Below are 72,089 nucleotides of genomic sequence, written 5' to 3' on the forward strand. Positions count from 1 at the left end.
TTGTACTCGTACGATAGAAGATGCAAGATCAGATCACACAACTACGATAAAATTAGTATCGGTCTGGCTTCACAATCCCAATGAAGTCTTTAAGTCGTTAACCTGGTTTTAGAAGAAGAAAACCAAAGGTTAAAGGAGAAACGACTCTAGCACGCAAACTAGTATCACACGTGAAGTGTGGGGATTAGTTTTGCACAATACTAGATGTCTCCTTTATATAGTCTTTCAAATCAGGGTTTCTCCTTGGCCACAAAGAAAACAATATCCACCCTTAGATGAAAACCTGATTTAGATTCAAGATAACATTTCTCAACCGTTAGATCGAAAACTTAGCTTGTTATACACAAATGAAATGCACGCTTCTAGGTTTGTTAACCGTACCCAAACGTGTACATTGTTGGTTCAACAATAGTTAACCAAAAGGTTAGCCATATGAGCATTTCATACCAACCATATTCTTCTTCACCATAACTAGTTCAAATGACTTCAAATGAATTAGTTAGGGATTCGTTCAATTGCAAGGAAATCTTATGTACTACAAAAGACACAATTGAAGCAAAGTTGATTTGATTCACTCGAATCGGTTCATGAAATTTATAGCCACGGTTTGCAAATTTCATTCCTTAGTCTTTATAAGTTTAAGTTCAGAAATCATCTTCAGATATATAACCTTCTTAAGTTCGCACACTAGGTTCGCGGACTTAAGCAACCGGGAAGAGTTTACAAACTCCAGCAGAAAATCTCGGCAAAGACTTTCCGCCGGTTCGCGGACTGATACTCACGCAACAAGTTTGTCAACTCCAGCAGAATTTCTCGGAATGAGAAGTTCGGCAGTTCACAGACTTGGCAACAAGCCATTCTTCCGGTTTCTCTTGATCAACAAAGTTCGCAAACTTTGGTTCAGGGATAGGACTTATGCACATATGTGTTTCCACAACAATACTTATGTCCATCATTGGTTATGTAATCTAAACTCTCATTCCAACCATTGAAACATTCTTAGAGGACGTTATATAGTTGTTACACCATTTCTCGTCAAAGCAATTTTCAAAGTGATTGAAACATATAATGACTTTCGTCACTAGGTAAAGATAAACATGGTCGAAGTGAAACGCTTACCAACACATATTTCGAGATATATATAGGCGAGGTATACTCGGCTCGAAATACCAAATGTGTATAATCTAAGTCTATATATAGCATACGACTTTTTGTCTCAAGAAGTATGAGATAGAGTAGATAGACTTTTGAGTGACAGATAAGTTCAAGTCTTCACATAACTTTTTGTCGAGAAGTTCCACCGGTTCCTAGTTCTTCTTCTTGTATGATGTATCACCATGAAGTCCTTGAGCTCAACTACATTTTCTATCCTAGTCCGAGACTTAGCTATAGTAGACTAGAAATCAAGACTTATAGTTTTGATCACTAACATTGACAAACATGCTTGAGATAGAACGCATGCGAGTTCGACCGAGCAATGCTCTAACAATCTCCCCCTTTGTTAATTTTAGTGACAAAACTATTGATACAAATGGAATACAAAAAAGATAAAGAAACTTTAGTAGCTCCTATTCCACATGTCTAATCTTCAACATTCCTTGAAATCTTCGTCATTTCCAAGTACTCCAATGATCCCAAAGGTTGTAAGTTTAGCATCACCGTTGTTGAAGATCCGTAGCTATAACAATGAGAAAGCATCGGTCTCCATCATTGTTATACAATGTCATAATATTATTACACAGTGTCAAAGTACAATTGTATCACAACTTCAACAATAATACTATGGTGATATGTATCACTCCCCTTATCTCACATGGATACCACTCCCCCTTACACAATGATCCGAAAGCCATATGTATTTGTTGTGTGAACTACATATTAATTCTCCCCCTTTTTGTCAATAAAATTGGCAAAGGTACAAGAACGGGATCATAATGAAATTTCCGTAAGAAACGTTTCATGACTAAAAGAAAAATACATACCATCTAATTTAGATGCAATCATATAGCCGAAGCTAATAGCATTCATCAAGGAGTTTAAAGATAAAAGATAACCCCTCTAATATTCCACAACCGCACTCCCCTCAAGATATTACCATTAAGCACAAGTTCAAAAGAAATCTCCCCCATTTGATGTCATTCCCGAAAGAAAAACAAGAGCGACCTTAATTTCGAAAGTAAAGAAGGATTTTTATTGGACACCAAAAACCATGAGATTGATTTTCTATATCCAAAAACTCAATCAAATTAATCACAAGTAAACCCATGATTAATTTAATCGGAATACGCAATCAAATTAAACACAAAGGGTGATCAAATTAATTGACTATGCTCGACATAAGAGAACTTATGGAGAATACGACTAACATAACCATTAGAAAATGAATAGGATAGTCGTTCATATACTCAACATAAGAGGAATCCTACGGAGTATGAAAATACTCAACTAGATTAATTACAAGAGAACCCATAATTAATCTAATTGGAATACACAACCAAACTAATTACAAAAGTAATCAATTTAATTGGCATTTATTTTGCTCGACATAAAAAAGCTTATGGAGCAATAACTAAATAACCAAACAAGATGATTAATTTAGTTCAAAAATGCTCAACGTGAATTACCTTACGGAACAACCAACAAAGCTAATCAAGAATTAATCAACTTGGTTGTATCGTGCTCAACATAAGACACATTACGGAGCCTCACAGTAATACATAAAAAATGGATCAGGGATGATCAATACTGCGATATACTCAAGGATTCATTCTATCTTCAATCACTATTTGCATAACGATAATAATAGACATAATCCTTGAAAACAAAAGATTTTAACCTATCTTCCATCAAAGAATTGACAATATAGGCTTAACTTTTGTATTTGTCAAAAGTCTATTCATTCTTTTAGCAGTACGTGAATACCGATCACAAACGACTTTAGTTTTGACAGAATATGGGACCTTCAAGTTCACGGACGCAAACATACATATCTCATAACAAATTGCAATATAAAAAATCATAAAGATTAATACTGCAAAAACATCATCCTCCAAATATTTTTAGAATTTAAATACCAATAAACCTAAAAAACAAGAAGATGAAAATAATAGCTATGTGTAGTCACAATCATTTCCATTCAAGCACTAGTTATTCTTCTAACTAAACCAAAAAGAAGACATACTAGGCAACAAAAAAAAAGAAGCAACAAGCTAAAGAAAACAGACTCCAGCGCTAAGCCTGAACATGAATTAAGATCAAAAGGACTGTTCAGGAACCTCACGAGGCATAGTATCTTCAAGCTTGTGATCAACAACTACCATTGCATTATCGGAGAGATGATTCTCTTTGTGAAGATCATTGATTTGATGTTTTATGTGACCAAGGTCAGAGACAACCTTTTCCAACTCAGTTTTCAACTTATCAAGACCTTTTAGAGTATCAACGAGCTGTTTTTTTGCTTCCCCAAAGTATTTAAGAAAGTCATGAACAACTTCAGCAGAAATCATATCATCCTTCTCAGCATCTTCATGAACGTGGGCAAAGAAACACGAAACATTAGGATGATCTTCTTCTACAATTGTTCTCTTCCTCTTAGATTCAACAACAATCTCTTTGTCAAGGAATCCTTTTGCAAAACCACCGTAGCAAGATGAGGAGGAAGACATTCCTGAAAACCCAAAATCCAACCTGGAGTACATGTACATGACTTGTAACCAAGAGGTCGGATATATATTCTTGGGGAAGATATTCTAGGATTTCTTAGGACCGTTGACTCGGGCCAGAACATGTATCCATTCGAGTACAACATTACCCAAAACAAAAAAACCGTAAAAACTTTTGCTACACAAAAAGGGCTCAATAAACTTCATAACTCAAAGAAGCAATTTAGAGCACTATAATAGCTAGAAACAACTTTCGAGAAGGAAAAAAAATTCTGAAGAAAAAATAAGAGACAATATCCAGACAACAAATAATTTTTGACCATAGTAAGTCTGCAAGCAATAGTTTAGATATAAACGATAAGAAGATAACTTAACTTAACAGACACAAAAGTCAAAATTATACCTAATTATTAACACATCTTACTCAAGAGGATTTTTATGAGTAATTCGTTTGAACCTTGTGATTAATTAGCACAAGTATGAGCAACCAGCTCATCAAGATATTTGTGTTTATGATCAAGTCTCTTTGTCATCAAAATACGAGACATAGTTGGAGTTCTTACCAGAAGGATTTTGACATGAGGCGGAAGACATCCTGTTGACAATTTATTTATATCCTTCACTTAACTCTTTTAGATTATCTCTCAACTCATCAATTTTCCTTCTTTCTCTTGGGATTTCATTCACGTTAGGGGTAATGTTGCTTCCAGAGAACATGACACGATCTTCCTTTAGATGATGTTTATTAAGATGTCTGTTCTGCTCTTGAGAATTCGAGGAACTCATTGAACTGACTTTCCTGGTAACATACACAGGGTACGTACAAAAACCAATTGGTTTAGACATACGAATGTCAGTTACACCTTTGAGAATTAAATCCAGGGTGTGTTGAAGTTGAACCAAGGAGTTTTTCTTCAACCTAGAGTTTCCCTTTCGTTTAACAGAACTCTTTGTCTCACAGACAAGACATACTTTCTGATCATCAAAATGATTTGAAAGTACGGTCTTAATATCATCGTTAGAAGATTTCTTTTATTCATTAGATGTGAAACATCCTTGATTGATGGAGACTTTAGGCACATCTGCTTTTACTTTTGAGTACGCAGCACCTTTAATAGTTTCATAGGTACTTGGCATGCCAGATTGCTCTGAACGTCCTTGAATAAAGATCTTACTCAAGCGATGTTCAATTTCCAAGGCATCTCTTTCGAGGCTAGCCTCAATAGTCGTACACGAAGACGGATCTTCAACATTACCTTTGAGTTTGCAATCTCTTATAACGCCAAGTAGAACATTGACATGGTGTTTTAATCGATTAATTCTATCAGCTTGGATTCTAGCAAGATTTATAATCAATTTACTCTATTCAGCTGCATCCTATTCATTAATAGAAAAAGTCTCTTTAGAAGGGTAATCAGAAACATACATGTCAGTGTTAGTCTGTCTCGTCAGAACACAAGGTTCGTCTATATTCTAGATTGAAGAATCTTTCTCTTTAATATAATTAGACGAGATAAAACTTTTATTTCTGGTGACGCGTTTATCAGAGATAATACTCTTGTCCATAGAGTCATATTGCTACAAACACAGACTTGTAAGGTCTTGAACGTGTTTGCCTGCTCTGATACCAATTGAAAAAGCGGGGGTCTAACAACACCACCCAATATTTCGCTTAGAAATCTGTATGGACAAACTCGAATATACTTTTAAGAGAATCAACAAGACTCAATCAATTAAAAGTATATCAACGAGTTTATATCTCTCTTCTTGATTTGATTTACTCAAGCAAGAACTGCGAGTTCTAATCAAATACAAGGAATAACTTGGATGGTACCAAAGACCAATATCCAAGTATCAACCAATATCAATCAACAACTAAAGGTTGGATTTCCAATTGATTGATTCAAATGCACAACTTGTATTATTTCAATTATAAAGATAAACAATATAATGCGGAAAATGAAATAACACAGACACCAGAAATTTTGTTAACGAGGAAACCGCAAATGCAGAAAACCCCGGGACCTAGTCCAGATTGAACACACACTGTATTAAGCCGCTACAGACACTAGCCTACTCCAAGCTAACCTCGGACTGGACTGTAGTTGAACCCCAATCAATCTCCTACTGATCCAAGATACAGTTATGCTCCTATGCCTCTGATCCCAGCAGGATACTGCGCACTTAATTCCCTTAGCTGATCTCACCCACAACTAAGAGTTGCTACGACCCAAAATCGCAGGCTTTGACAATAAACAAATCTTTCTCACACAGACAAGTCTATCAAAGGATCAATCTCTCTCCCACAGATAAACCATAAAGGTTTTGTTCCGTCTTTTGATAATAATCAAGGTGAACATGAACCAATTGATAATCCGGTCTTATATTCCCGAAGAACAGCCTAGATTAATCAATTACCTCACAAACAATGAGACGAAGATGTTTGTGATTACTTTTTATATCTTGACTATTGGAGATATCAATCTCAAGCCAATCAATCTGATTGTAATCGTACTATAGAAGATGCAAGATCAGATCACACAACTACGATAAAAATAGTATCGGTCTGGCATCACAATCCAAAAGAAGTCTTTAAGTCGTTAACCTGGTTTTAGAAGAAGAAAACCAAAGGTTAAAGGAGAATCGACTCTAGTATGCAAACTAGTATCACACGTAAGGTGTGGGGATTAGGTTTGCACAATACTAAATGTCTCCTTTATATAGTCTTTCAAATCAGGGTTTTGCCTAGGTCACAAAGCAAACAATATCCACCGTTAGATGAAAATCTTTCTCTCTGTTCTCTTAAAAAAAAGTTGGGTGTCAAATTTGATTGGAATCTGATGATTACTTTTTTTTTTTCCATTTCGAGCATCCGTTGATAATCTCCGTCGCTGTGAGGAGAAGAAGGAAAGCCAACCGGTCCAACCAACTCGGTTCGGTCCAGCTAACCCGGGTCAGTCCGTTCCGACCCAACCAATCCGGTCCAAGCTCGACCCGGTCCACCCAACCAACCTGGTCCAGGCGAACCGATCCGACCCGGTCCCGTGCCTGGTTTTCTGTTTCTGGGATGGGACGTGCGCGGCTAAATCCGTTCCGGTTCTGTCTATATACAGTGGGAACCAAAGCCCAAAGGTATGTAACTATAACACTAATGTGGGCCTTTACATTGAATACTTGCTAGACTTATTTATTTGTTTTTAGAACATGCCTAGCTTTGTTTATTTTTGTCTTAAGATAAGTACATATCATATAAATAATCAATTTAATTATGATTGTGTATCATTAAGAGTTTTGGCTTCAGTGTTATTTTATTCTCTTGAATATGACATTGACTATAGTTGAATGGTGTTTTTTTTTAATTGATTGTACCAGCTCAATTACAATGTACCCATTTTGTGTTTAGAAGTACTTAAACACCATTATTTATTGAATGATAAAAAAAAATCCCAAAAATTTGAATATTCCGTGGAATGTAATCCACTTGCTCGACTATTAAAGAGTCGGTAGTTTCTAAAGAATTGAAAATAAAATAACATGTATTCCAATTTTTATGGAAGAACTCACGAAAGATGATATGAGTCAGAAAATTTCCATTTCTCTATTTCATCCATGATACTAACGAACCAGTATATGATGAAGTATGACAACAAGAGAACTATCTTTAGTAACATATTCAACCTAAAGTAAGTGGTTGACATGTGTTGTGAGATTCTCTTGGCCTGTTGAGATAAAGAAATTTCTCAAATTAAGCTAAATGTAGCAAAATTGAAAATGGAAAGAACCCCGATGTAACGAGGGTTAGACGCACCAACTCATATAAAGCATGTAAAAAGGGACATGTATCATGAGACAAACATGTACTTTTGTCTTCGGTAGTAATAACACCAATACACAATTATCAACCAAGTATGGGATCAGCTAAAATGTAATTGTAACTCCCATCATAAATAAAAAAGAGTTGGAAATGCACCTAGTCATAGGTATTAGTATATACAATGTAATGTGTATATCATAGTAGCAACCAATTTCCACATCAACTTTAATGGCAACAAGAACTTTGCCGGGCCAATTGACTATATTATTGAGTTGAACTAGATCCAATATCTGCACTTATGGAACGAAAACAAGAGACATAAATTCTCTAAAGAACTTGAGATATATTGGGTGACACGTAATATATATATTCACTCTAAATTACTTGAGTTGATTCCCACTTTTATTACGTAATAAGGCCACACCACTTATTAAAACTCTCAAGACCCAAGTGTCTAACTCATAGTTGTTTTTCTTCCACTAGCTTAAGGAATTTAAACTAGTTGTTGAACCATTTCCTCATAATGTGACTACGAGGATTGGATCATCGAGCGAAGCATTACTTTGAATTTGTTTTCAAGACATAACAAAGACGTCACAAAATCTCTACATATTCCAAGAGATAATCACACCTTGTTAAATTCCACAGAAACCCATGCAAGTGGATATCATGTGGAAACTCTCAATGATGAGAATGTAATTGAATGCATCTTTTATAGTCTCTAATGTATTAGAGAAACTAGTGAGTCAATCTAGTTAAATGTAAATCACTATAGTATTTGGATTATTGAATCCATATTGACTCCGACGATGAAATGTTGGGAATTGGCTCATACAGGCTTTTGGCATAACCATAAAGCCACTTTAGTTGTGACATGATGATCGTTTTGAAAGGACTCATACGAACATCAATTTATTTCAGTGAACAAAAACGGGAGAAAGATTGACAGAATGCGAAATGAAGGCATATCTCTCAATAAGTGTTTTCTAAAATACTAGATGCACCCCTATTGCTATTAAGTAAGAAAGCATATCGCTCATTTCACAAAGTCTTCAGTAAAACAGGATCGAGACCATCCTAAGATGAAAATGGTAAAAAATCCATATTACAAAGAAAACAATGTGAAATTTAGAAAAATATTCATGCAGAATGCGGACCATTAAAGTGACTTATGGCTCTGGTGAATGTTTTGACACTTTGGACTAGTTATAGTTCCCAAGAAATTTTGCGTTTGGAAAACTACTGGCACATATTATACATGTAAGGTTTCACCACCCCTTGTAAATGCTAGCTAGTGTACATCAAAAGGACTTGATGGTAATTACGTATTTAATAGGATCAATGCAGAGCATCCTATACCATATGGTCTGGCAAAGGCAATCATCAAAGGTTACAGATGGTGCCTAAGCCATGGTTATGCGTAAAAACATACCTTTAACTGCTTGTGGAATATGCTATATTACATGCATCTTCACTTATTCATTTTAGACCCACAATTGGTCAACCATTCTTTGTATACCAGTTGGTAACTGGATATAAGCCTGACATTTTTTTTGTTCTTACGCATTTTTGGTTACACTAATATGTGCCCTTATGACTCCACATCGTACTATGATGGTTTATCAAAATGATTAAGTGACTATGTTGGACAAGAATTTCCAATAATTATCCGCATTTTTAAACCTTTTGATAGGCGATCTCTCAACCGTTGATTTGAGGATAGTCACTCTAATGGGATAGTCTTCCCGTTGTTAGAGGGAGACAGGATTTTTTTTTTCCGAGGGTACGACATAGAATATCGTGGTGTGTTCCCAATTTGTCTCATATAGACTCATATACTCCATAAATGAAATTGTGAAGTGAAAAAGGATTATCGATTTTCGGAATGTACACTGATATCGCTAAACTAACGAGATCACGCATACCAACTGCAAACGTGCCTGTAAGGTTAAAAATTCTTAGTAAAGGATATGCACCGTAAAACTAAGGTGTAACAACTATACTTGGTGGAACTGTGGTTGAGGCAATGGCTCCATAAAGGAAGATGGAGAGACCACTAGGTTCGATCAGTGCTCACCTAGAAAGAAAATAGGTGAGTTAGGCACAAACTAATTATATCATCTGAAATCATCTCATAAAATTGTCTCTAAATATGTCCATGAATCAAAAGGGAGGACCCTCCGAGGTTTTAAATGATTCTAGAGAACAATGAAATCCTAACAGATTATGAGAATGCACATGAGTCAATGGAAGGATCATGCGTGCACAGTGATGATATAATCCATAAATAGTTGCTCCAAAAGTAGAGCACAATGAGATCGAACCATGCTTTATTTTGATTAATTTCAAATAAAATGCATATTTGGCATATGCAATCCAGGTAGAACTTAGTTCTTTGATAAATATATGGGTATTTGGTGTGATACTGCTAACTAACCAAGTGTAAAGCCTGTGGGAAGTAGTGAGAAGAATGAGGTCTTAAAGTATAAAGAATAACCTTGTGGTACGAGGTTTCTCACAAGCTCCTTGATTGCATACTCTTTTGAACATTATAATGTTTAGTTAATTAGTTTGCTTGGTAGTTTCAAAAGAACTTGAAACATAGTAAATATGGTTATATCTTTGGAGATTTAGACTCAAAGATATTTGATAAACTGCATGATGGCCTTTTGCTTCCTAAGTCGAATGACTCTAAACCACGGAGTGTGTTTGAAGTTACACTAGAACACTCACTTATTGATTTAAACAATCAGGCGGATGTGGTATAGCCGTCTAAGTGACTATTTGATTGGGAAGGGATAAACAAGTACGGTTTTATGCCATGCGTATTAATTAAGTTCCCAATTCATAACTATAGCCATATATTTCAACGGTATGGACATGATAAGTACTCTCAATGGAATAAGATATCTTACAAGATATTTAAAATCTGAATTTTGAGATGAAAATCCTGGGAAATATCGATCTTATCTATGTTCTGAACCAGAAGACCGAGCTTGTGGTATATTATTCCACCAGTTTGTATATGTCCATTGTCAGGAAATTTAACAAGGACATGCATCCTGCTAGCACTCCCATGATTAGTCGAGTTCCATTGTACATAAATGGCCAATTCGTCTAAAGGAAGATGACGAAGTTGTGTCAGGAGATGAAATTTCCTTATCTAAGTATAATAGACGCATTATTGTACTTAACATAATGTACTCGGCTAAATGTTACATCCTCAGTGAACTTGTTAGCTAGATATAGCTCAGCGCCAACGCAACACCATTGGAATGGTATAGTGAATGTAATCATGTACTTCAAAGTAACCATTGACATAAATTTTTTTCATCCCTTCAAAGACATAAAAAGGAATGCTAACGAAAGTCCAATCCAAAGGTTGTTGATTATGGAAGAACAATAATATCTTCTCCAACGAAAGTAATCAGGGGGAGATATGGTAGACTATTTTCTAAGTCATTACCGATATTTAGTTCGAAAAGTACATGACTAAAGGAACTGTATGGAACAACTCTAAAAGTAATCAGGGGGAGATGCCGACATCAGGGGGAGGATCCAAGGGTATGATGTCGACATATTTTACTTCGATATTGAAGTTGTGTTGTACTCTTTTTCCCTTCGACGGAGAATAGTTTTTCCCAAAGGGTTTTGTTACTCGACAAGGTTTTTAGCAGGGAACACTAAAAACATCAAGTATGTTGAACGTTGAAGACATAAAGATCAGGTTGATATTACTGAAAATATCTGAACCAAAGAAATGAAACGTGATAGTATGTTAAGCAACGTAACTTCCAGAATCAACAACAGGGTCTTATAAACATTCAAGTCACCAAAGTAATGTGTGATAAGCTCCTTTTGATTACATTAAACTAATGAAAATTGTCTGAAATCAGGGGGAGCATCTAATGGTGTGGTGCACTATTTTCCTTCACCGATGTTGTTTTTTCCCACGGGGTTTTGTTACTCGGCACGGTTTTTAATGAGACAAAAACAAACACCTGGAATGTAATGTCCCATCTAAGGATATTGTCTTTCCCATGAGGATTTTCTTCCTTAAGAGTTGTGAAACAACTATTTAACTTCAACGGAGCAAAGTGATCATCTGCAACGGATCACCTTTACTTGCGTCTGTCCCATTGTACTCTTTTCCCTTCGTTAAGATTTTGTCCCACTGGTTTTCCTTGTCAAGGTTTTAATGAGGCAACATATTCGTGTCCAACTAAGTTTTCTTAACATTGTACTCGTTTTCTTTAGTTCAGGTTTTGTCCCTCTGGGTTTTCCTGACGAAGTTTTAACGAGTTAATTAACTTAGATTTGTCGGTCTTTGAAGATCGTATTGCATGAGATGAACTACATGTAAATTACGAGACACCATGTGAAGTACTACATGTGAAGAGTTGTACCAAGGTTTTATCCCACTGGGTTTTTCCTTGTCAAAGTTTTAGTAAGACAATTGATTTCGGCACAAGTCATCAAGGAGAGAACGACATTTGAAGAAGCACTCTGTATGAAGTTTTGTTATTGAACCGCACAAGGGGGAGTGTTACAGGGCCTACGGCCCACATGGATGTGCAGTCCAAAAGGATAGTCTTTTGGTCTTCCCTTTTCATGTATATAAAGTATTTATCCATGTAACTATACTAATTCTAATAAATGGAAAATCCTTCTCTATGTTCTCTTTATCTTTCCATCATCCACTGCAACAATATTAGGTTTTTAAGTTTTTATTTTAGTTAAAGAGTAATCTAAAATTTTTGTATTTGTGTTAGGATATCCCATAACCACTTTCTTGGAAACTAAGAATCCAAATGAAGCCCCTCTATTGGAGTGTGACGCCCCAATAATAGCCTTCATTTTTCTTTGTTAACACTTTTCCTAAAAGTTTAATTGTTTAGGCGGGCAATGGAATCTGCCGCAATGTGTGTTCCAACCTTAGAGAATTAGCAAGAGCTAAGCCCCTCTATTGGAGTGTGACGCCCCAGTAATAGCCTTCATTTCTCTTTGTTAACACTATTCCTAAAAGTTTAATTGTTTAGGCGGGCTATGGAATCTGCCGCCATGTGTGTTCCAACCTTAGAGAATTAGCAAGAGCGTCTGCATCAGAGGAATAGTAACGCTGCTTGGCTACTGTCATTCTTCAACCGTTCAACTGTCATGCTTGGTTGCTGTATTTTAAGTATATGTCCTCCGTCGGATACTTTATCTGGACCAAGATCAATTGGTTTCTAGAATACCATCGAATGCATGCCCATTGACAAAAGATTTGTAGTGTTTGTTTTTAAGTGTAAGGTAGTGTAAAATATGTAAGCAAGAAGTGCCCAGATCCTAAACGTAAGCTGGGCTCTTGAAATTCAACGACTCCAAAATATACTTACCTCTACAAACTTTATGATCTTATAACATATCTTTCCTTGCCAAGACTGCATGGCGTCTAGCTTCCCATCCCGAATCTCTTGTCTCTAGGTTGTTGAAGGCTAAGTACTATCGTTTTTCTCAGTTTTGGGAAGCAACTTCACCCGATAGGGCTTCTTGGAGTTGGCAGAGCATTCTGAAAGGGAAAGAATTAATTAAACAAGGCTTGAAATGGGCGATTGGGACCAGAGATAGGGTGAATGTGTGGAGAGATTCTTGGTGTTTCGAGGTACCTCTTTCTCAAATTCTTGGGGAGGCAACTATTACGAATCTCTGGTTACGTGTCTCTGATCTCATTCATCCTAGGTCCCATGATTGGGATTTAACTCCTATAGCTTTAGTTCTTCCTCCCTCAGTTCAAAATCAAATTTTAGCTATTCCCATCGCAAGGCATTCTCCTCCTTGTGACCAACAGATCAAATTTGAACAAACGTGGTCTTAATGTGCCAACTGTTTGTCCGCTTTGTCATCAGTCTGAGGAAAGTATTTTCCATCTTTTTTTGGCATGTGATTGCGTTCATCCTATTTGGGATGCTATAAGCTTTGCTTATACAGTCCAAGTCCAACGTTCGCAATTATCTCTTGACTGGCTTATGGGAGTATTGCGTTTACAGGCTGTTAAGGATGATGTTCAATGGGATTCCCTTATCCCTTATGTCCTCTGGAACATCTGGTGTGCTAGGAATAAAACTATTTTTTCCGCTAAACCCTTTGACTGGAGAGATGTTCTTGTCTCCTCTTATAATGCTGCGCTGGAGTTTTCTGGTGCAACTGAATCTAAGTCCGGTACCAATAACAGAACACCTCTTTTAGTTTCTTGGCAGCCTCCTAATAGTGACTATGTTAAACTTAATGTAGATGGCGCCAGGAATGATGCTGGTTATGCAGGTATTGGTGGACTTTTACGTGGAGATGATGGTTGTTTCCGTGCTGCTTTTGCGCACTATATTCACAAGAACTCTAATAATGTGGCGGAGTTGTGGGCTATTCGGGACGGAATGCAGTTGGCAGCTAGCATTGGTGTCACTAATCTGATTGTTGAAAGCGACTCCCACTATGCTATTAGCCTTTGTAAACACCAACATAATGCTACTTGGTATTGTACAGGACTGTTGAGAGATATTTTGGACTTGTCTCTTTCTTTTGATCATGTTAGTTTCCAACACCACTATAGGGAGGGGAATTATGCAGCTGATATTTTGTCCAAAAAAAGTTGCTAATGAATGTATATCTTGTGTATGGGTTGATTCTAATGGAAACTGCAAGATGAAACTTAGCTTGTATAAAGACTACTCTCTTTATTGATGTTTAGAAAATCTCTCAAAACTAAACACAAGCTTTAATCTTGCTCATATGGTCAACCACAACTTTGGTGATCATATATATATATATATAGAACTATGAATTCCTTTTCCTAGTCCTATTACCTTATTACATGTCTTTCCTTTTCTTAGAACTATATGACTTCTAATTCCCTTAGAATTACATCAATTTCCTAATCTTGTCCTAACAAGCTTGTTAGTGATTTCTATGTTGAAGTTTAACCAACATTCTCCCCGTTAAGCTTCAACCTTACCCGTGACATATGTTGTACTCCAATCAATTGTCTCATTTTTTCAAACTTGATCCGATCTAATGCCTTTGTCAGTATATCTGCTTTCTGCTCAGTTCCTGGTATGTGTTCAACGTTAATGACCTCCTTCTCGATGCATTCTCGTATGAAATGATACCTTTTGTGAATGTGTTTCGTCTTCCCATGAAACACTGGATTTTTAGTGAATGCAATTGCAGACTTATTATCAATCTTGATGAGAACTTTTTCAGGTTCTCTTCCTTTGATTTCACCCAACAGTTCTTGAAGCCATATTGATTGTTTAGCTGCTTCTGTTGCAGCCATAAACTCAGCTTCACAGGATGAGAGGGCTACAGTGTCTTGCTTCTGTGAACACCATGTAATAGGTGCTTCTCCTATATAAAATATATGAACAGTTGTACTTTTTCCATCATCTTGGTCAATATTATGACTGCTTCACTATACCCAACAATTCCTTTTGATCCTCCTCGACCATACTTCAATCCATAGCTGATTGTTCCTCTTAGATATCTCAATATCTGCTTTATTACATCACCATGAGACTTGCGTGGACTCTATATAACGACTTTCTACTCCCACAGAGAAAGCCAAGTCTGGTCTTGTGTGTAACAAGTATCTAAGGCATCCAACATTTCTTCTATAACTCGTTGGATCAATCTCAGCTTCTTCTTGTGCCTTTGAAACTTTAAGTACAAACTCCATTGGTATCTTAGTTGGATTACAAGTTTCAAGTCCTGCTTCTTTCAGAATTCTCCTTTCATAAGCTTCTTGTTTAATCTGAATCCCATCTACTCCTTGATGGACTTCTATGCCAAGGTAATAAGTGAGTTTTCCGAGGTATGACATCTCAAAATTTGATGACATTTCTCTCTTGAACTCATTGATCACCTTAAGGGAGTTGCCAGTCAAAAATAGATCATCTACATAGACTGCAATCATAAGAAGCGTTCCCTTTTCTTCTCTTCTGTATACTGATGTTTCTTTAGAGCACTTAACAAATGTGATTTCTCTTAAGATTTGATCTAACTTTGTATTCCAGGCTCGAGGAGCTTGTCTTAGACCATATAGAGCTTTTGATAACTTGTAAACCTTATGCTCTTGTCCTTTTACTTCAAAACCTTCTGGTTGTTCAACATACACATCTTCTCGCAATTCACCATGTAAGAATGCTGTCTTAACGTCTAAGTGGTGAAATTCCCATGAGTTTGATGCTGCTTATGCTATTAAGAGACGAATTATCTCTAGTCTAGCAACTGGTGCGAAAACTTCATCAAAGTCTATGCCTGATTCTTAAACGTATCCCTTAGCTACAAGTCTTGCCTTATATTTGTTGACAGTACCATCAACATTTCATTTTATTTTGAAGATCCACTTAAGACCAATCACTTTTACCCCACCTGGCTTATCAACTAGAAACCAAGTATTGATTGAAATAATTTCTTCTCTACATGCTTGTGTCCATTTAGTGGAGACCTTTGCTTCCTGAAAATTCCTTGGTTCATCATTAACAGAAAGTAGCATTATCTCACATTCTTCTGCAGCTTGAAGAACATAATCCTCAAGATACTCTGGCTTTTGTATCTGTCTTGTTTATTTTCGCAGTGGAATGCGTTGAGTTATTTCATCGATCTCTTCTTCTTCTTCTTCTTCTTCGTTATTCTCAGTGGTTTCATTATTCTCTTCTTCTTCTTGATTAACATCATTGTTTCCATTGGTATTGATGATTATGGGTCCTTCTCCTTCATCAATTACTTGACCCCATCTCATGTGAAACATTCCTGGATCCCTACTTGGTCCATCATTAGTTTCTTTCCAGTTCCAGTTTGCTTTTTCATCGAATACCACATCTCGACTCACTATCACTCTTTTCGTTGTTGGATTGAATAATCTGTAGGCTTTGGATCCAGGCTCAATTCCTAGATTCACATGAGTCTGAGATCGATCATCCAGTTTCTTAAGAGTTGCTGGTGGACCCGGGAAAGCGTATAAAATTGAAGCGAAATGAAACGGGCCTACAGTAATACCGCAAGTGCACGGTCGTCAGTTGTAGCTCGTGCAAGTACGGGTCGATCCACAGAGACTGGGGGTGTTTGGAGTTTCTAGCTATTTGGGCTCTAAATTGCTATTGGGCTTCTAATTGTGCTTTGGGCTTAGTGGGTTTTTGTAACAATGAAATGGTTTTGGGCTCAGTGGGTTTGGATTGACTGTGAACTTATGGGCTTTTGGTCTTTTGAATTGCACTGGGCCTTGGGCTAACAGTGACTGTGAATTGGGCTTTAGCTTTTCACCTGGGCTTTGATTAAGTCCACAGTGGGCTTTTGTAATGAATCTGGGCTTCAGCAGTAGCAGAAGCAGTGCACAGCAGCAACAGAAGCAGTGCACAGCAGCAGCAACAGCAACAACAAGTAGTAGCAGCAGCAGTGCAAAGGGCAGGTGCTCAGCAGGGAAAGGGAGAGAAAGCAGCAATGGTGACAGTGCAAGCCAAGTAATAACAAAACAGAGATAGTTGCAAACCAAGGCTACAAGCCAAGGGCAGGAGTGTGGAGATAAGCTGACAATGAAGTAAGAAAAAGGAAAAAAAGCAAAGCCAAGGCAATGGCTTTAGGCATTCATCTAGAGTGGGAAGAGAACCAGCTTGCTCACAGTCACTAGTGAGCACTAGTTTCTCCCCACTGCTCAATCAACTCAATGCTCTAAGGCTCTAACCTAGCATTGACACACAACAGTAAACTAATCCTAACATTTGAGAAGCTAACAGTTGACAAAACAAGAGATTCAAAACAGTGACAAAACAGGAAACAAAACCAAATAAACCAAGGCTGTTAGCCAAGGGCAGGGAGGAGAGGAAGTAACAAAACAGTTAAGTTGCAAGTGACTGTGAAAACAAAATGTGGGTTAAACTAAGGCTTTGAATCCACCCTTGTGTCCTAGACAAACAATGTGATCCTAGGTTGAGTTGAAAATCCTATGCATACATCTAGAATGGGAGGAAAACTAATTTGCTCACTAGTTTGCCCCTAGCATTGACTGTCTTTTGACAGAACAATCAATCACAGGCACTATGAGCATCAATCTCTTCCCATTGCTCAATCAACACACTGCACTAAGGCTCTAACCTAGCATTCCACTATCTAACAGTCCACTAAAGCATCATCTGAGCCTCAGCAGTGAACTCAGAACATGAGAAAACAGATGGAACAACACATGATTAACAGGAACAACACAACATTTAAACTACTAAACAGTGAATGAAAATTGCAAAAGAAGAACCCTAAAAATTAACAGTGAAATCAAATTAAATTAACCCAATTAGGGGGTATCTCGGCTAACCAAGAACAACCTTTAACATCCTACATCACTTCCCTATTTATAGTTTACAACAAAATACAAAAACCCTAATTCGAAACCCTAATTTTTGTGGGGAAAATCAAATTCTCTCACCAATTTCCTGAATTGAGCTCGACCCATGATTTGGGTATGTCCCCTATGCTCTTCTGAAGCTTTTCCTGCCCTCAATTTTGTCTTCTCCTCGCTGTTGGTGAAACCCTAGCTCGAGATTTCTTGTCAAACCCACACCTAGGGTTCAGAGATGTGAATTTGGAAAGAAGTCTAGGCTAGGGAGAGATGGCGTGGTGTTGTCGGGTGGTTGTGGTGGTGGTGTGATTCGATAAGAAGGTGTAGCTGGTGGAGGTGATGGAGTTGCAGAGCTGTGGAGCAGCTCTCTGCAGTTTGGGGAAGATGAGAAGAACTCGATGTTTTTGGGAGAAGGGTGTGTTTGGCGATGGGTATAGGGTGTTCGATACTTGGGTGTTAGGCGGGTTCGGCGAGGTTTGATGATCTGCGACAAGGAGCGATGGATGGGAAGATGGTAGGTGGATCCAACGGCGATACGGAGGTAAGCGTGGAGAGACCGTGGGATGAAGGGATGTAGCAAAACGGACGACCCAAGATGGAGATGGGCGTTGCGATGTAAAGCGGGGGCTTCGGAGTTTGATGTGCGATGATGGAGCGATCGTAGGATGCTGAAATGCTTCGATCTGACGGCTGAAATCCGAGACGGGCTTGGATAGTGGAAATGTGTTTGAGTAAGGGTTTTGGGCCTTGGGTATGCCAAGCCCATATCTTCTTTAAGGACAATTCTTCTTCTTCAAGCCCACTTCTAGCCTTTTGGTCTTGTGCACAACATTCTTCGCGGCTTCCTTGTGTAATTCCTCCCGGCTTTTCACTACTTTTCTGCTCTTTTCCGCTCTGCTATTCATCCAAACTTTATTTATTACCTAAAAATGCAAAATTAAGTAAGAAAAATATTTATTCTTGAAAACAATGAAAATACAGAATATGGGATAAAATGTAGAATTAATCCACAAAAGATGAGTTAAATGCCAAGAAAAATATATAGAAATATGCACTTTTTAGCACTCATCAAATACCCCCAAACCTGAATTTTACTTGTCCTCAAGTAAAACAAAACTAAGGAAATCCTACCTATACCACTGTCGCTGGTCTCTCGAATGCATTTAGCGTATGCACTAAGCCTTTTAAACCACTAAGTGTCCCTAGTGGACGAGTTGAAGTCTCGTGAAGGTTTGCTTAGAACGTACCTACAAAGTTCTAGGTCAAAATATAAGCTCAGATTCCATCAAATGTGACATGTGCAAGTCAGTTAAGCTCACAGCAAAATGGAGATGTCAATCTAGCTATCGAAGGCACAATCCTAGCACTGATAACAAATAAGGACATGTGATAAGAGTGTAAAGTGTATCTACACATGTGTAAAGAAAGATCGGATGTTATGACTACTAATCACCAAGAGATAGTTTCTCAGGCTAAGAACCAAGGTCGAAATCTAGCTAGTTGTCCGGACTTTACGAGAATTGTGAATGAGTAGGAGGTATTTCACAATTACTCGCGTTGTACATCAATGGCATACACCCTCCTTGCTTATTACAATGAAACAACAAAAGACTCTTTACATGACTCTTATTTACATTGACTACTCTCTTTTATTTTTGGAACAAGAGATGATGGAATTGATAAATACTTGATTTTTTTTTGTATTTTTCTGATATTTTTTTTTCTGAATATATACATCGTTTTTTTTTTTTTTTTTTTTGGAAAATGAAACACTTTTGATACACATACAAAAGGAAACAAAAGATTACATGACACTTTGCAAGAGGTAGCCCTTTTTGATGCACCCAGTTAAATTCGATGGTTGTCTTTCTTAATGTAACCTCCACCTTCTATCCAAACCAACCAAAGAACAAGCTAGTCAAGTTTCGTTCAGTATTCTAAAGTGATTGGCAATCGTGACTTCCTATCAAACACCTTGAAGATCGAGGCTATACATGTATTGGTAGATCGTGCGCGTGCAAATTTCTTATCACTATGTGAATTGTGCTAGAATCAGGGTGCCTAAATATCTAGACTAAGACTCCTAATAATTACATATTTGCACAAGAGTCAACATTTCAAGGTAAATGAGCTCCATTTTTTATGTTTTTTTTTTTCAATTTTTAATTTTTTATTTTCATTTTTTTATTTTTTTTATTTTTATTTTTTTTTTTTTCAAAAAGAAGGAGTTCTTGTTTTCAATTATGGCATATTATCAAAGTATCTACTTTTCACCCCTAAACCTAAACTAAACATTGTCCTCAATGTTTCAAAATATGAACAAAATTATAATACAACATATGAAGAGGATCATGTTGAGTAGAGAAAAAGGAAAGAGAATACCCGATTTCGGGGAAAGCAATATTAGAACTCCGTTATTCAAGGCAAGAATCCAACATATGTCAGCCGAGATCATATTGGATTAGCAAAATATATACAAAAGGAACAAAAAGGTTTTTAAGAAATTTTATCTACTGGATTATATACAAAAATTCACCATACACTAACAATCTAAAGAGTTGAGGATCAACCCAAAAGACAAAGTGTAGAGGTTTCAACAGCTTCACACAATAATAATATGGTAGGCATGCAAGTGAAGCTGTGAAACAAAATGAGCTACCCCCAAACCTGGATTTTACAGAAGATATTTTGAAAACAAAATCGCGCAGTTTGCGGGGGTTCATCATGCACAAGGTCTAGCTCGAAATGAACTGTGCTAGGGACGGGCAAACATGCTAATTCCAACTGTGGTTCCTCAAATGTATTATACTTAGAAGCAAAATAGTCCAAGAGGACTTGGGAAGCACACAGTTCCAAACCTAGATTAGGGACTCTCAGAAAAGTCGGTTTGACAATATGGGTACAAACCAAATCTAGGTTGGGTGGAAGGCCATCAGATTGTGACTTATGTAGGACGATAGGCACATCATTATAATCACATCAACATCTCCTAAGTCTTCTACAAGTGTCACAACATGCTTACCATGCTCACACAAATCAGAATCATCAACATCATCAGAAGAATTATTCTCATGCATCGGCAAATCAGTGGAAACATCACAACGTGACCCAGGTAGAGAATCAGACACAACAATTATATTTTCATGCATATTAGTGTCAACAGAAGATTCTATATTACCTAAGTCATCTTCATAGGACAGATGCACATGCTCAAAATCAGTATCAACATCACATGTATATGGAATACTAGAAGAAACATCATTCATGAAGGTCGAGGCAGAGAAGCCTAATGTATTTGAACCCAAAGGTTCCATAACATTTTCAGCATAGACATGTTCTTCTAACATAACATCATCATCATCATCATCATAGTAATATGCATACTTGTCCCTATTAGCAGTTGTGGTGTCATTAGTCAACTCATGTTTCTCTAGATTAGGTTCATATTCAATATCATACACATGAGAAGGACTAGACATGCTATTTCCAAAGTTCAATTCATTACCACCAATATCATGTGACAGTGTATCAGTTTCCCTAATGGACTCCCAGTGACGGGTTTTCTCTGCAATCTCAGCTAAAAATTTCCATGCATCATCCACAGTTTTATCAAGAAATTCACCATTACACATACACTCAACCATGGCTCGAGATTTAAAGTCTAGTCCCTCATAGAGGATAGCGACAAGTCTCCACTTCTCAAATCCATGGTGTGGACATTCGCTCAACAAATCATTAAAACGTTCAAAATAGTCAAAAACAGTTTCCTCATCCAACTGGACAAAACAATTGATATTTTGACGAATAGCGATGGTCCTATGATGTGGAAAAAATCTTTGGAAAAATTGATTAGTGAGTTGTTCCCAAGTGGTGATTGATTGTGGTCTCAAACCGTAAAACCATGTTTTGGCCCTTTCCTTTAGAGAAAATGTAAACAAACGCAATTTCAGAGAGTCTTCGGACATATGATCAGGTTGCATAGTCCGACAAATTTGTTCAAACTCTCTTACATGAGTATAGGGGTTCTCAGAATCGAACCCTCGAAATATAGGAAGTATTTGTATCATGCTTGCATTTATTTTAAAAGGGGTATTGGTTTGAGGTAATACAATACATGATAATGGAATTTTTATTGTGGGATACATGTATTCATGGAGAGCACTAGGTTGGCCCATATTGAAAAGATACAAAGCCCACTATTTGGTTTTAAAGGGTTTGGATTTTTTTTGGGGAAAAATTTGGTTTTGGTGGGATAAAATTTTGGTTTTGAAATGGGAGTAAAATAAAACTTTTGGTTTAAGATGGGATAAAAGAAAAAATTTGGTTGTTAATGTGGGAGAAAAATAAAATTTGGGTTTTTGAATGGGAGAAAAGTTTTGGTTTTTGAAATTAGGAGCAAAATTTTGGTTTTTTTTTTTTTTTTTTTAATTTAAAGAAAATAAAATTTGGTTTTTGAATGGGTTTGGTTTTGTCGGGTTTGAAAAAGAAATTTGGTTTTTAATGGGTTTTAAAAAATTTGGACCTAATGGGAAAAGAAAACACTTTGGTTTATTGGGTTTTGAAAACTTTGGTTTTAGACTTTGAAGACAAAGCCCATTTGGGAGCTTTTGGTTTTGATGGGAGCAAATTTGGTTCTAAAGAGGTAGAAAGTTTAGTTTTTAATTGGGAGCAAAAATTTTGGTTTTAGTGTTGGGAGCAAGCCCACTATTGGTCTTGTGTTTGCTTTGGCTCAGCTGGTTTGAAAACGTTTGGTGAAACTGAGTCCAAAATCTCGGCCTAGAATTTGGGTACTCGGCCCACTAACGAGTTAACCTAGCGTGATCGGTTACAAGCTCAGCTGGGTTTAAAAATCCAGAATACAAAATACAAGTCCAAATTAAACAAACTCACAAAAATTAAATACAAGCCCACAAATTAAACAAACAAGCCCACAAAAATTAATTACAAACCCAACAGAAAATAAAAAGCCCAAAAATTGGCTTTAATATTACACGCCCACAATTAAAAATTGGAAGCCCACAATTCGGGTTCTCTGAATGGGTTTACCTTTTTAAGCACAGCCCAGCTGCTCTGATATTGTTGCAAAAACCCAGTTGGGCTTTGGTTCTTTTCCTTGGTGGCGTCCCAGCAGAGGAAAACAGGTTCAGAACAGCAGGTCCAACAGCAAATGAAGTGAAGCAGATGCAGATGCAAATGCTATGCAGTGAAATGCAAAAATAGCTAATAAAACTACTAGAGAAACAAACCGAGTCCCCGGCAGCGGCGCCAAAAACTTGGTGGACCCGGGAAAGCGTATAAAATTGAAGCGAAATGAAACGGGCCTACAGTAATACCGCAAGTGCACGGTCGTCAGTTGTAGCTCGTGCAAGTACGGGTCGATCCACAGAGACTGGGGGTGTTTGGAGTTTCTAGCTATTTGGGATCTAAATTGCTATTGGGCTTCTAATTGTGCTTTGGGCTTAGTGGGTTTTTGTAACAATGAAATGGTTTTGGGCTCAGTGGGTTTGGATTGACTGTGAACTTATGGGCTTTTGGTCTTTTGAATTGCACTGGGCCTTGAGCTAACAGTGACTGTGAATTGGGATTTAGCTTTTCACCTGGGCTTTGATTAAGTCCACAGTGGGATTTTGTAATGAATCTGGGCTTCAGCAGTAGCAGAAGCAGTGCACAGCAGCAGCAGAAGCAGTGCACAACAGCAGCAACAGCAACAGCAAGTAGTAGCAGCAGCAGTGCAAAGGGCAGGTGCTCAGCAGGGAAAGGGAGAGAAAGCAGCAATGGTGACAGTGCAAGCCAAGTAATAACAAAACAGAGATAGTTGCAAACCAAGGCTACAAGCCAAGGGCAGGAGTGTGGAGATAAGCTGACAATGAAGTAAGAAAAAGGAAAAAAAGCAAAGCCAAGGCAATGGCTTTAGGCATTCATCTAGAGTGGGAAGAGAACCAGCTTGCTCACAGTCACTAGTGAGCACTAGTTTCTCCCCACTGCTCAATCAACTCAATGCTCTAAGGCTCTAACCTAGCATTGACACACAACAGTAAACTAATCCTAACATTTGAGAAGCTAACAGTTGACAAAACAAGAGATTCAAAACAGTGACAAAACAGGAAACAAAACCAAATAAACCAAGGCTGTTAGCCAAGGGCAGGGAGGAGAGGAAGTAACAAAACAGTTAAGTTGCAAGTGACTGTGAAAACAAAATGTGGGTTAAACTAAGGCTTTGAATCCACCCTTGTGTCCTAGCCAAACAATGTGATCCTAGGTTGAGTTGAAAATCCTATGCATACATCTAGAATGGGAGGAAAACTAATTTGCTCACTAGTTTGCCCCTAGCATTGACTGTCTTTTGACAGAACAATCAATCACAGGCACTATGAGCATCAATCTCTTCCCATTGCTCAATCAACACACTGCACTAAGGCTCTAACCTAGCATTCCACTATCTAACAGTCCACTAAAGCATCATCTGAGCCTCAGCAGTGAACTCAGAACATGAGAAAACAGATGGAACAACACATGATTAACAGGAACAGCACAACATTTAAACTACTAAACAGTGAATGAAAATTGCAAAAGAAGAACCCTAAAAATTAACAGTGAAATCAAATTAAATTAACCCAATTAGGGGGTATCTCGGCTAACCAAGAACAACCTTTAACATCCTACATCACTTCCCTATTTATAGTTTACAACAAAATACAAAAACCCTAATTCGAAACCCTAATTTTTTTGGGGAAAATCAAATTCTCTCACCAATTTCCTGAATTGAGCTCGACCCATGCTTTGGGTATGTCCCCTCTGCTCTTCTGAAGCTTTTCCTGCCCTCAATTTTGTCTTCTCCTCGCTGTTGGTGAAACCCTAGCTCGAGATTTCTTGTCAAACCCACACCTAGGGTTCAGAGATGTGAATTTGGAAAGAAGTCTAGGCTAGGGAGAGATGTCGTGGTGTTGTCGGGTGGTTGTGGTGGTGGTGTGGTTCGAGAAGAAGGTGTAGCTGGTGGAGGTGATGGAGTTGCAGAGCTGTGGAGCAGCTCTCTGCAGTTTGGGGAAGATGAGAAGAACTCGATGTTTTTGGGAGAAGGGTGTGTTTGGCGATGGGTATAGGGTGTTCGATACTTGGGTGTTAGGCGGGTTCGGCGAGGTTTGATGATCTGCGACAAGGAGCGATGGATGGGAAGATGGTAGGTGGATCCAACGGCGATACGGAGGTAAGCGTGGAGAGACCGTCGGATGAAGGGATGTAGCAAAACGGATGACCCAAGATGGAGATGGGCGTTGCGATGTAAAGCGGGGGCTTCAGAGTTTGATGTGCGATGATGGAGCGACCGTAGGATGCTGAAATGCTTCGATCTGACGGCTGAAATCCGAGACGGGCTTGGATAGTGGAAATGTGTTTGAGTAAGGGTTTTGGGCCTTGGGTATGCCAAGCCCATATCTTCTTTAAGGACAATTCTTCTTCTTCAAGCCCACTTCTAGCCTTTTGGTCTTGTGCACAACATTCTTCGCGGCTTCCTTGTGTAATTCCTCCCGGCTTTTCACTACTTTTCTGCTCTTTTCCGCCCTGCTATTCATCCAAACTTTATTTATTACCTAAAAATGCAAAATTAAGTAAGAAAAATATTTATTCTTGAAAACAATGAAAATACAGAATATGGGATAAAATGTAGAATTAATGCACAAAAGATGAGTTAAATGCCAAGAAAAATATATAGAAATATGCACTTTTTAGCACTCATCAGTTGCAGAATCAACTTTTGCGTATGCTTTGCAACCAAACACTCTTAAATGATCTATGTTTGGTTTTCTCTTTCGCAAACTTTCATATGGAGTCATGTCTTTCAGAGCTTTCGTAGGTATCATGTTTATTAGGTATGTGGAGTGTCGTACAGCTTCTCCCCATAGATAATTAGGTACCTGCATAGCTTTTAATGAACTTCTCGTCATCTCCATTAGAGTTCGATTTCTTCTCTCTACCACTCCGTTTTGTTGTGGTGTATATGGTGTTGTGAGTTGCCTTTTGATTCCATTTGACTCACAGAACTTGTTGAACTCTAAGGAAGTGAACTCTCCTCCTCTATCAGTTCTAAGCATTTTGAACTCCTCTTTTAACTCTTTTTCTATCAGATTTCTGAAAGCTTTGAATCTGTCAAATGCTTCACTATTTTCTTTCATAAGAATACACCACATATATCTTGAGAAGTCATCTATAATAACAAATATGTATTTGTTATTTGCAAGGGTTTGTGGTGTAATAGGACCACATAAATCAGCATGAAGAAGCTCTAATGGCTTTGAGGCTCTGAATGTTGTTACTTTTGGAAAACCTTGACGCGTTTGTTTCCCAACTAAACATGATTCACAGATCCCTGATTCATCGTTTATCTGTGGTAGCCCTCGAACCATCTTGTTCTGAGACATTGCCTTTAAAGTTCTAAAGCTTATGTGTCCTAATCTTGCGTGCCACTTCCATGTTTGATCTTCCAATCTCATATTCATACACAATGGCCTTCCAATCATGAGACTTATCTTGTAGAGTCTATTCTGTGAGCGTGAGACTCTAACTAAAAGTCTTCCACTTGGGTCATGAACTGTTAGATAATCTTGTCGCATTCTAACATCACATCCAACTTCTGTAGCTTGTCCTAAACTTAGAATGTTGCTTTGTAAGTTTGGGATGAAGTAGATGTTTGTGACAAGCTTCTGTTCTCCGGTCTTGATCTGAAATAGAATTGATCCTTTCCCTTCAATTTTTACAGAAGATCCATCCCCAAACTTCACTTGTCCTTTGATTTTCTCATTGAGTTCATAAAAGTAGTGTCTCTTACCAGTCATGTGATTACTGGCTCCATTATCTAAATACCAGATTCCTTCTTCTCCATCCTTTGATTCGTAGTTCTTTGGTATTAGTTTCCCTTCGTTTAAGAATACAACTTCGTGCATGAAAAGAGCTGTATCTGCTTCCCTTGTTTCATTCTTGTTTGCTTCTTCCATCTTTTGTATTCTTTCAGGGCATACAGAGGAGAAGTGTCCTGGTTTATCACATCTGTAACAAATAATGTTTGATCTATCCTTCTTTTCTTTCCCTTGGTTTTGATCATTCTGACTTGTAGTTCTATCTTGTGAGTTAAACCTTCCTCCCCTTCCTCGGCCTCTGTTTACTCTTCCACGACCTCTTCCTCTTGTCGCAGAGTTTTGTTGGTAAGAGTTTGTGTACAGGAGTTTTCCTTGAGTTTCTCCATTGTTTTCTTCATCAAGGATTCTCTCTTCATATGCTTTCAATCTTCCAATCATATCTTCATAGCTAGTCTTCTTTAAATCTAAGACTTGTTCGAGAGAAGCTATGATATGAATATACTTGGATCTTGGTAAACTATTGAGAAACTTCTTTATCAGTTTATCTTCATCAATGGATTGTCCAAGTGACGCAGATTTTGAGGCTATCTCTGATAGCTTTCCTGCAAAGCTATCAATAGTATCAGTGTCTTTCATCTTCACTCTTTCAAATTCAGACATTAAGGTTTTTCAGACGGGCTTCTTTAACTCGATCAGCTCCGAGATTACGTGCCTTTATTGCATCCCAAATTTTCTTTGAAGTTTCATGTTCACCAACTTGTAGAACAAGACATTCTGGTATTGCTTGAAAGAGTAATCCTATAGCGATGTTGTTCTTATCTGCATCATCTGTTCCTGGTTCAATTGTATCCCACACCTTATAGATTTTCATCAGTACCTTCATTCTCATGGCCCATACTGTGTAGTTTGTGGCGTTGAGGATTGGAACTTGTATTGATGGTGGCGTGAACTGTTTTGCACCCACAATGGTGGTTTCGTTTTCCATGGCTCAGAAACAAGCTCTGATACCAATTAATGGCAACTGCAAGATGAAACTTAGCTTGTATAAAGACTACTCTCTTTATTGATGTTTAGAAAATCTCTCAAAACTAAACACAAGCTCTAATCATGCTCATATGATCAACCACAACTTTGGTGATCATATATATATAGAATAATGAATTCCTTTTCCTAGTCCTATTACCTTATTACATGTCTTTCCTTTTCTTAGAACTAGATGACTTCTAATTCCCTTAGGATTACATCAATTTCCTAATCTTGTCCTAACCAGCTTGTTAGTGACTTCTATGTTGAAGTTTAACCAACAAATTCCCACATGATTTTTTGGGTAATGTTGTGTCTAGGGATGTTATGGGGAGTGCCTTCCCCCGATTTGTAAGGCTCAGTTATTTTTTTTTTTGTAATCGAATCTATCTTAAAAAAAAAAAAAAAAAAACTTTTATGAACCAGTGAGTTGCATTTTGATTAATTGACATTTTTAATGATGGAATATTTTTATTGCATGTTTCTATGTTTTATGATTAACTGACTACATTTTTAGTAATCCAATATTTTTAATGCATGTTCTTATGTTTCATGCTTCCAATATTGAATCCCTACAAACTTACTACCACAAAAATATATTTTTCTCTAAGAAATATATAGGCCCGTGCAAAGCGCAAAATCTAGTAAAATCTAGTAGAACATCCATCTGCTCAAAATTCTTATTACTTGCTTTGGACAAGTGGCGGGTTAATCTCTGCATATCTTGGCCGAATCACAACAAGATATATACATGAGGGGACGGTCCGTACGAATAGGTCAAAAACTTCTACTAGGTTCATCCAAGTGATTCTATCTTCTGATCTAAAGAGAAACCCAAGCGGCCACGTCCGCAGCATGCACCCATATCAGTTGACACCTACTCACGTTACGTGAAACGTGGCAGTGGCCAAGTCATTACACTAATAAACTCTCAGTATAAATCCACTCTCAGTGATCTAAATTATTTTCATCGATCGAAGATCTTCAGATCAAAATCTATAGGAAAAACGTAATTTTAGTTCTTCAGAGATAAAGAGAGTTGTCATGGCATCAGGTGGTCAACAATTTCCTCCACAAAAGCAACAGCAACAACCAGGGAAAGAACATGTCATGAATCCTATTCCTCAAGCAGCTCACGATGACTACAAACCTGCTAACAAACTTCGTGTAAAGTGATTTTGCTCATAGTAAATACACGTTTTTTCTGTGATTTTTTTAAAGTTATATTAGGAGTCTTAAAGTTTTAACCACAGTTTTGCTGCAAAATTATGTTGTCGGTTTCATGTCATGATCTAATTAGTGTGTGTGGAATTAAACAACCTTGCAGGGAAAGGTTGCCCTAGTTACAGGTGGAGATTCAGGGATAGGAAGAGCTGTTTGTTATTGTTTCGCTCTTGAAGGTGCAACAGTGGCTTTCACATATGTGAAAGGTCAAGAGGACAAAGATGCAAAGGACACGCTTCAAATGATAACAGAGGCCAAAACTCAAGATTCAAAAGACCCGATCGCAATACCAATGGACTTGGGATATGATGAGAACTGCAGACGCGTGGTTGAGGAAGTTGTGAATGCCTACGCACAAATCGACATTCTTGTGAACAACTGCGCCGAGCAGTATGAAAGTACGACAATCGAGGAGATGAATGAGGAGAGACTCGAAAGAGTTTTCAGGACCAACATTTTCTCTTACTTCTTCATGACTAGACATGCTTTGAAGCACATGAGAGAGGGAAGTAGTATCATAAATACTACTTCCATAAACGCGTACAAAGGCAATGCTTCTTTGCTTGATTACACTTCAACTAAGGGTGCCATCGTGTCTTTCACCAGAGGATTGTCTCTTCAGTTGGTTAGTAAAGGAATCAGGGTGAATGGCGTTGCACCTGGTCCAGTCTGGACACCGTTGATCCAGGCTTCTTTCTCAGAAGAGAAGATTAAGGAGTTTGGATCAGAAGTGCCAATGGGAAGAGCTGCACAACCGTATGAGATTGCACCATCTTATGTGTTCCTTGCTTCTAACATCGACTCCTCTTACATATCAGGACAAGTACTTCACCCAAATGGTAAAGTTACTAGAATTTGATCCTTCAAGCTAAGAGTTGGTTCGTTTGAAGACTCGTCCACTTTTAGTTAACTAACTGTTTTTTCTTTCAATTGTTCTTTTAGGTGGTGCCGTGATCAACGGTTGATAATTGCAGTGGGGTTGTTCAACTATGGAGCTTATTAATAGTATTAGGTCATCGCATATGGTCAGTGTGTTATATATATATATGTACTAGCAGGTCTGTTATGTTCGTTGGCAGTGCTGTTCGTATGATGTACGAAACTAGACTTTTTCTTTCTTTTGTTTTTGGTGTATCTACGTATCTAGTTAGTTGTACTTTTGGTGTTGTGCTGTATCTGGTAAAAATGGAACAAAGATGCTTTCTCCAGCTCCCATTTTCTTTCTTCATTGAAGAAGAATGATTTTAAAATAAAATGCGAAGAAGTGGTAACCAGAGATATTTATTATTGTTCAAGGCCTAAAGAGATGGCCTTAGATAGAGAGGTGATCCTCCAGGTAATAAAATGTTATAGCTGCGATGAAACAAAAGAAGCGTACATTCTTCAGTCTTATTGCACCTCTCACCCGTTCCTCCACCTGAGACCAATCTTGAAGAATCATCAAAATTGGTCCCATGGTTTAGACTCCGCATCTTGTTTATATTTTCATGGATTTTCTAAATTCACAGGACACTTGAACACACAACATATCCTTTTGAGATTAAATTTCAGAATAATATAATCTTATCACCGACGTACATAATCTCAAGGAAGATCCTGAATAGAAGTAGTCTTATATCAGTTTGAACTGTTTTTCATAGTTCCATCTGCTCTTTTGTGTGAAGAATTAGTATTACGCCTTGATGCCATTTCATAAAACCTCCATAAGAATGCAATTGCATAGAATCTAATAAAGCCGGCAGCGAAGATTTCAGCAAATGCAGTGAGGATTGACCTCTGTGGTGCAAAATCAGCAGCTCCTAAACACATCAAGAACCCTAGAAAATTGCATGAGACAAGGAAAGTTCCAGATTTTATTCCATCTAGAGTTTTCCTGGCAACTTCATCAGCTGTCATTGGACTTGAACATGCTGCAATTTTTCTCATAACTCTTGGTCTTCTTTTTCTCTCTGCAATATCAAGTAAATTAAAGAAAACAGAACCCATGTGTCAAATTAATCACTCACATGACCAACGAGTGGCGGCAAAAGTGCCTGAAACATGTGAACCTATAAAGATGCCAAACTAGATGCACTAGAGAAACGTGAGGCCAGAACTGAATTTTCCAGGTGATCCCATGAAATAAGAATTTCAGACAACCCTCGCATGAAATCATGTTTTAGGTGGACGCCTAAGCAGTGTATCAATACTGTCTAACAGCACAAAAGAGTAAGCATTAATGAATCCTACAAAAATGTGCACTATGTTTTTGACTTCTGCCTTGGCAAGGGCATACTTGTCGGAAAGCATGCAAGCAGGCTTTTTAAATTGGAAAATGCAACTATATACCTTCGATCAGGCCTGGGGTTGCAGTGTCTGGAGGGAAAATAAGAGAGACATGAATGTCGTCTGAAATTAGCTCCATCTGTAATGCCTCTCCCAGCCCACGGAGACCAAATTTTGTAGCCGAATATGTTGTGTACCCATAAAATCCACACTGCTTTGTAGAAGAAAAAAAAGAGCAAACAAAATCAAGTGGTTATGTTCTCGGTTTCAATTGCTGGAACCAACTAAATTACTCAAAGTATTTTATGTAGCCAAATCCATAAACTGGTTACTAAAGTATGGCGATAGTCCAGATTTACAAGTCTAAAATGTAAATCTGAGTTTATAATGACATCATGTAAGGTATACCTGACCAGCCTGTGAGGACATGAGAGCAATAGAAGCAGGGCCTCGAATTTTCCGGTTATTCTTCATCCTAGGTAAAGCTGCCTTTATCAAATTCAAAGTTCCCATCAAATTCACATCGACCATCATTTTAATATTTTCCATCTTCTGGAATTCTAATTCTCCACCGATGTACACACCTTGATTACAAACAAGTACATCAATAGGATCCACTTCATCCATAACTGCTTTTAATGTTTCAAAATCTCTAACATCAGCAATGGCGATATTAACATCAACACCAGTAGACAAATGTATCGAATCCCGAGCTTGTTCGAGCTTGTTAGGATCTCGAGCGAGTATGGTTACACGGGCACCCTCAGAGGCAGCCTGATGAGCTAGAGATAAACCAATACCACTTGACCCACCTGTGATGAAAATATGTCTATTTTTTACTGGGATCTTGATGGGTTTAGGTCTGAGAAGAAGGGTTAGATAAAGACTCATAATGAGAAGAAAAATGACAATTAGAATTGGTATTGTGGCCATTAAAGAAGAGCTAGCTCAAGCTTTGGATTATGATAAGTAGTTCATGAGTCCATGTATATATAGAATGTTCACACCCTAAAACAATTACAAGGGCAAGGTTATTTAGGGAGACTAACCCTAATTAACAAGTGATCACGAATGGTACACGGTACACAGTTAAAACAGCAGATTATTTCTTTTGATCGGTAAATTTAAAAAGACAGATCAAGAAGGAAGCAGTTTCTTCTGGACACTTAAGAGAAACGCAGTACAATAGTTTACCTGTTTCTATTTCCTACCAAACAACATTTTTAGTTCAGAAAGTGTATCTTTATTCATGCATGAAATACATTAACAGACAACAAAATGTAGGTAAGAATCAATAATGGCATCATTAGGGCTGAAGTACAAACTGCAGAGAAGTAGACAGTAGTAGCTAGCTCACGATAATTCACAGTACTATGAATGCAACAGTTTGCTGTTTAAATTTTGACAAAGTTGCAAAGTAGGTGTGTTCAAGAAAACAATATAGCTGGGAAGTGGCCCAACAAAAACTGACCCTTAATCTTTCCACTCCCTTGCACAAATTAGATAGTAACCGGTGTCGCACAAAGTGACCTTTAGATTCTTTACTCTAATCAATGTAACAGAATTTCTTGGAGTTTTAGACTGTTAACCAAGTATATTAACACACAAAGGGATGAAATGGAAAATCTTATAGATCAGATCTGTTAGTTGATCCAAAATCTTGTTGGATATTTTCAAGATTGTTTGCCGCTATCGGGGTTCAGGGAGGCGTAGTTCCTCCCGGCTGTGTTCGACCAGTGTCTCGTGGAAATATTTTTCGGTTTTACTTTGGAAAACCTAGAAGTTTCTATTCAAACTTGAACAAACGCGTTTCTCCCATAAGCCACCATAAATGGCTTTTAGAAGCGTCTGTTGGTAATGAAAAGACATTACTAACAGGCATGAATATCCCTATAAGTAGTGAAGGCATTCTCCCAATCAATTCAACTTGTTTTCTCTCTTTCTAAAGCATCATCAGAAACCTTTTTTGTGTGTTCTTGATTTGGTCAAGGGGTACAAACCTTGAATCCAATTTCTCAGTTATAGTGCTTTCACTGTATCCTGAAGGCATTATTTCGCATATCTGTTGTAATGGACAATTGATACTGGGAGGGTAGAAATAATTGTCTAAAAGAAATCTATTCGAGCCTTGAAAGTCAAGAGTACAACAATTTATCTCTGTCTAATTCATCCTCTATTTGAACCCATTTTCCAACAAATCTGCTTAATGGCAAAAATATGTCTTCGGCCCTAACCTTTAGACCCAAAATGGCCACTATGAGCTATGATGATCAACCGTGTGTCCCTAAATTTCCTCGACAACCCAAATTCTGCCTCAGGATTCAAAATCTATATTGAACCAAAAACCTATCATTATATTCAAAATATGTCACTCTAGTAAGACTTAGATAAATTATTCCGCTATAAATAAATAATTTCACCAAAATAATACTTTGTGCCAGACTTGGCCCAATATATTAAATTAATAACCTCATTAAATTTATAAGATAAGAATAATTTTAAGCTTTTAATATGACATAATTAATAATTTTTGTGATAAGTCTATATTATGGTGTGTTATTAAAATAGAAATCCAAAATTGTTTGTTTCTTGTTCATATTTATACAATATTGGAATTCATCTCTATTTTTTGTAGTCACTTTGAGATTTTTCGGAGTGCTTTTTTCATATTGAAGGAGAAAATTGTTTGGTTTTACTATTGATAGGATTGCTTGTTTATAAAAAATCAGCTTCACAACGTAACTATCATCCTTTATTTTTCTTCAACAGGATTTGATATACACATAACACAATATACTATCTGATATTATGCCAAATTGACAATAAAACCCTTAGGTATTTGTTACTCTACGAAAATGATCTATAAATTTATCATATTTTTTGGAGTTGAAATTTAAATTTGGAATGTTTCGATATATTAATAACTTATTAATTTATCGATGAATTATCGGTTCCAAATTTTTTAATTTATCATAGTTTTACTATATGTGACAAATTTCTATCTTACCAAAAATCTACATCAGAATCCAAAATTTTTCCTACGTGACCCAACATATGCTCCATTCTAACATAACTTGATATTTTTCACATGATCCAAATTTATCCTGTGGAGATTTTAAATATTTGTTATGTTACTTAAATTTTGCTTGATGATCACCTAAAAATTCTTAATTACTTCAAATTCTCCTTGTCGTCCAAAGTTCTGATTATAACATGGTCTGTCACGCGATCCAAAAGTATATCATGCCAAAAGATTTGTCATTGTATTTTCAACTCATTGCATTTAGTATTTTCCTTCCAATAGAAAAATCTCTAATGATAGATAACGTTTTTCACTACCTAAGGTTAACCCCTGTAACCCAAAATCTGCATTATGATCCAAAATATTCTATTTTCGCCCGCACTTTATCCCATGGCACAAGTATATTGGAAACCTTTTTGCAATTGTATCAAGTGGAACAAGTGGTAATCCCAAATCTATATATATATATATAAAATACTCTATAAAATGTACGTAACTTAAAATTTTGTATTCAGTGAGGTGAACAAGATCAGGAGGGGCTTGTTATCATAGTCCCAGTGAATAAGACCCTTATTCCTTAAGGGTAAGGTCGAACTCTAATGGAATGCAAGTCTTTTCTCTCTATTATGTCTTCTTTTATATTTATCCCGTGTTTTTTTTGGGTTTAACTCGAGTGAAAACGTGGGTCTACCAAAATACACTACTAACTTTTTCGTCTGAACCTATAAGACAAATCCTAATACAATTGCAAGTAGACCACCAACTTAATGATCCTTGAACAATACGTATATACAATTTATCTTTTTTGTACAATCAGTAGTTCAGATCAAAGATCCGTGAAGCCGATTAAGTACAAGAACTCCTAGACGATCTCAAAAATCAATAACCAAGACAATCTAGTATGTACCGTAACAGTACGTGCACCGAATTCCAACAAGAAAAAGTACTGTAATCTATATTTCAAGATACGAATTCTCAAAAACAACTCTTGCAGGTTATATACAATTTTGATTAAAAAATGTCTAAGTTGATTATCGAATCACTTGCTTTTACTTTAATTATACCAAACACGAATATAATGTGGAAGTAAAAAGTAAAAAAAGACATAGAGAAATTTTGTTAACGAGAAATTTTGAACAACACACTGTATTAAGCCGCTACAGACACTAGCCTACTATTAGACTTCAGACTGGAATGTAGTTGAGACCGAATCCACCCTTCAAGCGATTCAGTTATAGTCACGCTCCTTACGTCTCTTGAACCTCGCAAGGTTCTATAAACTTTATTCCCTTAGATGACGTCTTTTACAACCTAAGAGTTTCCCAGCTGAAGTGAAGACTTTTGATACCAATCTTCCTCTAACAAATAAGCCTATTTCATTTCCATTTAGATCAAAGAGCAAGGTGTGGAAATCTGTTTACAATAGCAAGCTAGAAAACCTCACAAATCCGGAACTTACGATTCCCCAAAAGCAACCTAAATTTTTAAACACCACTCAAGAAAAATCGTCGAAAGATCAACTAAGATCAGTATATAGATATCTATCTTGAGAAATCACAAAGTCTGAGATGAAGAGAACTTTGTGACTACTATCTATCTTTCCTGAAAGAGATGACGAAAACCTCAATAACAGGATAACAAGATCATGATTCATGAATTATCAAGGTAAAGATAATCGGACCTGGCTTCACGAATCCCCAAGCAAAGTATTTTTAGTCTTAGATCTAAAAGGTCAATAGTGGCGACTCTAGAATCAACTAGGACACAAAGTGTCATGGATTGATTTTCCCAGTTGACAGAGATGCTCTATTTATAGTTTTCAAAGACCAGGGTTAGTTTAGAATTAAAGTTAAGATATCTTGAGAATCAAGCAAACACAATAGGTATTCAAACTACAATAGAAGACTACACACATAGGTTCGGTTACTAAACCATGTATAATGATTGTTCGGTTTGGCAAGTTAGCCAAAGAACTAAAAGCTATTTGATATTCACTTAAACACTTCATAAATTAATCATAGTTCACACAATTTAAGTGATCAATGAAGTCTTAGAATTATTTAAGAGAGTTCTAGCAATTCTAAACATATTAAAATAAAAAGTCTTTGACCATATGCTAAACATTTTTGGGATAGTTGGTACAGTGGTTCGCCAACCGTAAGGCTTCTTCACAAGTCAGGGTGCTGCGATTCGTGAACCAGCTTCGCCAATCCTACTAGACTACCGAACTCAGTGGACCTCAATTTGTGAACCGGGTTCGCCAACTTCTAGCCAATTAATCCAACTTATAAAATCCAGTTCACCACGGTTTCGCCAACCGGGTTCATGAATTGTTCCCAACTGAACTTGTGGTTTGCGAAATGGTTCGCCAACATCCTGTATTTCTGAATCTCAGATATATATGGTTTTCAAACTTGTTAGAGCGTAGCTCGGTTTAACCCACCAAGCGTTGGTATGTCAAGTTTGGTTATCATATTTTAGTAAATCAAAACTCATTTAAAGATTCTCTTGATTATTTACTAGAGTCAACTTTAGAGGTTAGCTAGAAAGCTACTAGGATATGAGACTTACAAGTATTACTGAAGACTTGAAGAATGTGAAGAAGTAAAGGGCTACAACGACGACATCATCCTTCCACTTGAGGTTAGTAACATTTGACTTGAACTGTTTCATTCCTAATGTATCTTTCAAGTCGTGTATATTTAAAACGTAACTGCGAAGCTGTGAATGATTATACTCCAGTTAGACATAGTATTAAGGAATTACAATACGAAGTATAACGTCTATCTTTTGTACTTCGTATATAAAACATCTACATAATCGTATGAATACTATTGTAATTATGTGTATGGGTGAAGATTTCTTCCTAGGAAACAATGTTTTACATTCGTTTAAAGGAAGTACAAAAAGGGAAATCGCTAGGCTTATTTGTATTGTTGTTCGTTACAAATCTTTGGATTACCAATATGTGTATTTAGTATAACCGCTCATAACCTGGTTATGTATCTTGGTAAAAATATTCATAATGCCTGACTTTTGTATTGGTATGACTTTTATTAGAGAAACTGATATTAAGTAATCACCTGAGATGGTATGATCGATATTTGTATTTGGTGTGACCATTCCTAGTCATTGGGTGAACGATCCTAGAACTTGGTTGGGAATAATTACAAGATGTGTAATCGATCCTTGTAGTAGGTTAACAAGTTGTAGTAATTGGTGTGACTGATCCTATAACTTGTGCAACCGAATACAAGTTTATACCATATATATGTGGTAACCGATCCTAGTACCTAGTCAACCAACTTTTGGTAACTAGTGTGACCGATCCTAGTACCCACATGGAGGTAGAACCGAAACTTGTTTTGGTAGAACCGTTAAACTCATGAATGGCGATTGAATGTTTTTGATCAATCACATCGTTCTTGGAAATCAGATGAACCAATTCTAAACTCATTTGGAAGTGTGGAAAATCGGTTACAAGATTGTAAATATGAAAAAGGATTTACAAAGTAAAGATGTCGACATACTTTGAACATGTGCAGTAAGTCTTATCTTTTATTGTTCAAAGATATTCCTTGATAGCTAAAGGAAAGAATCCCGGATCGAAATAAATTGAGAATCTTTTAATTATGGTTTTTTAGTTATATATGCTTTTAACGTCCAACAATTAAAATGCATAACTTTAGAAAATAAAATTGGTAATGTGCATTTACTAATTGGAGATTTTCTACTGAGATTTCGGTCAATATTTGGACAGAGCATTTCCAGGAATTATGAAAACCGAATTTGGAAATATATTTCATATCTTGAGAATATTTTCGGTTTTGGAAATTCCTTGGTGTCCAAACTTCCTTGGTCTATAAATATTGAAGTTTGCATTTCAAGCAAACTAATCCTCAGAGCCAGCAAAACTACCTAGTTGTGTTGTTACTGGTGGAGCCGTCTACTCGGAGAGGAAAGTACCCTAATTAGGCGAAATCTCTTACGACCGCTCGTTTAAAAGACTTCTTTGGGATTGGGAAGCTCTACGAGTACTGTTGGTGGGAAACTAGATAATTGCAGTTTATTATTAGTTTTCGATTGATTTGATTGACTAACGGTGGTTGAACTTTGATTGCACCTAGTTTGTTTATGCTTGAGAATCTTCTCTTCTGATATATGATTCACTCAAACTAGATCGAATTTTCGACGGGGATCTTTAGATTGTTTGTAGATCTAAAGACGTCTTCTGATAATCCATTGTTAACAGACACCGTTCTGTGTGTGATTGGTCACAAAAGATTCAAGTTGATTGTGTGCAGGTGTTTATTGAAGATCTAAGAAGATTTGAAGACAAAGAAGATTGCTTGTTTGAGTTCATAATCTTTGGTGTGCAGAAAACTTGATCAGTTGGGGATCCGTCTATAATCGGTTTATATTTGTGATAATCTTGATTGATTAGTTGAGTAGATCGGTATCAATATATTATCTTTGTGACTAAGAGTATTGATTGCAAAATCTAGACAATTACTTTGGTAATTGTATTGATATAGATCTAAGAACTTGACAAAGGAGTTTATTGGGATAAACGGAAGAGCCTTTTTTCAAACTCATATCACTTGTTTGAAAAGAGTTTTCACCGAACATATTTGTTGTTCCTTTACTGTTTGGAATACGAACCAAAGGAGTTGTTCCTAGTGCATGACTTATTACAAGTTGGAGGCGCAGGGATATAATCGGAACTAGGTGAACTATAGGTTTAGTTGCTTGGTCTCAACTATACGAAGCTGGTTTAGATTTTGTATAGCGGCGTATTCCTGAGAGTATTCAATTATGGACAGGGTCCCGAGGTTTTTATGCATTTGCGGTTTCCTCGTTAAAAAAATCTTGTCGTGTCTTTTATTTTTCTATTTTTGTAATTATAATTGTTTTATTATAATTAGAAGTAAAATACACAAACGTTAATTCCTATTTACTTGATAGAAATCATATTGTGTTTGGTTAAGTCCGAGCCTATTATCAAGTAAACATACTTCGTTGTTGTATTGTCTCGATCTTGTATCCATAGTCAATCACACAAGTTATCTTGATGTCGTATAGTCTCGATCTCGTATCCATAGACGATCACACAAAGTGTGAGCCGATTAGTTGTATTGTCTCGACTCAGTCCATAGACAATCACTTTCGGAGAAAGGACTTATAGGTGGAAAAGTTTTAGATTGAGGTATATTTGGGTACCCTCGTCTTTTGAATTGGTATCAGAGCAGGCAAACACGAAAAGATCTAAAAATCTGTATTTGGTGCGATCCAAACTAATAAGAAATTGAATCTAATGGTTGATTCAGTTAATGTAACGACAGGATTTGACTACTTCAAAAACTCGTGGTGGAAGATACGAATGAAGTATGTAATACTCTTATTCCTAAATGTTTTAGGAATTGGAATTATATCTATTTATGTCTTGGATTACGTACATGATCCTTTGGATCCGATAGGATTGTATATCATTGTGTTTGCTACTAACTGTGACAATGATACAATTCTCTGTGAGAAAGGATGTATCTTGAAAATGCATAAGATTCCTCTCAAACATTTTCATTATTATATGAACCATGGCTACTGTGTTCTTGAAAAATATGGAATCTTAAATATATTTTGGATAAACTACCAGAGTACATATATGTACATTTTCAGATCGAAGACTGTCAATGTATCGCTACCTAGGATGCGATTTTGGAAAATGTGTAACCTTACGAAGAATAAATTTTCAGTCAATAATTCTATTAACAATGTGAAAAAGCGGGGGTCTAACAACACCACCCAATATTTCGCTTACAAATCTGTATGGACGAACTCGAACATACTTTTAAGAGAATCAACAAGACTCAATCAATTAAAAGTACATCAACGAGGTTATATCTCTCTCTCTTGATTTGATTTCCTCAAATAGAAACTACGAGTACTAATCAAATACAACGAATAACTTGGATGGTACCAAAGACCAATATCCAGGGATCAATCAACAACCAAAGGTTGGATTAATCTAATTGATGATCTAATGCACAACCTATATTATTTCAATTATAAAGATAAAATAATATAAAGCGGAAAAAGAACACAGACACCAGAAATTTTGTTAACGAGGAAACCGCAAATTCAGAAAAACCCCGAGACCTAGTCCAGATTGAACACACACTGTATTAATCCGCTACAGACACTATCCTACTCCAAGCTAACTTCGGACTGACTGTAGTTGAACCCCAATCAGTCTCCCACTGATCCAAGGTACAGTTGTACTCCCTACGCCTATGATCCCAGCAGGATACTGCGCACTTGATTCCCTTAGCTGATCTTACCCACAACTAAGAGTTTCTACGACCCAAAATCGCAAGCTTTGACAATAAACAAATATGTCACACAGACAAGTTTATCAAAGGATCAATCTGTCTCCCACAGAAAAACCTTAAAGTTTTTGTTCCGTATTTTGATAATAATCAAGGTGAACAAGAACCAATTGATAATCCGGTCTTATATTCGTGAAGAACATCCTAGATAAATCAATCACCTCACAACAATCTTAATCGTATGGTAGCGAAACAAGATATTCCGGAATCACAAACAATGAGACGAAGATGTTTGTGACTACTTTTTATATCTTGCCTATCGAAGATATTAATCTAAAGCCAATCAATCTGATTGTACTCGTACGATAGAAGATGCAAGATCAGATCACACAACTACGATAAAATTAGTATCGGTCTGGCTTCACAATCCCAATGAAGTCTTTAAGTCGTTAACCTGGTTTTAGAAGAAGAAAACCAAAGGTTAAAGGAGAAACGACTCTAGCACGCAAACTAGTATCACACGTGAAGTGTGGGGATTAGTTTTGCACAATACTAGATGTCTCCTTTATATAGTCTTTCAAATCAGGGTTTCTCCTTGGCCACAAAGAAAACAATATCCACCCTTAGATGAAAACCTGATTTAGATTCAAGATAACATTTCTCAACCGTTAGATCGAAAACTTAGCTTGTTATACACAAATGAAATGCACGCTTCTAGGTTTGTTAACCGTACCCAAACGTGTACATTGTTGGTTCAACAATAGTTAACCAAAAGGTTAGCCATATGAGCATTTCATACCAACCATATTCTTCTTCACCATAACTAGTTCAAATGACTTCAAATGAATTAGTTAGGGATTCGTTCAATTGCAAGGAAATCTTATGTACTACAAAAGACACAATTGAAGCAAAGTTGATTTGATTCACTCGAATCGGTTCATGAAATTTATAGCCACGGTTTGCAAATTTCATTCCTTAGTCTTTATAAGTTTAAGTTCAGAAATCATCTTCAGATATATAACCTTCTTAAGTTCGCACACTAGGTTCGCGGACTTAAGCAACCGGGAAGAGTTTACAAACTCCAGCAGAAAATCTCGGCAAAGACTTTCCGCCGGTTCGCGGACTGATACTCACGCAACAAGTTTGTCAACTCCAGCAGAATTTCTCGGAATGAGAAGTTCGGCAGTTCACAGACTTGGCAACAAGCCATTCTTCCGGTTTCTCTTGATCAACAAAGTTCGCAAACTTTGGTTCAGGGATAGGACTTATGCACATATGTGTTTCCACAACAATACTTATGTCCATCATTGGTTATGTAATCTAAACTCTCATTCCAACCATTGAAACATTCTTAGAGGACGTTATATAGTTGTTACACCATTTCTCGTCAAAGCAATTTTCAAAGTGATTGAAACATATAATGACTTTCGTCACTAGGTAAAGATAAACATGGTCGAAGTGAAACGCTTACCAACACATATTTCGAGATATATATAGGCGAGGTATACTCGGCTCGAAATACCAAATGTGTATAATCTAAGTCTATATATAGCATACGACTTTTTGTCTCAAGAAGTATGAGATAGAGTAGATAGACTTTTGAGTGACAGATAAGTTCAAGTCTTCACATAACTTTTTGTCGAGAAGTTCCACCGGTTCCTTAAGTAGTTCTTCTTCTTGTATGATGTATCACCATGAAGTCCTTGAGCTCAACTACATTTTCTATCCTAGTCCGAGACTTAGCTATAGTAGACTAGAAATCAAGACTTATAGTTTTGATCACTAACATTGACAAACATGCTTGAGATAGAACGCATGCGAGTTCGACCGAGCAATGCTCTAACAATCTCCCCCTTTGTTAATTTTAGTGACAAAACTATCAATACATATGGAATACAAAAAAGATAAAGACACTTTAGTAGATCCTATTCCACATGTCTAATCTTCAACATTCCTCGAAATCTTCGTCACTTCCAAGTACTCCAATGATCCCAAAGGTTGTAAGTTTAGCATCACCTTTGTTGAAAATCCGTAGCTATAACAATGAGAAAGCATCGGTCTCGATCATTGTTATACAGTGTCATAATATTATTACACAATGTCAAAGTCCAATTGTATCACAACTTCAACATTAATACTATGGTGATATGTATCACTCCTGCTTAGTCAATACTCCATCTCACATGGAAACCACTCCCCCTTACACAATGATCCGAAAACCATATGTATTTGTAGTGTGAACTACATATTAATTCTCCCCCTTTTTGTCAATAAAATTGGCAAAGGTACAAGAGCAGGATCATAATGAAATTTCCGTAAGAGACATTTCATGATTAAAGAAAAATACATACCATCTAATTTAGATGCAATCATATAGCCGAAGCTAATAACATTCATCAAGGAGTTTAAAGATACAAGATAACCCCTTTAAATTCCACAGCCGCACACCCCTCAAGATATGACCATTAAGCACAAGTCCAAAAGAACTCTCCCCCATTAGATGTCATTCCCAAGGGAACAACAAGAGCGACCTTAATTTCAAAAGAAAAGAAGGATTTTGATTGGACGCCAAAAACCATGAGAATGATTTTCTATATCCAAAAACTCAATCAAATTAATCACAAGTAAACCCATGATTAATTTAATTGGAATACGCAATCAAATTAAACACAAAAGTGATCAACTTAATTGATTATGCTCGATATAAGAGAACTTACAAATCATATGACTAACATAACCATTAGAAAATGAATAGGATAGTCATTCATATACTCAACATAAGAGGAAACTTACGGAGTATGAAAATACTCAACTAGATTAATTACAAGAGAACCCATAATTAATCTAATTGGAATACACAACCAAACTAATTACAAAAGTAATCAATTTAATTGTCGTTTGTTTTGCTCGACATAAAAAGACTTATGGAACAATAAATAAATAACCAAACAAGATGATTAATTTAGTTCAAGAATGCTCAACATAAATTACCTTACGGAACAACCAACAAAGCTAATAAAAAATTAATCAACTTGGTTGTATCGTGCTCAACATAAGACACATTACGGAGTCTCACAGTATTACATAGAGTATGGATCAGTGAAGATCAATACTGTGGAATACACAAGGATTCATTCTATCTTCCATCACTATTTGCATAACGATATTTAATAGACATAATCCTTGAACACAAAAGATTTTAACCTATCTTCCATCAAAGAATTGACAATATAGGCTTAACTTTTGTATATGTCAAAAGTCTATTCATCCTTAAATCAATACATGAATACCGATCATGAATGACTTTACTTTTGACAAAATATGGGACAACATAGTTCACGAACGTAAACACCAATATCCCATAACAAATTGCAATATAACAAATCATGAAGATTAAATACTGCAAACCATCATCCTCCAAATATTTTTAGAATTTAAACCAATAAACCTAAAAAAAAAAAGATGAAAAATAATAGCTGTGTAGTCACAATCATTGCTATTCAAGTACTAATTATTCTTCCAACTAAACCGAAAAGAAGACATACTAGGAAACAAATAAAACAAGCTAAAAGAAAACAGACTCCAGTGCTATTCTGAACACGAACTAAGATCATATGGACGGTTCAGAATCCTCACGAGACAACTGGTCTTTGAGCTTGTGATTGAAAACATCCATTACATCCTCGGAGAGGTGATTCTCTTTACGAAAATCATTGATGTGAGATTTTATGAGACCAATGTCAAGGGTAACCTTTTCCAACTCAGTTTACAGCGCATCAACACTTTTCAGAGTAGCAATGAGTTGTTGTTTTGCTTCCCCAAAGTACTTAAGAAAGTCATGAACAACTTCAGCAGAAATCATATCATCCTTTTCAGCATCCTCATGAACATATGCAAAATAACATGAAGCATTAGGATGATCTTCATCTACAAGGGTTCTTTTCTTCTTGGACTCAACAACACCTTTATCAAGGAATCCTCTTGCAAAACCACCATAGCAAGATGAAGAAAAAGACATTCTTGACAACCCAGAAACCAATCTAGAGTATGTGTACGTGACTTTTGCAACTCAGTAGGTTGATATTTAAGGGTCTCTTAGGGAAGGAATTCTAGGGTTTTCTTAAACAGTTGACTCGTCCCAGAACACGGATATCCGTTCGAGTACAACTTGACCCCCAAAAATAAAGCCCAACAGGGATTTTTGCAACAAAAGCCTCGAAAAAAAATATTCCATAACTCTGGAAAGCAATTTTGAGCAAAGTTGTAGCAAAAAAAACGTCAAAAGACGACTTCCTAACGAAAATGAGAAGACACTTTAGACATAAACAATAATTTAGGCATAGTAAGTTTGCAATTAAAAAGCTTAGCTATGGACGATAAGAAGATATATCAACTTAACAGATGCAAATGCCAAAAGTATACCTGAAAATTAACACATCTTACTCAACAGGGTTTTTATGAGTAAGCTCTTCAACCCTTGTGATTAATTAGCACAAGTATGAGCCACAAACTCATCAAGAGATTTGTGTTTATGGTCAAGTCTCTTTTTCCTCTTGAACTAGAGAGGGACTCCTTTTTATGTGAGAAATTATCATAAAACTTATTGTCATCAAAATATGAGACATGGTTTGAGTTCTTACAAGAAGATTTTTGGTTTGTGGAGGAAGACAACCTGTTGAAAAATTCTTTATACCCTTCAATTATCTTTTTCAGATTATTTCTTATTTCATCAATTTTTCTTCTTTCTTCTGAATTTCCTTTCTCAGCAGGAGCAGCGTTGTTTCCAGAGACCATGACACGATCTTCTTTTAGACGATGTTTATTAAGATGTCTGTTTTGTTCTTGAGTGTTCGAGGAACTCATGACCTGACTTTCCTGGTAACATACACAGGGTAGGTACGAAAACCGATTGTTTTAGTCATACGAATGTCAGTTACACCTTTAAGAATTAAGTCTAAGTTGTATTGAAGTTGAACCAAGGAGTTTTTCTTCAACCTAGAGGTTCCCTTTCGTTTAACAGAACTCTTTGTCTCACAGACAAGACATACTTTCTGATCATCAGAATGATTAGATAGTACAGTCTTAATATCATGGTTAGAAGATTTCTTCCCTCCATTTGATGTGCAACATCCTTGAGTGATGGTGACTTCAGGCACATCCGTTTTATTAGAAGGGACTTTCGTTTTTACTTTTGAGAATGAACCATATTTAGCTGTGTCAGAAGTGCTTGGCATATTATATTGCTTTGAGCATCCTTGAATAGAGAGCTTACTCAGGAGATGTTCAATTTCCAAGGCATCTCTTCTAAGGCTAGCTTCAAGAGACGTACACGAAGAATGAACTTCAGTATTACCTTTGGATTTGCAATCTCTTATTACACCAAGTAGAACATTGACATGGTGCTTCAACTGATTGAATCTATCAGCTTGGATTCTAACAAGATTTAGAATCAATTCACTCTCTTCAGCCGAATCCCGTTCATTAATGGAGAGGCTCACACTTGAAGGGTAATCGGAAATACACATGTCAGTGTTAGTCTGTCTCGTCAGTACACAAGGTTCATCTATATTCGAGATTGTAGAACCCTTCTCTTTAGTAGAGTTAGACGAGATAGAACTTTTATTTCTGGTAAAGCATTAATTAGAGATAGTACTCTTTTCCATTGAGTCAGATCGCTACAAACATAGACTTTTAAGGTCTTGAACGTATTTGCCTGCTATGATACCAATTGAAAAAGCGGGGGTCTAACAACACCACCCAATATTTCGCTTAGCAATCTGTATGGACAAACTCGAATATACTTTTAAGAGAATCAACAAGACTCAATAAATTAAAAGTACATCAACGAGTTTATATCTCTCTATCATGATTTGATTTCCTCAAACAGAAACTGCGAGTATTAATCAAATACAAGGAATAACTTGGATGGTACCAAAGACCAATATCCAAGGATCAATCAATCATAATCAACAAACAAAGGTTGGATTACTCTAATTGATGATATAACACACAACCTGTATTATTTCAATTATAAAGATAAAACAATATAATGCGGAAGCCAAAATAACACAGACACCAGAAATTTTGTTAACGAGGAAACCGCAAATGCAGAAAAACCCCGGGACCTAGTCTAGATTGAACACACACTGAATTAAGACGCTACAGACACTAGCCTACTCCAAGATAACTTCGGACTGGACTGTAGTTGAACCCCAATCAGTCTCCCAATGATCCAAGGTAGAGTTGTAATCCATACGCCTCTGATTCCAGCAGGATACTGCGCACTTGATTCCCTTAGCTGATCTCACCCACAACTAAGAGTTGCTACGACCCAAAATCGCAGGCTTTGACAATAAAAAAATCTGTTGCACACAGACAAGTCTATCAAAGGATCAATAAGTCTCCCACAAAAAAACCCTAAAGTTTTTGTTTCGCCTTTTGATAATAATCAATGTGAGCAGGAACCAATTGATCATCCGGTCTTATATTCCCGAAGAACAACCTAGATAAATCAATCACCTCACAACAATCTTAATCGTATGGTAGCGAAACAAGATGTTGCGGAATCACAAACAATGAGACAAAGATGTTTGTGACTATTTTTTATATCTTGCCTATCGGAGATATTAATCCCAAGCCAATCAATCTGATTGTACTCGTACGATAGAAGATGCAAGATCAGATCACACAACTACGATAAAAGTAGTATCGGTTTGGCTTCACAATCCCAATGAAGTCTTTAAGTCGTTAACCAGGTTTTAGAAGAAGAAAACCAAAGGTTAAAGGAGAAACAACTCTAGCACGCAAACTAGTATCACACGTGAAGTGTGGGTATTAGTTTTGCACAATACTAAATGTCTCCTTTATATAGTCTATCAAATCATGGTTTCGCCTTGGTCACAAAGCAAACAATATCCACCGTTAGATGAAAACCTGATTTAGGTTCAAGCTAATATTTCTCAACTGTTAGATCGAAAACTTAGCTTGTTATACACAAATAAAATGCATGCTTCTAGGTTTGTTAATCGTACCCAAACGTGTACATTGTTGGTTCAACAATAGTTAACCAAAAGGTTATCCATATGAGTATTTCATACCAACCATATTCTTCTTCACCATAACTAGTTTAAATGACTTCAAATGAACTAGTTAGGTAGTTGTTCAATTGCAAGGAAATCTTATTTACTAAACAAGACACAATTTAAGCAAAGATGATTTTGATTCAATCGAATCGGTTCATGAACTTTATAGCCACGGTTTGCAAATTGCATTCCTTAGTATTTATAAGTTTAAGTTCAGAAATCATCTTAAGATATATAACCTTCTTAAGTTCGCACACTAGGTTCGCGGACTTAAGAAACCGGGCAGAGTTTACAAACTCCAGTAGAAAATCTCGGCAAAGACTTTCCACCGGTTCGCGGACTGGTACTCACGCAACAAGTTTGTCAACTCCAACAGAATTTCTCGGAATGAGAAGTTCGGAAATTCGCGGACTTGGAAACAAGCCATTCTTCCGGTTTCTTTTGATCAACAAAGTTCATAAACTTTGGTTCAAGGGATAGGACTTATGCCCATATGTGTTTCCACAACAATACTTATGTCCATCATTGGTTATGTAATCTAAACTCTCATTCCAACCATTGAAACATTCTTAGAGGACATTATATAGTTGTTACACCATTTCTCGTCAAAGCAATTTGTAAAGTGATTGAAACATATCATGACTTTCGTCACTAGGTAAAGATAAACATGGTCGAAGCGAAACACTTACCAACACATATTTCGAGATATAGATATGCGAGGTATACTCGGCTCGCTATACCAAATTTGTATAATCTAAGTCTATATATAACATACGACTTTTTGTCTCAAGAAGTAAGAGATATAGTATATAGACTTTTGAGTGACAGATAAGTTCAAGTCTTCACATACCTTTTTGTCGAGAAGTTCCACGGGTTCTTTGAGTAGTTCTTCTTCTTGTATGATGAGTCGTCATGAAGTCCTTGAGCTCAACTACACTTTCTATCCTAGTCCGAGACTTAGCTAAAATAGACTAGAAATTAATACTTATAGTTTTGATCACTAACATTGACAAACATGCTTGAGATAGCAACGCATGCGAGTTCGACCGAGCAATGCTCTAACACAATGGATTGCTTCATACACCTCATAACTGTTTTAATGAAGCAAGTGATCTTTTGAAATATTACAGAATTTATGATTCTAATGATATTTTAAAAAAATATCATACTATGTTCAAATTTATCTTTGTATACTCTATTAGAGAATTCTTGAGTAAATTTCAAATGATGTTATCAAATTCTGGTAATAAGAGAGTAAACAGATTTTTGGACAGAAACATAGAATCAGTCTGAGATAAAGATTCAGACCATGAAATACCGGTTTTCCAAAAGAAATACCTAGATGTAAATCGTAATTGTCTCCCCACAAGCCTCGGTTTCCATTTTGATAGTATTTCCTAAAACTAGTTAATTCTGGTTTTTGATATCTACTCTTCCTATAAAGATAGCCTCTTGCTATGTTTACAAACATATTGGGGAAGATTGATCGAAACCGTAATTAAGGTTTATCATAATTTTGCAAATATGAGAAAGAGGAAATCAAGAGAAGAAAGCTCTGAAACAAATAAACTGGATTTAAATACATTCATTCCTCCTGGAGATATCGAAAAAATCAAGTATCCTCACTTGATCAAAGGCAAACGTGATCTTACAAATTTCGTAGATAACACATGCTTTGAAAGATATCAAGCCTTGAAGGGAGTAAGCTTCACTGAGGAAAAGATATTCGATCCAGACGTTTCAGAAACCAAGTATGTGAAGTTTGTTCAAGATCAAATCTGGGGCAATATGTTCGGCTTTGAAGAATATTCACCAGAAAGAGTAAGGATTTTTTATGCTAATATTCATAATATTGATCATGAAAAAATTACTTTTAGCAATTTGGTTAGAAGCACTTTTCATCATGTCGACAGAAAAATGATATCAAAGATCATCAATTACAAAGTGAAGAGAAATCATATGATTACCGGTTCTAAAATTGAGCATGATAACATTTCAAAACTTATCATTGGAAAAACTGTTGAATGGAAAAAGGGAAAGATGATAACCAAAGAAGTACCCTTCTTCTTAAGAGTTTTTGGTAAACTTTCTATATCAACTATTTTTGCTAGTACAAAAGATTCATCACTATGGGATAAGCAATTTGCTGAGCTTGTATACTTTCTTCTAGAAGGGAAAACGCAAATTGACATATGTGGAATAATCATCAATCAAATGATTAACATCATCAAATCCATCAATACCACATCATTCCATAGAAATCTTGGATATCCTTGTTTCATCACCAGCTTGTGTGACCGCACAATAAGGAATACTTTCAAAGATGAGAAAGTCACCAAAACTGTCTCTTAAAAAATTATCAATCAAATGAGCAAGACTAGAATAGGAAAGGGAACCAGTATCTCAAATGATGAAATCTATAGCAATGGAGATCTCTTGTTTCATATTTTACGTCTTGGAAGACAGTCAGACTGTATTCAGAAACAGTTAGCATTTGCCTCTCGTAATGATCCGGAACCTCTTTAGATTTTCTAGAGACCAATAATGAGTTTCTGAGAGGTGAAAAAGACCAAGACTCTGAAGAAGAATCTAAAGAGAAAACAAATGAAGATTAATATTTGTTTTCAAAAAAAAAAAAAAAAATAGACATTAGTTTTTGATTATTTCAATAAAGTCTATTCTGAATAAAACTATCTATTATTTATGAGTAAAATTATTAGTTTATAATTTTTCTTGTGATAATTTTTGATTACATAGCCTGTGCTTGAATGCTTTATATTATTGCTATGTATGTTATGGAATGTTTGGTTTCGGTTTTCATAACCTTGATATTTTATCTCATATTGTGTGAACCCTTATGGTTTGGGTGACTTTTTGGTTTAGCAGGATTAAGTTCTAGCCCATGTTGGTATGCTTTATCAAAGGATCATAAGGGGTTCCCATTGAAACTAATATGTGAAAAAGTCACAATATGTTGAATCTTTTGGTTTAGCATAAAGCATATGTGTTTCGGGGTTTCAACTTTTGCATCGCATTAGTTAAAATCGGTTTTCAACCTTTCTCTGGTAAAGGTTGGTCCTTGTTGTTGTTCTTTTGTTTTGCGAGAGGATGACAACACAACAGAGGAGAGTTCTAATATGAGCTTGCGCTTAATGACATATCTTTCTAGGGTGAAGAGGAGGCGGAACTTGAGGTAACGAATTTGTTAGTTAATCATTTTCCTGTTTAAGAAAAGCCTGATTTTATTGCATATATTTATTGCTTTTGCTTAACAAAATTTCGGTACAATTGATGTTTATTCCATTATTTGTGTATGGATACATTGTGTGATAAAATTATTTCCGGTTAAGAAAAATTATTGCTATCTTTCTTTATTGTTTGGTATCAATTGTTTAGGCTTACAAAATTACGGTGCAATTACGGTATTATAATGTCTATGTTTGTTTCAATTTCTTCCGGTTGAGGTAAATAATTATGCAAGTTGATTTATTTGGTTTTTATGAATTGTTTATGGCTTAACAAAAAGGGTTTTCAGGATGAATTGTTTAGTCCAATTGGATATCGGATAAGAGAAACTAAGTTATTTCTGATCTTCGTTAGACTTATCAAAGTGGAGGTTTCGGTTATTCAAGTCTAATCGAATGCCTTAACAAAAAATGCTAGTTAACTAACCTAGTACTTGTATTATTTAAAAGTGAAAGGTCTAAGTTATTATTTGAATAATTAGAACCTGATTAGAAAAATAGAGTTAATTCTGATCTTTATCGAATAAGCGATTGTATTTGTGCAATCGGTTTAGCAAAAGAACTAAGGTGCTTAGTCGATTTTTGATTTGCTAAACTATTAGGGAAAATTTCTTCAGGAAATTGCTTCCTTGGTAACATATAAAAATAAAAATACTTTGTAGTTTCGGTTTTGATATTGGTTATCTAAAATGGTGTGTGGAACCCTCGTGCTTAACTCTTATAAGTTGCAAGTCTTTTAAGATTTGTAAGATCCTTTCGGTTTGTCATTTATTTGCTCATACCTTTGTCATTTTGTGACAAAAAGGGGGAGAAATATATGGAGTAAACAAGTGATTGGTGTCACTAAGGAAATGATAATGGTGCTTAAACGTTATATCTAACGAAAGAGTACAACATAGACTAAGGGGAGTAACATATCATATTGATACTTGTAGTTATATGGACTACAAAGAGAATAACAAAGACGTGCGAACTTAAAATCTACCTATCTTACCTTTAGGGGGATTATTAGATTTATTATTATAATGTCAACAACGACATTTATGGATTGAATGTATACAGATTATTGTGCTGTTGAAACTCGGAATCAAGCGTATGTGTAATGAATTCTTGTAATTTTTTTTATTCATATGATGTAAGAGTTTTGTCACAAAAATTGACAAAGGGGGATATTTTTAGAGTATAGCTCAGTTGAACCCACCAAGCGTTGGTATGTCAAGTTTGGTTGTCATATTTTACTGAATCAAAACTCATTTAAAGAGTCGCTTGATTATTTACTAGAGTCAACTTCGTATAGGTTAGCTAGAAAGTTACTAGGATATGAGACTTACAAGTATTACGTGAAGACTTGAATAATGTGAAGAATTAAAGAGCTACAACGACGACAACATCCTCTCACTTGAGATTAGTAATATTTGACTTGAACTGTTTCATTCCTAACGTATCTTTCAAGTCGTGCATATTGAAAACGTCACTGTGAAGCGTGAATGATTATACTCTAGTTAGACATAGTATTAAGGAATTACAATACGAAGTATAACGTCTATCTTTTGAACTTCATATATAAGATATCGACATAATTATATGAATTATATTGTGACTATGCGTATGGGTATGGGTGAAGATTTCGTCATTGGAAACAATGTTTTACATTCATTCAAAGGAAGTACCAAAAGGGAAATCGCTAGGCTTATTGGTATTTTTATTCATTACAAATCTTTGGATTACCAATATGTGTGTTTAGTATAACCGCTCATAACTTGTTTATGTATCTTGGTAAAACTATTCACAATGCCTGACTTTTGTATTGATATGACTTTTATTAGAGAAACCGACATTAAGTAATCACCTGAGATGGTATGATCGATATTTTTATTTGGTGTGACCATTCCTAGTCATTGGGTGACCGATCCTAGAACTTGGTTGGGACTAATTATAAGATGTGTAATCGATCCTTGTAGTAGGTTAACAAGTTTGAGTAATTGGTGTCACCGATCCTATAACTTGTGCAACCGAATAAAAGTTTATACCATATATATGTGGTAACCGATCCTCGTACCCAGTCAACCAAGTTTTGGTAACAAGTGTGACCGATCCTAGTACCCACATGGAGGTATAACCGAAATTGTTTTTGGTAGAACCGTTAAACCCATGAATGATGATTGAATATTTTTGATCAATCACATCGTTCTTGGATATCAGATGAACCAATTCTAAACTCGTTTGGAAGTGTGGAAAATCGGTTACAAGATTGTAAATATGAAAAATGATTTACAAAGTAAAGATGTCGACATACTTTGAACATATGCAGTAACTCTTATCTTTTATTTTTCAAGGATATTCCTTAATAGCTAAAGGAAAGAATCCCGGATCGAAATAAATTGAGAATCTTTTAATTAAGGTTTTTTAGTTTTATATTCTTTTAATTTCCAACAATTAAAATGCATATCTTTAGAAAATAAAATTGGTAATGAGCATTAACTAATTGGAGATTTTCTACTGAGATTTCAGTCAATATTTGGACAGAGCATTTCCAGGAATTATAAAAACCGAATTTGGAAATATATTGCATATCTTGAGAAAATTTTCGGTTTTGGAAATTCCTTGGTGTCCAAAATTTCTTGGTCTATAAATATTGAAGTTTGTATTTCAATCAAACTAATCCTCAGAGCCAGCAAAACTATCTAGTTGTGTTATTACTGGTGGAGCCGTTTACTCGGAGAGGAAAGTACCCTAATTAGGCGAAATCTCTTACGACCGCTCGTTTAAAAGACTTCATTGGGATTGGGAATCTCTACGAGTACCATTGGTGGGAAACTAGATAATAGCAGTTTATTATTAGTTTTCGATTGATTTTATTGACTAATGGTGGTTGAACTTTGATTACACCTAGTTTTTTTATGCTTGAGAATCTTCTCTTCTGATATAAGATTCACTCAAACTAGATCGAATTTTCAACGAGGATCTTTAGATTATTTGTATATCTAAAGACGTCTTGTGATAATCCATTGTTAACAGACTCCGTTCTGTGTGTGATTGATCACAAGAGATTCAAGTTGATTGTGTGCAGGTGTTTATTGAAGATCTAAGAATATTTGAAGACAAAGAAGATTGCTTGTTTGAGTTCATAATATTTGGTGTGCACAAAACTTGATCAGTTGGGGATCCAGCTATAATCGGTTTATATTTGTGATAATCTTGATTGATTAGTTGAGTAGATCGGTATCAATATATTGTCTTTATGACTAAGAGTATTGATTGCAAAATCTAGACAATTACTTTGGTAATTGTATTGATATAGATCTAAGAACTTGACAAAGGAGTTTATTGGGATAAACGGAAGAGCCTTTTGTCAAACTCATATCACTTGTTTGAAAAGAGTTTTCACCGAACAAATTTATTGTTTCTTTACTGTTTGGAATACGAACCAAAGGAGTTTTTCCTAGTGCATGACTTATTAGAAGTTGGAGGCGCAGGGATACAATCGGAAATAGGTGAACTATAGGTTTAGTTGCTTGGTCTTAACTATACGAAGTTGGTTTAGATTTTATATGTCGGCGTATTCCTGAGAGTATTCAATTATGGACAGGGTCCCGAGGTTTTTATGCATTTGCGGTTTCCTCGTTAAAAAAATCTTGCAGTGTATTTTATTTTTCTATTTCTGTAATTATAATTGTTTTATTATAATTAGAAGTAAAATACACATACGTTAATTCCTATTTACTTGATATCAATCATATTGTGTTTGGTTAAGTCTGAACCTATTATCAAGTAAACATACTTCGTTGTTGTATTGTCTCGATCTTGTATCCATAGTCAATTACACAAGTTATCTTGTTGTCGTATTATCTGGATCTCGTATCCATAGCCGATCACACAAAGTATGAACCGATTAGTTGTATTGTCTCGACTCAGACCATAGACAATCACTTTCGGAGAAAGGACTTATAGGTGGAAAAGTTTTAGATCACACTTGGAAACCGGGTGACAAGTGTGTCAATTCAATTTTTTTATGGATAGTCTATTGGATTCTAAACTTGTCGAGGAGTTACCCAACAACAATATGTATCGGTTCTTTGGGAGACAAAATGATTCATTGGTGAATTTTTACAATCGAGTAGTTTTGCAAACATGGCGGGCAAACATAAATTGGACATGTGTGTCAACTATGGAATCCATTACTCAGTGTATTGGTAAATATGCAACAAAGTTTAAACTGATATACAAAGATTGCACCGAGATTCTACGTGGAATCGTAAATGATCAACGACAATCATGTCGCGGTGCAACCTTTGTAAGCGATTGTTTATCAAAATGCGCCTTAGAGAGACATATATGCACAATAGGTGTGTCACTTGTTTATTAGTTATCACTTGACTGATGCATCGAGGAGACTTTTGGTTCTGAACTTGAGTCAAATTTGATTATTCAACTCGTAGTTACGCTAGAGACGAAATGACGATGAATGAGATTAACAAGGAGCACACCCTGGATTTTTTATATATTTGAAAATACCAGGAACATTTGAGAACACATCTATAATTGAAATGACAAAGAAACATTACTGTGGCTGTAATAAATAGTACACATTCAGGGTTGAGGTAGTAAGTAGGATTTTACCTGAATTGGATGGTACTATTAATGAAAGGAGTGGAACGAAGTGTCTCTTCGGGAAACATGGGTATTGAGAATCTTAAAAATCCATAAGTTCCCAATTTTAAAGCCCGAATACTGAAAAGTGAGAATTATTTTGCCGAAAACAAGTCTTGTTAAATATGTGTTATAAAAATATTGAAGAAGTGAAACGAGGTTTCCATTTGTGGTCCAGATGTTATCCTTATTTAAGATGTACTATTAAAAACCAACCTTGACATATTGGCATGGTTGATGATGAGTTTAAAGATGAAAGTGATCCAGAGGATGAATCACTTTCCCTCTAAAAAAAGTGTATCGAACTTCAAGATTCACATTTAACAAGTTAAAGTGTTGTATGATCTATGTCATATAAGATAAAATTCAACAAGATTAAGAATGTAGGATATTTACTCATGAGTTCCACTATTTAGGTTGTATAACGTGTTGTGATATTTTAATTATAGAGATAAACAATATAAAATAAAAAGCAATTTCACAAGGCACAAGAAAATTTTTAAATTAGGAGAATTATAATTTAGTAATAAAATCATCGGAGTTTGTCCAATTTGAACACCACAATGTATTAAGCCTCTACAAACACTAGCATACTATAAGACTTCAAACTCAACCCATAGGCATTCATATGTCAAGTATGTTGTCATATTTCAGTTATCGAAACTATTTACTAATTTTTAGAAATTCATCTCCGGACAAACAAAAATAATACCACATAAATAACACCACATGGTATGAAGTAGTCATCGAATATGAAAAATAACATTAGAAAAAAATAAAACTAAAACCTAAAGTCACAAAAAATAAATAAATATTTTTTTTCAAAAAAAATAAATAATATATATATATATATATATACAAAATCACAAGAAAAAAGCAATTTTTTATTGAAAACACTGAAAACTAATTACACAAATTCAAACTCACTCCCAAAATCTGATCTTTAAATTAAAGGAAACTTATTTAAATACCCCTCAAAATCTACCTCTTAAAATCTACCCTTATCAAACTTAAAAAGTACCCATACCTTCTAAAAGTAGAAGCAACTAGAACAAGTTGTTTCCAAAAGTGGGCGCAACTAGAACAAGTTTCTTAGTACAAGTTGTTTCCCGAAGAGAAAGCAACTTTCTCAAGTTAACTTCACAACTTTCTTTATCCCCTCGTGATCGTCTATGGATATGAGATCGAGACAATACAACAATCAAAGTGTGATACTTGATAATAGGTTCGGTAATAACCAAACTCTATAGGATCACTATCAAGTATGATGGAGTTAACGCTTGTGTATTTTACTTTATTATAATAACAATTATAATACGGAAATCAAAGTAAAAGACACATCAATATTTTGTTAGCGATGAAACTGCAAATGCAGAAAAAAACCCCGGGACCTAGTCCAGAATTGAGTACTCTCATAATTGAGCCGTCATACAAAATCTAAACGAACTTCGTATAGTTGAGACAAAGAAGACTACCCCTAGCTACTTAGTTCCCACAATATCATTGTAATAGGTGTGACCGATCCTAGTAATTGGTGTAACCGATCCTATATATTGGTCTAACGGATCATGAGTAGGTGTAATTGATCCTTTTAATTGGTGTACCCGGTCCTGGTAACTGGTGTGATCGATCACAAGAATTACCATGTGTAGATGGAACTGATGCTTGTAACTGGTGTAACCGGTCCTGGTAACTGGTGTGACCGATCACAAGTATTTCCATATTGAGGTACAACTGATCCTTGTGATTGGTTGAACCGATTGAACCCATGTATGTGATTTGGTATTTGATCAATCACATAGTAGTCTTGGAATACAGGGAAACCAATTCTAAACTTGTTTGAAAGTGTGGTATGACCGATTCCAAGAATGTAAATCCATGTAAATATGAAATAAGGATTTAAAGTGAAAACATATAAACATACTTTGAACATGAGCAGTAACACTTATCATTTATTGTTCAAAGATATTCCTTAGTACTCAAGGTGATTCTGTGCCGAAATTGAGAATCTTTTAGTTAAGGTTTTTGGTTTTATATGCTTTAAATAACAACATTTAAGTGCACATTTCTAGAGAATAAAAATTATTTAATGTGAATTTACTAATTGGATATTTCCTGTCGAGAGATTTCAGAAATATTGGACAAGATTTTATTGGAATTATGTAAATCGAATTTCTCTATTCGTTGCATATCTTGAGAATATTTTCGGTTTTAGAAATTCCTTAATCTCCAAACATCCTTGGTTTATAAATACCTAAGTTTGCATTTCTACCAAACTATCCTAAGAGCCAGGCAAACTTCATTTCTTGTTGTTTTTAGTGGAGCCATCTATTCAGAGAGGAAAGTATCCTAATTAGGTGAAATCTCTCACGACCACTCGTTTAGATACTTCTGTAGGAACAAGAAGCTCTACGAGTACCATTGGTGGGAAACTAGATAATTGCAGTGTTATTAGTTTTATATTGATTTGATTGACTAATGGTTGTTAAAACTTTGATTGCACCTAGTTTGTATATTCTTGAGAATCTTCTCTTCTGATATAAGATTCACTCAAACTAGATCGAAGTATCGACGTGATCTTTAGAATTTTTGTTAGATCCAAATACATCTTGTGATAATGCATTGTTAACAGACTCTGTTCTGTGCATGGTTGATCACAATAGATTCAAGTGGTATTGTCCAGGTTATTGAAGATTAAAGAAGATTTCTTATTGATTTGCATATCTTTAGGGTTTATGTAAAGAGTGAAAAAGCGGGGGTCTAACAACCGCACCCAATATTTCGTTTAGGAAATCTGTATGGACTAACACCAATATAATTCCAAGAGAATCAACTAGACAGTCAGACTCAATCAAAGAAATTATATCCAAGAGTTATATCACTGTTTCTTAATGTAATCAGCAAATTAAACAGATAGAAATCCGGGAGCCTGATTATTATGACAAACAACTTGAACGGTACCAAAGACCGATGTTCAAGTGTCAACCAATTTTAATCAACAACCAAAGGTTGGATTTACCAATTGATTGAAGTACGCACAACCTGTGATATTTCAATTATATAAACAAATATATTACGGAAAATAAATAACATAGACACCAGAAGTTTTGTTAACGAGGAAACCGCGAATGCAGAAAAACCATGGAACCTAGTCCATATTTGAACTCCACACTGTATTAAGCCGCTACATAATCTAGCATACTACAAGTTAACTTCGAACTGGAATGTAGTTGAGATCTAACCAATCTCACACTGATTAAGGTACAGTCGCGTTCCTTACGCCTCTGAATCCCAGTAGGACTCTACGCACTTGATTCCCTTAGTTGATCTCACCCACAACTAAGAGTTGCTACGACCCAAAGTCGAAGACTTGATAAAAAAATCTGTCTCCCATAGAAAAGTCTATTTTAATAGATAAATCTGTCTCCCACAGAAATAACAACGAATTTTGTTCCGTCTTTTGATAAATCAAGGTGAACAGGAACCAATTGATAATCCGGTCTTATATTCCCGAAGAACATCCTAGAAATATCAATCACCTCACAATAACTTAACTATATGGTAGTTGAAAAAGTTATTGTGGAATGACAAAGAATGAGACGAAGAGCTTTGTGATTACTTTTTTTTTATCTTACCTATCGGATATAAATCTCGAGAAAATATTAATGAAGACAGTACTCAATACGATAGAACAAGTAAGATCAGAACATGCAACTACAAAGAAAATAGTTGGGTCTCTCTTTAGAATCCTAATGAAGTCTTTAAGTCGTTAACCCCTATAATGGTTTTTGGAAAAACCTAGGTTATAGGAGAATCGACTCTAGTCGCAACTAGTATCACACAAGAGGTGTGGGAATTAGGTTTCCCAGTTTCTAGAGTTTCCCCTTATATAGTCTTCAAATCTGGGTTTGATAAATTTGGAACAAAGCAATCAATATTCACCGTTAGATGAAACCTGATTCAAGATTCAATCTAATATCTTTCCACCGTTAGATGGTCTTATATTATTACACACAAATGAAATATACTTTTATTTAGATGCGGTTAACCGTACCTAAACGTGTATATTGAGTTGGATCAACAACAGTTAAACGAAGTTAGCCATATGAACACTTTTGTATGAACCAAGTTCATCTTAACACTTATAGATCAATTGATAATCAAATGAATATAATTGTGTTACTCATAGAGTTATTCAATTGTTTATATTCTCATAGAATTATACAAGACAAAATTGAAGCGAAATCGGATTGATTCTAAAGAATCAGTTCATGAACATTTTAGCCACGGTTTGCAAAGACTGCGTTGCTTAATTTATAAATGTATTTTTTCATGAGTATGAAATCATACTTAACCAATTTTAGAACTTGAACTACTTAAGTTTGCAAACTGGTACGCAAACTTAAGTTCTGGACATTGGTCACAAGCCGAAAGTTTACAAACGGGTATGCAAACTTTAGCTCCGGACCGAACTCAGTTGAAACCGTTTGCGAAATGGTACGCAAACTTGGTTCACGGACTTCAACAGTTAAATCAGTTTGCGAACATGTTTGCAAACTTAAGTACCCTGACTTAACAGTTGAATAATTTTGCGAATGGGTATGTAAACTTAATTTCCTATCATGAATTCTATCAAAATAGTTCACACACTTAGTGAAAAAGCGGGGGTACAACAACCACACCCAATATTTCGCTTAGCAATATGTATGGACTAACTCCAATATACTTTCAATAGAGAATCAACTAGACAGTCAGACTTAATCTAGATAAAAGTATATCAAGGAGTTAATATCTCAATCTCTCGATTTGATCTATACTCAAGCAAATAGAAATCTGCGGGTCTTTATCAAATACTAGAGAGATAACTTAAACGGTATCAAAGACCAATGTTCAAGTATCAATCAATTTCAATCAACAAACAAAGGTCGGATTTCCAATTGATTGCTTCTAACGCACAACTTGTGATATTTCAATTATAAAGATAAACAATATAATACGAAAATAGAAATAAAACAGACACCAGAATTTTGTTAACGAGGAAACCGCAAATGCAGAAAACCCCCGGGACCTAGTCCAGATTGAACACACACTGTATTAAGCCGCTACAGACACTAGCCTACTACAAACTAACTTCGGTCTGGACTGTAGTTGAACCCCAATCAATCTCACACTGATCCAAGGTACAGTTGCGCTCCTTACTTCTCTGATCCCAGCTAGATACTACGCACTTGATTCCTTTAGTTGATCTCACCCACAACTAAGAGTTGCTACGATCCAAAGTCGAAGACTTTAGTATCACACAGAGAAGTCTACGATAATAGATAAATCCGTCTCCCACAGATATACCTATGATTTTTTTCCGTCTTTTGATAAATCAAGGTGAACAAGAACCAATTGATAACCCGGACTTATATTCCCGAAGAACAACCTAGTATTATCAATCACCTCACAATAATATTAATAGACGCGGCGAAAGAATATATTTTGGAATCACAAACGATGAGACGAAGATGTTTGTGACTACTTTTCTATCTTGCCTATCGGAGATATCAATCTCAAGACAGTCTTTTCGATTGTACTCGTACGATATAAACAACAAGATCAGATCACATAACTACGAGAAATTTGTATCGGTATGGATTCACAATCCCAATGAAGTCTTTAAGTCGTTAACCTGGTTTTAGAGAAGAAACCAAATGTTAAAGGAGAATCGACTCTAGATTACACAACTAGAATCACACGTAAGGTATGGGGATTAGGTTTCCCAGTTGCTAGAGTTCTCCCTTATATAGTCTTCCAAATCAGAGTTTGCAATCAATGTTAGCTTGGTAACAAAGCATTCAATATTCACCGTTAGATGAAAACCTGATTAGATTCAAGCTAATATCTTTCAACCGTTAGATCGAAAACCTAGCTTGTTACACACAAATGAAATGCACGTTTATAGGTTTGTGTAACCGTACCCAAACATGTACATTTGTTGGTTCAACAATAGTTAACCAAATGGTTAGCCATATGAGCACTTTCATATCAACCATATTATTCTTTACCATAACTAGTTCAAGTGACTCAAATGAAGTAGTTAGAGAGTTATTCAATTGCAAGGAAATCTTATGTAACTACACAAGACACAATCGAAGCAAAAACGATTTGGTTTACTCGAATCGGTTCATGAACTTTTATCCACGGTTTTCAATTAGCATTCCTTAGTTTATATAAACGTGAGTTCACAAACAACCATCTTTAGATATAACCAACTCAAGTTCGCGGACTTAAGTTCCCGGAAGGAGTTCTCAAACTCCAGCAGATTTTCTCGGGTAGAGAACTTCCGCCAGTTCGCGGACTTAGTTCACGGCTCTTGTTCCGGTTCTCTGGATCAACAAAGTTCGCAAACTTCGGTTCAAGGAATAAGGACTTATACATATATGTGTTTCCACAACAATGCTTATATCCATCATTGGTTATATAATCTAAACTCTCATTTCAATCACTGAAATATTATTAGAGGATGTTATATAGTTGTTATTCACAAACTATTTTTCATCAAAGTGATTGAAACATAACATGACTTTCGTCACTACGTAAAGATGAACTCGGCTCGAAATAGCAAATGTGTATAATCAAAGTCTATATAGCAGAACGAATTTTGTCTCAAGATAGGAGATAGAGTAGATAGACTTTTGAGTGATAGATAAGTTCAAGTCTCCACATACCTTTTTGTCGATGAAGTTCCACCAGTTTCTTAACTAGTTCTTCCTCTTGTATGATGATCCGCCATGGAATTCTTGATCTCAACTACACTTTCTATCCTAATCCGAGACTTAGCTATAGTAGACTAGAAATCAAGAATTATAGTTTTAATCACTAACATTGACAAGCATGCTTGAGATAGCAACGCATGCGAGTTCGACCGAGCAATGCTCTAACACTTAGTACACAAACCATAATGTATCCATACATGGGTTTTAGCTCTTAACTACCATTTAAATAATTGAAACATTCTTAGAAGACGACAATAGATGTCTCACACAAACTATTATCTTATAAGAAATTTTCAAGTGATCGAATGATCAATACGAAATATTCCGAGTCTACATCAAATAACTGTCTCACAAAAATCATGTAAGATGTTACCAGGTGATTTTCACATGATCATATTTTGACTTTCGTCAAGAATAATGATGAACGTAGTTAAAGAAAAAATATTTCCAACACATATTTCGAGAAAGATATAAGCGAGTTAAACTCAGCTCAAAATATCAAATGTGTATAATGTAAAGTCTATATAGCTGTACGACTTTGTCTCAATAGGAGATATAATAGAATAGACTTCTGAGTGATAGGTGAGTTCAAGTCTCCACATAACTTTTGTTGATGAAGTTCCACAATATCCCCTTCGTAGTTCCTCGTCTTCACTCGATGAACTCTGTGAATTATACAGTTCAACTACATATTCTATCCTAATCTGAGACATAGCTATAAGTAGACTAGAAATCAAGACTTATAGTTTTGACAAACAAGCTTGAGATAGCAACGCTTGCGAGTTCGATCGGGAGGTGCTCTAACAATATCCCCATTTGTCAATTTTAGTGACCAAACTATCATTACGTATGGATTACAAAATAAATAAACTTTGTAGCTTCTCATCCAAATGCTTGATTTCCTTGGTTCTTCAACATTCCTTGAATTCTTCGTCACTCCAAGTACTCCAGTGATTATGAACGTGTTCAACTCAACATCATAGTTGTTGAAGATCCGTAGCCATAACAATATACACAAGATTGTTTTCTTATTGTTATATAGTGTCTTAGTATTATTACACAGCATCAAATTTCAATCGTATCACAACTTTGAAAATAATACTACGGTGATATGTATCACTCCCCCTTAGTCAAAACTTCATCTCACAATGAAAACCACTCTCCATTATATAATGATCCGTAAACCATATGTATATGTAGTGTGAACTACAAAATAATTCTCCTCCTTTTTGTCAATATAAATTGGCAAAGGTACGAAACTAGCGGGATCATAATGAAATTCTCAAAGAGATACTTCATGACTAAAATAGAACATATCAACTTTGTTTCGATGATTTTATATAGTCGAAACTTAGTGTATTCATCAAGGAGTTTATAAAGATACTACAGCCGCACTCCCCACAAAAATTTGGTAATAAAGCACAAGTTCAATTAAGAACTCTCCCCCATAAAATGTCATTCCCGAAAGAACAACAAGAGCGACCTTACTTTTACGAGATAAGAAGGATTTCTTCGGACATTAACAAATCACATGAAACATGAATTTGTATCCAGAAAAATCAATTAAATTAACCACAAGAGAATCTCAATGATTAATTTAATCGGAAATGCTCAACATAAGAAAACTTACGGAGCCATACAGTACTTTCACATAAAAGTGGATCAGGGAAAGATCAATACTGCGGATATACAAAAGTTCATTCTATCTTTTATCAATATTTGCATAATGACATAATAGACTTAACTTTTGAGCATATATTCAGCTAAACTTCTTATGGAAGTTCATCACAAAATACCATAAGCAACCAACAAAAAAAAATCAACCTACCATCTTATAATAATCCCTAGCAATTTCACCGAACTTCTCAATCATCTCTAGGTAAGCTTCTTTAGAATAATTCAACTACTCTCCTAAGCATTCAACTTCTTGCTTAAAACGGATGATTTTTGGGTTTGAGGCTGTTGAAGTTCCTGCTGATGTTCCGGCTGAAGTTCTCTTCATCTTTTCGATTCTTGCCAGGGTCAATACTTTTGGTCTACCAAGTTCGGTTCCAAAAACAACAATGCCGAATTGACTGCAAATCCTTGAAATAAAACAAAGAAATCCTGGAGTCTTCTTAGAAGTCTGCTTTACACTTATCATCTGACGAATGATAAGACTACAGAAACTAATGTCTCTCCCTTCAACAATGTAACATACCATTTTTTCAATTGTGCTCCACATCATGTTGGCCACAACCAGTTTTCCGGTAACTTTGAGAAACAACTCAGCACCATGAACATCAATCTTGCCATCTTTCCAGGAGACGTCTTTATTAATAAGACGATTTGATAGCAAGTTTGGAGACGACCTTTCATACTCAAGATGTGGGAATTTGAAGTTTCCAACTCGGGTGAAGTTTAAGAACTTAGTAATAACTTCACGATTCAACACAAAGATTTCATTCCCCACAATAGTTTTAAAAGTGCAGTTGACCAAGTCTGATTCATGAAAATTTGCATAAAACTGGGCAGTCATTTTAACATGAGAATTTCCCATAGGTTGATGAATTATGACCCAATCAAAACCTTTAAAAAAACCTAGAGAGATGTTCTACACTAATTTTTGAAGCATCATAGTATTTTTCCATGATAGGCAGTTTCTTGCTATATTCCAAATAGAGGTCACGAGCCTCTTTGCTAACAAACCTAGTTCTCAAACCTGAATAATAAGTTTCACCACTAGTATTAGCACCCGAACTCTCACCAAGATTCAATCTCTTCCTAGGTTCCATTTAAACCAAAGAGAAGCTTAAAAAAAATTCTGAAGAACTTACCGGATAAGCATACTGTTGATGATGGTGAAGCTCCGAAACTGGAAGAGAATATGAAACAAGAAAAAACCCATGAAGTAGATTTTTGTTGTGAATCCAACAGTACCAAGAACACTCAAAAGGATTGAGAATTGAGGTTATGGTGATTAAGGGTTTACAAAATCTTGGGTTTCTTTTTCGCACTCAAACTGTAGAGAAGAAGGGGTGAAGAGAACGAAGAGAGTTCTTTCTCTTTTTATGTGTCAAATGGTGGTACAAGAATTGGCTAAGCATGATATGGAATGCGGTTCAAACATGTAATGGTTACGAGTTCAGAGTACGTAAACTGTACGTGTGCAGACAAGGGCTTGTTTGTTTTATGCTACACCATATTTTGATTAAACAAAACATGTATGAGAAATTTGGAGCAAAAACTCAACAAATCTCTCATGAGCAATTCTTTGTGAGCTCATAAGAAAAACAGCCTTGCATAGCATGACACCAAGAAAGAGTTTCTTTCCAACTACTCTTGCATCTTACAGTACTCAAGGACACACAAAGGCCTGTTTTTACAAGTTTTTCAAAGAACTTTAAAAGAACACATGAGAACTTGTGTTCCCGATTTCTTGGTTTACAACTTATAAAAAAACAGTCTCTGCCGATAATATTTAGTACTGCATAGGGAAACTCTTTTGATGAAAAGAGATATCCTGACTTTTTTACAAAAGAAGGCAATACCATTATCTTAAGAAGGTGTATCAGGATTTGACTCATGAAATGAGTCATGTTCTGGATGAAACTAATTGATAGATGAGGTTTAGACTCTTCTTGTACTAAATCCAGATTGTCACAGTATTTTGGAACACAGGAAAGAGGAGTATTGCACTCACTAATTAGTATATCAATATCAACCTTAACATGAAGATTATTCATCATAACTTGGTTAAGTTTATCAAGAGAGTTTTGATCTTTCTAGAGAGAAAACTCAACACCAGAAATAAACCTTCAAGTTGTTTTATAATTCCTGAAAACGCTTCAAGGGATTTTAGACCTGGAGGAGGTCGAGAAAGAATATATTCTACATATTTAATAAAATCAGTCATGGAAGAAAATTCTGAGTTTCCTGGAACAGGTGGTGCGTTTGAGAAAGCACTACTGTCCATAGACTCAGATTATTACAAACACAGACTTATGAGGTCTTAAACGTGTTTTCCTGCTCTGATACCAATTGAAAAAGCGGGGGTCTAACAACCACACCCAATACTTCGTTTAGGAAATCTGTATGGACTAACTCCAATATAATTCCAAGAGAATCAACTAGACAGTCAGTCTCAATCAAGGAAAATATATTCAAGGGTTATATCTCTGTTTCTCAATGTAATCAGAAAAATCAAACAGATAGAAATCCGCGAGCCTGATTATTATGAGAAACAACTTGAACGGTACCAAAGACCAATGTTCAAGTGTCAATCAATTTCAATCAACAACCAAAGGTTAGATTTAACAATTCATTGAACTACGCACAACCTGTGATATTTCAATTATATAAGCAAATATAATGCGGAAAAAAATGACACATACACCAGAAGTTTTGTTAACGAGGAAACTGCAAATGCAGAAAACCCCCGGAACCTAGTACAAATTTGAACACCACACTGTATTAAGCCGCTACAGACTCTAGCCCACTACAAGTTAACTTCAGACTGGAATGTAGTTGAGCCCTAAACAATCTCACACTGATTAAGGTACAATCGCGTTCCTTGCGCCTCTGAATCCCAGCAGTACTCTACGCACTTGATTCCCTTAGCTGATCTCATCCGCAACTAAAATTTTCTACGACCCAAAGTCGAAGACTTGATAAACAAATTTGTCTCCCACAGAAAAGTCTATTTTAATACATAAATCTGTCTCCCGACGAAATACCTACGAAGTTTGTTCCGTCTTTTGATAAATCAAGGTGAACATGAACCAATTGATAATCCAGTCTTATATTCCCGAAGAACAACCTAGAAATATCAATCACCTCACAATAACTTAAGTATATGGTAGTAGAACAAGTTATTGTGGAATCACAAAGAATGAGACGAAAAGCTTTGTGATTGCTTTTTATATCTTACCTATCGGAGATAAATCTCGATCAAATCTTAGAGAAGATAGTACTCAATATGATATAACAAGAAAGATCAGAACACACAACTACAGAGAAAATACTTGGGTCTAGTTTCATAACCCAATGAAGTCTTTAAGTCATTAACCTCTATAATGGTTTTGGAAAAACCTAGGTTATAGGAGAATCGACTCCAGTTGCAACTATTATCATACATGAAGTGTGGGGAATAGGTTTCCTAGTCCCTATAGTCTTCAAAGCAAGGTTTGATAGATTTGCAACAAAGCGATCAATATTCACCGTTAGATGAAACCTATCGTTCCACCGATAGATATGGGTAACCATACCTAAACATGTATACTGAGTTGGCTCAGGAACAGTTAACCGAAGTTAGCCATATGAACACTTTTGTTTTGACCATGTTCATCTTATCACTTATAGATCAATTGATAATCAAATGAATCTAATTGTCTTACTCATAGAGTTGTTCAATTGTTTATATTCTCATAGAAGTATACAAGACACAATTGAAGCAAAATCAGATTGATTCAAAAGAATCAGTTCATGAACATTTTATCTACGGTTTGAAAAGATTGCACTCCTTAATTTATAAATATATTTATTCATAAGTATGAAATCATACTTAACCGATTTTCGAACCTGAACCACTTAAGTTTGTAAACGGGGTACGCAAACTTAAGTTCCGGACATTGGTCACAAGCCGACAGTTTGCAAATGGGTGCGCAAACTTTAGCTCCCGACCGAACTCAGTTGAAACCGTTTGCGAATGGGTACGGAAACTTGGTTCCCAGACTTCAACAGTTAAATCAGTTTGTGAACGGGTATGCAAACTTAAGTACCCTGACTTGAATAAGTTTGCGAACGGGTATACAAACTTAACTTCTGGTCTTGAATTCTATCAAAACAGTTCGCACACTTAGTACACAAACCGTGATATATCCAGACATGGGTTTTATCTCTTAACTCCCATTTCAATCATTGAAACATTCTTAGAAGACGACAATATCTGTCTCACACAAACTATTAGGTTATAAGCAATTTTCAAGTGATCGAATGATCAATACAAAACATTACGAGTATACATCAAATGACTGTCTCACACAAATCATGTAAGATGTTACCAGGTGATTTTCACATGATCATCTTTTGACTTTTGTCAAGAATAATGATGAACCTTGTTAAAGCAAAAAGCTTTCCAACACATATTTCGAGAAAGATATAAGCGAGATAAACTCAGCTCGAAATATCAAATGTGTATAACGTAAGGTATATATAGTTATACGACTTTGTCTCAATATGAGATAGAATATAATAGACTTCTGAGTGATAGATGAGTTCAAGCCTCCACATACCTGTTTGAGGGTGAAAACTGTTTCTGCCGGTTTTGGTAAATTTGGGTGTGTGTGGATAAGAAACAAATCTAAACCCTAAAAAAATGCAATGCACGGGAGTACTTTAGATTTGAGAGATCAATCTGTACAATTTTGGCCTAAACCAAGAAATGGCCATTCCAGACTTGCTTCGGTCACAAAGTGAAGGAGATGAGGTTGATATTAGGGAGGGAAGCGAAGAAGGTGTTGAGATTGTGAAGGTGTTGGTTGTTTATGACTTGTATCAGAATGTTGAACTGGCTTGCATAATGTGTAAGCTATCAGTTCTGGGTGTTTTATGGATACGTAGTTAATAACACTTGGTTTTCTGTGTTTGGAAATAGGTTGGAGAACCTATTTATACAAGTCATTTGAGCGCAATCCTCATCTCGTAGGAAGTGGAGGAAGTTGAGTGACGGAGTAGTGGGGTCGTGTAGGTGATTGTCACACGATCACGCCTTTGCCCACTTCCTTCATCATCGTTAACTGTCAATGCTTCCTGACATGTTCTCGTAATGGACGCGTTGCACGCCGCACGCTATAAACTGCCAGACCAATAACCCAGTAAGTATCCCCCAGTTTGTGACATGTTTGATGTCTCGAATGAGTGGGTCAAGTCGTGGGACCTTCCACAAGAAATAACATATGGTGCTATTAGGTTAAATAACTAAGTTATTTAAGGAATTGATATTCATGAAATATCATGTGTGCTCGATGCATGTAATGCATCGTTTTCAAGCAAGCAGATCAAGACAATCGATATGCATGAAGCATCGCTGTTTTAAACTTGACTGAATAAGTCGCGGATTAAGCGTCTTAAAATGACAGCATGTCCAACCATTTTCGAGTAATCGTTTGGAGGTCGCTTGGGCGGGCCACCACCTGGTCGATCACTCCCTGTGACAGAGTGGCGGACAGTGATCATTGAGGCGCTTCATTGATCGCCTAACTTTTAATCCAAGCCGTCCGACCAAGCTAGCAAAGTTCTACGGGAGAGATGATTTATGACACATATTTGCTGCCGTTTAAGAATTTTAAGATTTTTTAGAGGTACGAGAATATCCCCTTTGGCTTGATCGAATCCAAACATGGGTGCTAATTTGGAGGGACCGACCAGGCATGCGTGGAGATGGCCCGCCGGCGTGCATGTCTACACCTCTCTGTCCCACCAAGATTCGATCTAGACCACTCAAATTGACCGCCAAAGATGAGTGTTTTTGATCGATTTGCGACAGAAATATATTGCCGCACATGGTTTAGAAGCCGGGTGGCATGCCATCTTTGGGCGTGCGTTTCGAGGCGTCGGTTAATACTCTGCATTGGTCGGTTGGTCACACGCAAAGGTGGGCCCACGGTGATCACGTTGACATCCTCGGGACCTCTTGAGTCTATATTTACACCATCCGTTTAGGCTGGTGAAGAAGGATGGTCACGATCAGTCTACAACAGATGTGCATAGCCGCAAACCCTAATAAGGTTTTGAAACAATCACTCCCTCGTGACTTTGGCCAAGCGGTTTGGCACGCTGTGAGCCTCCTCTTGGGAGATAGATCAAGTGTGTCCCATGTTGGGATGACTGTGAATGCATGTGCACCTTCCTGATGGTCCTAAATGCGATCTAAGCCATCCAAATAGGCTGGATAAGTTGGATGGTTGTGATCGATTTAAGACACTAGTGGACTTCCGCGACCCTTAGAAGTATCACGCCTGCCATGGTTTGAGCAAATGTTTCATTGCTCCATGTCTTTGCCGTGAGAAACCGATTGGGTGAAGGAAAAGTGGGTCCGCCAACGTGTGCGTTAGCGCTTCCCTGATCATTCATGGGATGATCTAATCCGTCCAACCAGGCTGGCGAAGTTGGACGGTTGCAATAGTTTTAAGACTTCCCTGAACAATCTATGCTCGTCAAGCTTCATTTTTACGCAGCGCAAACTCCCATATTTGGGTAAGCGATTGAGCATTCTATAGGTTTGCCGCATGCAAGTCGATCGACTAGGGCACTAGTGGGCCCGCCAATGATCATGTTAGTACTTCCTTAACCGTTCGTAGGAGGATCCAAGCCGTCCAACCAGGCTGGCAAAGTTGGACGTTTGTGATGCTTCTGAGAATGTTTTTGACAGTCTAGCTCGTTCGAGCTTCTTTTAACAACGTGATTACCCTGTTTAGGGTTGGCTTTTTTCAATGCTGGAACGTGTTTAAATAAAATCCAATTGTCGGGACACTAATAGGCCCACCGGCGGTCAATACAGTGCTTACCTAGTTCCGCCAGGAGTGGTCTGGGTTTGCTAAAACATGCGGTCAAATTGTGTGGCCGTGATTTTTTCTGAGACTGATATTAACAGTTTAGATTTTCCTTAAGGAATTCAAGCGTGATCAAGCCAACTTAAAAGTGCGTCGATACGAGATTCTCTTTTTCAGAGAGTGATGCAGCCTGTGTGAGTGCTTTCATGCAGACTTCAACATTGACACTTCGGGAGATTCATGCTACTCTTCTGAGAGTGAACATTAATCGTCATGTCATGCCAACATTGAAGGTTCTCTTGCGGAACATAGCGTAGGAAAATACAAGGCACACAATGAATTAAATGGATAATGCTACTAGGAAAATTCATAGAATATTCGGGATTGTTGCACCATTCTGAATGAATTTCATACATATTGAATTGCTCAATGAGTGAAGAGATTTTTTGTACTCATCACTTATTAAATGATTTTATACCCTTGCAGGGTGTCAGCGCATTAAATACAGGGTTTTACAATTTCATCCCTATTCGAAAAATTACCATCAACATTAAGTCCCCTGCTTAGCACGTAACAGGACATTGTTGCGGGGTAAGCAATGGATGGTGACGGTTAAATATAAAACTTATGAGGCAAGATAGATAAATGTTACCAAGATAGAGGCCGGCTAGGTCTTTGAGCAAGATACGCTTAACGAAGTATCAAGGCTTGAAGTGATCGTCCTCCTATCATACGTCAATTGCCTCCAGGTAGATTTCGAAATTTTATAAATTCCGTTGCGCTCGATTGCGAGAGGACTTGAATTAAGTTGCTTGGAGTCCAGACTCCTGAGTCGTAACGAAAATCTTCTTTAAACTCCTGAACATTGACTGGAATGGAATTGCGTTCATTCTGACCCTTTATCATATAGGCTCATTGTTTCCCTTCTGATTACGATGGTGAAATGCTAGGAATGCTTGTATCGGTAAAATCTTCTGGAGTTTTTGAGTGAAATAAACGAGCTGAGAGGCGTTCTGTTGCTGACGTGCTGCTATCAAGTCTTCAAGGACTTCGTTCTAAGCGATATCCTTTGAACCATCTTCTGAATCTTGGATGGTTGTATGGAATGGGATGCGATGAGCAGTCCCCAGTTACACTTCATGTTCGATGGCGTGGCTGGATACGTGAAACCATCTCCGATTTATACTTTTGGAGTCTTTAATGCACATGTACCTCTTCATGTTGAGAATTTTCTGCGGCTCGTAAAGCTTCTACAGTGATGATGCTGATATT

The 72,089-nt window shown here is 36.3% G+C and overlaps 2 protein-coding genes and 1 non-coding gene across 3 annotated transcripts; 2 read left to right on the plus strand and 1 right to left on the minus strand.

The window, feature by feature from the left end:
* The first annotated feature begins 21,541 nt into the window (after positions 1–21,541).
* On the plus strand, positions 21,542–21,645 carry LOC113354769. The gene has a single exon (XR_003361991.1). It is a non-coding gene; the product is annotated as a small nucleolar RNA R71 (small nucleolar RNA).
* Positions 21,646–28,755: 7,110 nt separating this feature from the next.
* On the plus strand, positions 28,756–29,955 carry LOC113354346 (NADPH-dependent aldehyde reductase 1, chloroplastic-like). Its single transcript, XM_026597700.1, has 3 exons — positions 28,756–28,878; positions 29,039–29,774; positions 29,878–29,955. Exons 1-3 carry the CDS (start codon positions 28,756–28,758, stop codon positions 29,898–29,900), a joined length of 882 nt encoding a protein of 293 aa, XP_026453485.1. The 3' UTR covers positions 29,901–29,955.
* Positions 29,956–30,196: 241 nt separating this feature from the next.
* Positions 30,197–32,149, minus strand: LOC113354347 (3-dehydrosphinganine reductase TSC10A-like). Its single transcript, XM_026597701.1, has 3 exons — positions 31,609–32,149; positions 31,264–31,411; positions 30,197–30,884 (listed from the first exon to the last, which is right to left on the minus strand). The coding sequence occupies exons 1-3, from the start codon at positions 32,131–32,133 to the stop codon at positions 30,553–30,555; spliced, it is 1,005 nt and encodes a 334-aa protein (XP_026453486.1). The 5' UTR covers positions 32,134–32,149; the 3' UTR covers positions 30,197–30,552.
* Positions 32,150–72,089: the final 39,940 nt, after the last annotated feature.

This window comes from Papaver somniferum, chromosome 2 (genome assembly GCF_003573695.1).
Source record: "Papaver somniferum cultivar HN1 chromosome 2, ASM357369v1, whole genome shotgun sequence".
NCBI lineage: Eukaryota > Viridiplantae > Streptophyta > Magnoliopsida > Ranunculales > Papaveraceae > Papaver > Papaver somniferum.

Coding starts and splice junctions, on each gene's coding strand:
- LOC113354346 (XM_026597700.1), top strand. CDS start 28,756: ATGGCATCAGGTGGTCAACAATTTCCTCCACAAAAGCAACAGCAACAA. Junction 28,879..29,038: donor AACCTGCTAACAAACTTCGT/GTAAAGTGATTT, acceptor ACAACCTTGCAG/GGAAAGGTTGCCCTAGTTAC. Junction 29,775..29,877: donor ACAAGTACTTCACCCAAATG/GTAAAGTTACTA, acceptor TTGTTCTTTTAG/GTGGTGCCGTGATCAACGGT.
- LOC113354347 (XM_026597701.1), bottom strand. CDS start 32,133: ATGGCCACAATACCAATTCTAATTGTCATTTTTCTTCTCATTATGAGT. Junction 31,412..31,608: donor TGTCCTCACAGGCTGGTCAG/GTATACCTTACA, acceptor TCTACAAAGCAG/TGTGGATTTTATGGGTACAC. Junction 30,885..31,263: donor AACCCCAGGCCTGATCGAAG/GTATATAGTTGC, acceptor TTGATATTGCAG/AGAGAAAAAGAAGACCAAGA.